The sequence below is a fragment of the Pinus tabuliformis genome, chromosome 1_2 (assembly GCF_031772625.1).
Source record: "Pinus tabuliformis cultivar Carrire ecotype Pingquan chromosome 1_2, CPIR1, whole genome shotgun sequence".
NCBI lineage: Eukaryota > Viridiplantae > Streptophyta > Pinopsida > Pinales > Pinaceae > Pinus > Pinus tabuliformis.
The window spans coordinates 950204110-950276198 of NC_142298.1; positions in this window are offsets into that span (position 1 = coordinate 950204110).

Below are 72089 nucleotides of genomic sequence, written 5' to 3' on the forward strand. Positions count from 1 at the left end.
GATCTTCCTTGGGGATGAGAGCTAGAAAGGTTGCATTCAGGGAAGGAAGCAACCATCTACTAGTTTTGGATTCCTCCACGACTTGCCAGACCTCGTCTTTGATAAGATCCCAAAATCTGTGAAAGAAATTAGAAGTAAAACCATCGGGGCCAGGCACTTTTCCTTCTTTGAGATGTCGAACGACATTCTCCACTTCCTGTAAAGAGATTGGCCTGAGGAGGAGCTGATTGTGTTCCTCAGTTATGATTTTAGGAATATTCTTGGTTATTTTCTCAATAGCCTGTCGTCTATCAATCTGAGGTTCCTGGTGTACCTTCTTGAAATGGGTAATGAACTCTTGTTCAATGTCCTCATGTTTTTCCAACCAATCCCCCTGCAGATTTTGAATATTGGTGATGTTGTTATGCATTCTTCTTTTGATGGTAGTGCGATGGAAGAACTTTGTGTTTCTTTCACCCTCTTTGAGCCATCTGATTCTTGATTTTTGCTTCCAAAGTATTTCTTCTTGCTTATCTCTTTCAGATAATTGTACTTGCAGGTGCTTTTCCAACTCTGAGGTTTCTTCAGACCATCCTTCCATGATGATCCTCTGTTGTAGTTGTTTCATTTCTTGATCTAGTCCACGTTGAGCCTGAAAGATATTGCCAAAGGTATTTTGATTCCATTGCTTAATGTTGTTCTTGAGATTTTTGAGTTTTTGCTGGAACTGATACATTTTGGTACCATCCGGGGGTTTGAAGTTTTTCCAGACCATCTGAATCAGATTGTTGAAATCTGGATGCAGCATCCAGAAAGACTCGAAGCGGAAAGGCCTTCGAGTGGCATTACTCGGCCGCTGCCATTGAAGCGCAATAGGCCAATGATCTGAACCTGTGATTGGTAAGATCGATGCTGTGAAGTCCCCACCTACGTGGATTGCATTGTCCGAAAGCAGGAATCGATCCAATCTTGAAGCGATTTGATGTGCTCCTATTCGTTTATTATTCCAAGTGTATACACCATTGTTGGATGCCATATCTATGAAACAGTTATCTTGAATGAAGTTTTTGAAGTGCATGCTTTCATTGTCCAATCTGGCCCTGCCCCCTCTTTTTTCCTCCAACCTTGTTATCATATTAAAGTCTCCTCCTGTAATCCAGATTGGATAGGTTCTTTCCGAGTTGATCAAAGCTAATGTGTTCAGAATGTCAATCTTGCTCATTGCTTCCTGGGGGAAGTAGACATTAGTTATATGACCATGAACATTTGTCCCTGTTATATGGAAGGTGGCTTGTATAAAATGCTTACTCGCATGAATATTATTAAGCGTGATAGCTCGTTCATCCTAGATTATGGCCAGTCCTCCTGAAGCGCCAAAAGCATCCACTGCTACTGCTTTGCTGCCCGGCCACGCTTTTGCAAGTGTCTGGTCCAGGATTGTAGTGTTACATTTGGTTTCTTGTATGAAAAAAATTTGGGGTTTCTCCATTTGAATCATGTTTTTTATCAGTCTGTATTTCCCAGGGTTGTTTAGCCCTCTGATATTCCATGAGATAAGCTTCATGGTGCACTGCTAGGAAGGGGGTTGTAATACTTTGTAAGCTTGGAATATCTTCCCGATTCTACCAGCATTTCCCCAATGCAGATGGTTCTCTATAGATCGGTTTTCCTGCCTCTTTTTTTATTGTCTTTAATAGTATTTTTACCATCCCAATGACTCCCAGGCTGGATGCCTAAAGATCTTTGCTGCTGTGCTCTGGAGAGGATTACTTCTAAGCTTTCCAGTTGCCTCTCTGGGATTTTGTCGTATTCCTTTTTCTTACAAGCTAGCTCTAATCCCAATATATCCAGATCTCCAATATCAAAGCTTTCTGGCTCCTCTTCCATGTGCTGGATCCCACTTCTTTCTGCTATTGTTTCTACTACATTCATGATTTCCTGTTGCATATTGTCAACCTCCATACCTTGAGTATTCCATTTCGGTGAAAGATTTGGGCCAGCCAAGGTAGGATCTGTGGATGGTGCAGATTTTTGGGTAATCTTGGAGCTAGAAGGGGTGGAGAGCGGAGTCATCTTGGGGATATCCTTCGAATGGTCAGGGATTTCATGGATGTTCTGTTCTGTCTGATTCAAGATCTCAAAGCTGTTGCTCATGGAAGGCATTGAGGTATTAGATGCAGGCTTTTTAAGGCCAGCTGAGGGTTTCTTGTGATTCTTTTTATGGTTGGTGACCTTGGTGAAGCCATCCGAGTCAGATTTAGCGGCATTGGAGGGGTTCGAGTCTTTCAGGTTTGAAGGGTAGTCTCGAAAGAGATGGCTGAGGGCATGGAATTTCCTACAATGGAATGGAACATGCTCATAATCTATTGATTGTATCCATTCAAAATCATCATGGTAAAGACTTACCGCATCTGGAAGAGCTTTGCTGAGATGCATGTAGACACAAATTCGGGCATAGGAGGTGTATCGCCTGAGTTTCGTCTCCTCTGCGATTTTAATGAACTCCCCTAAGCCATTCCCAATGTCTTGCAGTGAGTCCTCATCCCAGTACTCCAGAGGAAGGGAATAGAGGCGAATCCACACTAGTGCCCAACTTAAATCCTCTTTGTCAGGATTGAATCGCTCTATCCAATCTCTCAGATATAAACCCACGGCATTGAAAAAATATGGTCCTCCATCGAGGACTCTGTTTCGGTCTTCTATACAGTTGAAAATTGCTGTAAAGAATCCTTTAGGCCCCAGCTGCAGGGTAATGTGCCCTTTTGGTTTCCATTTGGCTGCTATCCATCCATGCAGTGCTTTCTCTGTGGGCCAAAAGCCTATAAATTTTCCAATCAGCGCATGATCCTTCATGTACTGGATCTGATTATTGATCCGATGGCTTGGGAGTTCAATCTTTGGTCTTTCAGCTGCTACAGGCTTACATGTGGCCGACGTCGCCCTGGGTGCGTCATGCTTGTTCATGTTGTCAAGTGGAGTGTTTGAAACTGGTTCAACATCATCCTGGTGTTCTTTCCTGACTTCTTCATCGGTAATGGGGGGAGGCGCCCTATCCTCCCCCTGAGGGGAATCCATTGCTTGTGAACTGTGCCTTTGTCGCATTGCGTTGTGTCTTCAGAGCTGAACGGAAACAAGAAAATGTGATCTTTGCAGGTCTGTCATTCGCAGGTCTGACTCGAACCCTAGATGTCCATGATCGCCAGCCATTCATCAGAATATTATGCACTTCCTATCCAAAAATTTACTAGAATAACACTTTTATCCATAAGCCCGCTATTGTTATTGTTGTGCCCTTACATTAATATTATTGATATGTAGGCTCTAATTATATTATGATCCCTTAGACCCCTATATATACCAAGGAGGTATTATCATTTGTATCATCCAAGAATTGATCATTTATGTAATATGAAGGAGTTTTCTCCCTTAAAGAGGATAATTTTTAAGTTGTTGATCTATATTTTCTTCTATTTTGTGCATTGGTTGCATAACATTTGGTATCAGAGCTTTAGATTCTAGGGTTTTGCTGCTTCAAACAGGCCATCATGGAATTTTCACTATAAATTATTTTCTACAAAGCTTCAGAAGCTTAAATTGTGACCACGTGGAGACAAAATCATGGCGAACTTCATGCCCAAATTTCATATTCTTGTTAGCCACATTTTCTGAGATATGGTACGAAGAAGTTGAGGTTTTTTCATGCTCCAAATTTCATTCTCAAACAAGTGACCAAGGGAAAATTGTCATACCTTTCTCTTGAATCATTGGATTAGAATTTCATAAAAAATAACAGAAAGAGAATAGACATTAGTTTCTTTTATATCAATTTTAGGGCCAAAGGTGGAAACAATGACATGTGGAATTATGTACAAGTTTGCTCTACTGAGCCAGTCCATAATCATGTCATTGTGGGAGATTTAGCATAAACTTACCTTGAAGAATCCAATTTTTGTCTGACTTGTGGAATTGGAAAGAAGACTCAAATGGATACCACAAAAAGGAATTACAGACCTTGGAGATCCAAAATTTCATAGTTACAACCATTTAAATATCGAACTCCTAAAAGCAAGAAAAAAGTATGTTTTTTTTTTTTTAATTGAATAGTTGTTTGAAAAAATAGTTTGAAGTGGTTCCAAGGGCATATTGAGGCATGTATATCAATATTGGGTTCTAAAATCCCCCCCAAACAAAATTATACACCCTTTAAGCCCTCAGAAAGCTCTATTATGATGCATGAAGAGGAAGAATTGCAAGAAGATATATCAAAATTACAGGACCAAGTGCAACAAATTCCACTCTCACAAAGAGAAACCAAAGAGGAATTAAAAGGGGATATGAAGGGTTTAAAAGCCGAAATAAAATATGACATGCATTTCTTAAAAGGGGACATGGGTGGTATAAAAGGAAACATGGAGGTTTTCAAATTAGACATGGATGCGATGAATGTCAAGTTGGAAGGCTTGGCAAAGTTGTCGCAAGAAAGGCTTCGCGGTGGAGACAAGGTAATCCATGAAAATAATTATGAGGACAAAAGAAATATTAATTATGATTTTAAAGTCTCTAATGTGGGGTTTAAGGACTAACACATTCCAAAGGTAGATATGTGATGAAGCTTGATGGCAATTATTTGGTAACATGGATACTACACATGGAGCAATATTTTTATCTACAGGATGTGCGAACCTCAAGAAAGGTACATATTTCATCTTTATATTTAGAACGCAAACAGTTTGTATGGTATAGATGGATTTTTTATTGTAAACCACTTGTCACCTAGTCAATTTTAATGGACAAAATGATAGCACATTATAAAGATACAAACGGCAACACCTTCGTTAGACAACTGATAAATCTCAAACAAAAGGGTTCCATGGAAGAGCACATTGAAGACTTTCAAAAAGTGAATATTAGGGTAATCGATATTCTAGAGGAGTACATGATTGATGTCTTCATAGGGAATTTAAAAGATAACATCCAACATAAAGTTCTCCTTTGGAAACTGTTGTTGGGAAAAGTATCCAATACGGAATGACCCTATCCCACTCTAAGGGTGATAGTACCTTAGCAACAACCGAAGCAAAGCTATCTAAGATTTCTTCTTTATGAAAGTAAAATAGGGGAGAAAAAGGTTCACTAACCGATGTCTTTCACTAATGGTTGATCCAATCTTCTCTCCTTGCTGCTTGCTCCCAGCTCCTTGCTCTTTCACTGGCCCAGCACACCAAGATCCTGCAAAATGGCAAGAAGGGGAAACTACAAGAAGCATACATTCATAATTGATTCAAGGATTAGAATAAATCAAATACACAAGTATAACAATACATCATTGAGACACATGCATATAGAAGAACCCCAAATGCTTTATTAATGGAAGAAGTAAAGTTCAGGAAGTGTTACAACCATAAGAGGCCCAATCCAGCAACACCTCCCAGCAGAAAGAAATCTCCTCTTCACCTCCTTCAAAGCAATCACCCAATAGTTCTAAACTCAAACCAACAGCACTTCCTTGCATTCACAAGATTCCAGCCTCCTTAGACCTCATGAGAGAGCTCTATATATAGGAGTTTTGGAGAAAGGATGAGTCAGCTTGAGGCTGGCTTCAAGCTGACTAGTGTCCTCTCCCACTTCAGTTATACTTCAGTTCTTGAGTCCACTTGGAGATCCTTGCTTCCACTTGGAGTTTAAGAACCTCTTACTCATCACTAGGCGAATTCCCTGATCCAAGTGTCACTTTGGAAGCTTCTTGGGCACTGACAAATTGAGGAATGAGACTTCCACATGTCAAATCGCGCTCAGCATAGGTATCCTTTGTTGGAGTTGACATTCAACGCAGGTACAGAGAGGAACAGTTGACATTCAGCGCAGATGCTCAGTGGAGCAGTTGACATGATCCAGAAATTGCTTGTTTTTGAGTGTTTTCAGGTGGAGAACTAATTTTCAGTGCTGTGGTTTGCTAACCTTGTTCCTCTAGGGGTAGGAACAACATGTTTAGGGACTTTGGATCCCTTAGATTATGGACATTTCATGCTTCATGCTGTAAGGCACAAAAATGTCTATAACAGAAACTGATTCATTGGAGAAGGCATTCAAGGTGGCGAGAAAAGTTGAATGGAAAATTATGGCAACAAGAAAGTCTACCATTCACAAATATCAAAATGGAAGTGTTGTTGGTCTTAGCCTTCCATAACCTACAAGGTTGACACCGCAAAAATTGGAGAAAAAAAGAGAAAAATGGATTTGTTATAGTTCTGATAGAAAATACATTAAAGGTCATAAGTGTGCTGAAAAGAAATTATTTTGCATAGAATGTGAAGAGGAGGAAGAAAAGGATCAAGAAACATCAAAAGAGGAGGATATACACTCAGAACCAACCTCAGAGAAAGAATAAATGAATCCAACCATATTTTGTAATGCATTGGCAGGAATTACCCCTCCTAAAACCCTCAAGATATAAGGATATATCAAGAAGAAAAAGGTAATATTTCTGATTGATCTGGGTAGTACCCACAATTATATTCACTGTAAGATAGCCAAGGAATTGAATTTCTTCCTATATCCAACACCAAAGTGTCAAGTGATGGTCACAAATTGAGGAACTATAAATTTCTCTGGAAAGTGCCATAATATCAAGCTAACCATGGGGGAATATGTATTGAATATTCCAATTCTTTCCATTCCAATGGGTGGTCTTGATGTTGTACTAGGAGTCCATGGTTACAATCATTGGGGATTATAGGTTTTAATTTTCAAGAACTTTTCTTGAAATTTTTTTGGGAAGGAAAGGGAGTTGAATCAATGGTTATCACAAGGAAACCAGGAAAGATAATTATCTCTAATGCCATGAAAAATATTTTTAAGAAAGAACAACGGGGCGTCATTGCACAATTATGCTCACTAGAGGTTCAAACACCAGAATCATATATTTCTCCAGATCTTCAAAAAACCTTGGACAACCATTCCAAGGAATTTGAGACTCCCAAAGGTATGCCAACTATTTTTGATTTGTTGTAAATACTGAGAGGGGGGTGAATTATTATTCCTTAGAAATTAGTACTTTTAAATCTTTTCAGAGCATTAATTAATATTCAATTATTATTAATGTTTATCGAGTAACAATAGTAAATAAAAGAACAAAATAGGCCAAGAGTTTTAGGTGGAACACCCCCCCAAGTCAAAAACCACTGAACACTTTTCTAATAAATCCTTTAATCTTCAGCCCCAACTGAAATTAAAGTTACAACTTCCTAGAATTCTGGAAAAGCATTCTTCTTGAGCTCCCACTAGAAGGGAGCCCCAACGCCTTGGTTTCTACGGTAGTCAACTAAATGGATACCCCAACACCTTGATTTCCTCAATATTCAACTGAATGGATGCCCTAACATCCTAGACCAACCTACCACCTTGAAGTGTTCATAGACTCCAACCTATAGGCAACTTCATGCACTTGCCTAGCACCTCCCTGCCACCCTATAATGATCAGAAATGAGACAAGAGTATGGACTCCCATACCAGGGACAATGATTCACGATACAATATGATTTACAATGATTTTCTTTTACTTGTACAAACACCCAATCAGACTATGAATTGCAACCCAACCATGACATCATCCCAACAATGACTCCTATACCTCCAACAATGCCTCTTCATCTCTAGGCATATTGAATCTTTTACAATAATGACTCTTTTACAATTTTACAATGATGATCTTTTACAAGATTGACTCTTGACAAGAAATGACGCTTGACTTGACACATATTCTTGGATCACATGCAACTGCTGAGGTACTGTTGTGCTTGCTTCAAGTAATGGTACTTTAGCACTGCATGTCCTTCTAGTATGTGTCTGAGTTGTCCTAAAGTGTTCTCTTTCCTGCACATGCATTAACAAGCAAGACCCAAACAACTACCAAAAAATATAATTACATTGTCCTGCTCTTGGCATTATGATACAGGTGTTGTCCTTGATGGCAACTCACTCAGATGAAAGTTCACAGTGTAGTAGGTCAACAACAAAGGATTATAGATCAGACTCCAAAGAATGAAGAAAGAGAGGTATATGTTGGTTTTGTCCAAGGTGCGTATACATGTGGTTTAACAGAAAAAAAGTAGCGTATAACATATACACGCACTTTCATAGGAGGAAAAGTGCGTACATGTTGGAAAACCAAGTTTGGTCCAAGGTATTTGATCCAAGGGATTTTGGTCCAAGGTAATTGGTCTGAGGCATTTGGTCCAAGGTATTGACCCTAGGTATTGGGTCCAAGGTATTGAGAAAGGCCTAAGAGTATATAAGGACAAGAAGATCATTAGGTCAATGTGTGCAAGCAATGAGATTCTAAGGAATACTTCTATTTGAAGTATATATTATGTTGCAGGGTTATGTTTGGGACCAGATCTGAAATATTCATGTGCACCTTGATTTCAACATTGGATCAAGAATCATGAGACTTAAAATGACTTATTCTTGAATGATCTGATATTGGTTGAGACTAGATCTGATGTTTTATGCTTGTTCTATTTGTTATCAATCATGATCTGGGTTGTCTGAAGTCTGGAATTGCAACAAAGTTCTGAGTCAAAATTTACAGATCTATACACAGGTTCCTCTCAGCCAAAGGGCGTGTACACGTAGGTTCGACTCTTTCAAGTAGCATATACAAAAAGAAAAGCTTCTTTTCAGATCTGACTGATCTATCTGATCAAATTCTATTGTTTTACTGTTGTCTTTCAATGAAGTCTTCTTAGATCTGAACATAGAACTGTTGTATAAGGAAATTGAGTCTGATTGATTGAATGATTAAGAAGGAAGGGTGATCCTTGTTGCTATCTATTTTGAAATCTGTAATATGACAGTAGATCTTCAGAATGTCACTGATTCATACAATATGTGGTTCAGAAGTTTATGATTTAGTATCTTTAGAGATATACATAGGTTGGGTTAAAGGAAGTAGTGTATACACACAGGTTGGGTTCAACCAAGTAGCATATACACTCTAATTCATGATTTTTGAGGTTACAGATAGTTCTGGATGATGATGCAAGGTTCTAGGTTCAACACAGTGTTCTGGTGTCAGTGATCTGATTGTTCAGATTAACTGAATATTGGATGATGCAGTTCAAGTTTAAAAGCCTTGATGGGTCTAGTATGAAAATTGGATGAAATGAGGCCTTCATGCGTATTGTTCTGTACCAAGAGCATCCAATCTGAAATTTATGAAACATGGTCCCTAGTGGAAGAGTGAAGTTTTTTGTAGGCTGGAACCTACGTACTAGTAAACATATTGGCTAGTACAAGAGCTAGGGGGTTGTAGCTCCCTTCTAGTAGAAGCTGGAAAATGAGAGAAGGTTGTAACCTTTTGCAGGTAGAAGCCTGCGTACTGGTATGAGTCTGCACCAGTACAAGATTGTAAACATATTTTCTTATTATTAAAAGAAGATAGAGATGACAACAGTAGGTGGTTTTTACCCACATTGGGTTTCCACCTTAAATCTTGGTGTTCATGTGTGTTGCTTATGTGTGATGCTTTATTCTACTTTTACTGCACTGTCTAATAAATCTTTGATATAATGGTTTAAGCTCAACACATGATAAATTGTATAAATCACAAGTTCTCTGCATATACACTGGTTTTTTTAAGCATAGTCACATGTACACACTAGTTCACTTCACTGAAGTAGCGTACATAAATTTGTTTGGGAAATAAACTTATTGATCTGATAATACTCATTCAGCCCCCCTCTCAGTATTATTTGCAATAATTAGTATCAGAGCAGGTCCTTCAGAAGAAGCTTGATCGCTTGAAGGGAGATCCATCATCATGAATAATCAAGAAAGCATGGGATCCATCAGACCGCCAATCTTTGATGGGAGCAAATTTGTTTATTGGAAAATAAGAATCACATCTTATCTACAATCGTTTGGAATGGATGTCTGGGAAATTGTGGAAGGAGGATATACATTTCCAATAGAAATTCCTACAGATACAACAGGTAAAAAGCAATATGAAACTAATGCCAAAGCTGTCAATACTTTATTGGGAAGTCTGCGATAATCAGAGTTTGTCAAAGTCATGCAGTTCAAATCAGCCAAATAAATATGGGACAAAATCATTCTGAGCTACGAAGAAGACTCTCAGGTAAAATGTGCTAAGCTTCAAACTCTCAGAATTCAGTATGAAACTCTTAAGATGCATAGTGATGAAAGTATAGCTAGTTACTTCCTACGTATAGATGAAGTTGTCAATTGTATGAAGAATCTGGGTGAAGAAATTAAGGAAGTTACCATAGTTGAGAAAGTTTTTATATCCTTTTCTACTAAATTTGAATCCAGAGTGTCTACCATAGAAGAAAAACATGATCTGCAGAATATCACTATGACAAAACTTCACGGAATCTTAATAGCCTTTGAGATGAGAAAAGGAGGACCATCAGATATGAGAGAAGTCACATTCAAAGCTTCAGCAAAAGGAAAGGAAGAACACAATCAATCATCACATATTTCAGAAGAAGAAGATGAGGTAAACTTTGTCAAAAAGCTTCAACGGGGTTCTGGAAGGTTTAGAGGTAAGTTACCCTTCAAATGTTTTTCTTGTGGTAGAGTCGGTCATGTTGCTGCTAGATGTCCTCATAAAGATAAATTTGAAAAAGGAAAGGAATATGCAAAAGGGAACAGAAAACAAGTTGTGAATAAAAGGAGCTACTATACTCATGAAGATAACGATGGTTTATCTAATAGTGATGAAGATGAAACTAGACAAGATTACAGACTTCTCATGGCTTATGACGATGATAATTTTTGGGATGCTTTAGAAGAGGAAGACCTTCATGAAGAAATGTCTAAACTCAAAATCTGTTTAGAAGAAAAGAATATGATTATAGATACCTTCACATACCAACTTGCTAAAAAGGAAAAACACAACGAAAAACTAGAATGTGAAATTTTGGGTCTAAGAAAGGATCTTGAGAAAATGAAATCTCTCAATCTTAGATTTGCTAAAGGATCAGAAACTTTAAATGAAATTATCAAAGTTCAGCATTCTCCTCTGATAAAGACAGGTCTTGGATATACTGAAGAAGCATCTCAATCACAGAAGCCGTCAACCTCCACCAAAAGCTATCTTGATGCAACAATGACCAGTGAACAATATGACAATCGTCAGCAAAGGCATAAAGAAGATCACTAGGTAAATCAGACTCAATTTACTCCAAGGATGAATAGAAGCCACAATCAACCTTAGGTAAATCATACTCAATTTGATCCAATGATGAATATCAATAGAAACTACAATCACCAGGTCAATAGATTCGATAGTCGCAGGAACCTCTTTAATGGGAAATGTTTTTCATGTCATAATTTTGGACACAAAGTTGCTCAATGTGTTGCTTACAAAACCATCATGACTAGAGAAGCACAAAATCAAAGGAATGTAACAAGGATCAAGAAAAGTTCCTATAATAACTTTTCTCTTCTTGAAAATGAAATAGAATGCTCAATGTATAACAACTTTGGTCATAAAGAATCTGAATGCAGGACAAAATTTCGAAAAAAAATCTCAAAAGGAGCAAACTCCAGTAAATCCAAAGATATAGAGAAGGAAAGAATCTCAAACAGAAAGATGTGGTATAGCCTTGTATGCAGAAGGACAAGAAAATCAGTGGTACATCGACAGTGGATGCTCAAAACACATGGCAGGTGACAAAGAAAAACTTCACTCATATAATTCCTTAGAAAAGGAAAGAATATCTCATTTGGAAATGACACTCCTACTATCATGAAAGGTAAAGGCTCTATTTTCTTGAAAGAAAAGGTTAAAGCTGGAAATGTTATGTATGTAGATGGTTTAAAGCATAACCTGTTGAGTGTCAGTCAAATGTGTGAACAAGGAAATGAAGTAGTGTTTCGATCAAACGGATGTGTTGTTCGTGAGCTTGATACAGGAGAGAGCGTGATCAAAAGTACAAGAACTCCAAACAACTTATACATACATACTCAACGGAGGACATCTAAGCTTCTCTCAAATAAGAAAAGCATGCAGATTCAAGGTTGTTCATGATCTACCATATATCAGAATCCCAAAAAATACAATATGCAAACCATGTCAAATTAGCAAACAAACCAGAGTTCACTTCATGGAAAAAGAAGGGTCAGCCAGTAACCCTCTTGAACTTGTCCATACTGATTAATGTGGACCATCAAGGAAAAAGTCACCTCGTGGAGAAGAATATTTTATTTTGTTCATTGATGATTTTTCCAGAATGTGTTGGATAGGTCTTTTAAAGCATAAAGATGAATATTTTGAAAAGTTACAAGCCTTCAAATCTTTGGTTGAAAATGAATCAGATCAAAAAATCAAATGCCTCAGATCTAATCGAGGAGGGTAATTTACCTTGGATGAATTCTTTGACTTTTGTGAACAACATGGAATAAAAAGGCAATTCTCCACCGCAAGGAATCCTCAACAAAATGGTGTGGTAGAAAGAATGAACAAAATAGTTCAACAAATGGCTCGAGCTATGCTAGACGAATCTGGAACTCCTATAACCTTCTGGGGTGAAGCTGCATTCGTTGTCGTAACTATTCTCAACCAAGCAAATGTTCGGGTAAACAACACTCAAACTCCACATGAACTTTGGTATGGTAAGATTCCTACTGTAAAATACTTTAAAGTTTTTGGAAGAAAATGTTATATCAAAAGGACTGATGAAAAACTTGGTAAGTTTGAACCCAGAGCAGATGAAGGCATTCGTCTTGGTTATTATTCCAAAAGTAAGGGATATAAATGTTATAATAAAAGACTTGGAAAAATTGTTGAAATCATTGATGTTGTAGTTGATGAAATATGCAAAAATCCAAAACAGATAAAATCAATATAAGATTATGATAATGAAGAAGATGGGGATTATTTTCCCACATCAAATCAAAATCATATTGAAGAAGAAACCAATGAAGTACCAGAAGAAGAGATAATGGTAGAAGAAAAGACTTCGTCCAGGTATGTTCAGAAAAATCATCCAAAAACTCAAATTTTAGGCAAAAAAGAGGCAGGTGTACAGACAATAAGAACTATTACAGGGACCTCAAGCTATCTAGCATTACTATCGTCCGCCAAACCTCAAAATGTAAAAGAAGCGGGCAAAGCTGAATGTTGTTTCAAGGCCATGGATGAAGAACTTGAGAAAATTGAAAAAAATGATACTTGGGAATTAGTTCTAGACCACAGGATAAAAATATTATAGGAACTAAATGGATATTCCAAAACAAGCTGAATGAAAATGGAAAAGTCATTAGAAACAAGGCCAGACTTGTTTGTAAATGGAATGCTCAACAAGAAGGTATAGATTTTGAAGAAAATTCTGCACCTGTTGCCAGACTTGAAGCCATAAGGATGTTTCTTGCTCTTTCTAGCTTTTAGAAATTCAAAGTATACCAAACGGATGTAAAATCAGCCTTCCTGAATGGATATTTAGAATAAGAATTTTATATTGAACAGCCAGAAGTATTCATTCTTGGAAGTGATGAAAAACTTGTATGTAGACTCAAAGAGGCCCTTTATGGTCTAAAACAGGCTCCAAGGGCCTGGTATTACCGCCTTGACAAATATCTACACAAACAAGGTTTTACAAAAGGTTCGACAGATAGCAATCTATATACAAAGATTGAAGCTGATAAATTGCTAATTATTATTGTTTATGTTGATGATATCATTTTTGGTAGCAATGAAGAATCCATGAGTCATAATTTTGCTTTAGTAATGCAGCAAGAATTTGAAATATCCTTGCTTGGTGAACATACCTATTTTCTTGGTCTACAAGTTCAACAAAATAAAGATGGTATTTTTCTTTCACAAACCAAATATCTCAAATAGATCTTGAAAATGTACGGAATGGAAGATTCTAAACCTGTATGTACCTCAATGGTAACAGGATGCAGTCTCAGCTCAAATGATGAATCAATAGCAGTACATCGACCAACCTACAGATCCATGATTGGCAGTCTACTTTATCTAATAGGTACCCAACTTGACATCATTCATGCATTAGGAATAGTTGGAAGATTCCAAGCAAATCCAAAGGAATCACACCTTCAGGGAGTCAAAATAATTTTGAAATATCTTCAAGGAACTCGGGACTTTGGTTTATGGTATCCTAGAGATGCAGATCTTACTCTTCATGCATATACAGATGCATATTGGGCAGGAAGTGTTGATGACAGAAAAAGCACTAGTGTTGGTGCATTCTATATGGGTTCTAGGTTAGTGTCTTGGTTCAGTAAGAAACAAAGTTCAATTGCTTTATCTATAGCTGAAGTATCATATGTGGTTGATGCATCTTGTTACACACAACTACTTTGGATGATGCAAACCTTGTAAGACTTTCATATCACATGTACTCCACCCATCTCCATTCTATGTGATAATACAAGTGCCATCGGTATTTCAAAGAATCTAGTCATGCACTCCAATACCAAGCACATACCCATCAAATACCATTTTCTACGTGAACAAGTGCTTGAACAAAAGGTCAAACTGGAGTATGTTCCCTCCAAAGAACAGGTTGCTGATATATTCACTAAACCATTGCCTAGAGAAACATTTGAATATCTCAGACAAAAGCTGGGAGTAGTTGCTGCATCATGCTGTTGTTAAATCCAATGTTTCAGAGAAAGGTTTTATACGTATGTTTCATGAAGTATAGTCACGTACACATGCGAGTTTCTATGGGTCAAGGAGCGTATATGTTTTTCAGACAAGAAAACAATGGGGCGGGCTTTTATATGGGTGCTCTGTCTGATGTTGATGATTATAGTCTATTAATATGCTCTGTTCATTAATATTTATCTAACTGACAATGATGCCTTGATCATTGACTTGTTAACAATGCATAGGTAGCACAGATTCAGGGGGAGCATTAGCCTTCACTCGCATTCTGCATTGTTGGCATTATGGTTGCTGAGTCTAGCTATGGCTTCAGATATTTATACCTTTTGTTGCTTAAGTCATGTAAAAGTATAGGGTGTGATATGTCTTCTCATACATTTGAATGAGTCCTATTGGACAAATGATGTAATTTGTATCCCCACTTTGCATGGGATGGATGATGTAATTATATTTCTGTCATGTATAAACAATTGGTATATCCCCACTTGGTTGGGTGGATGAGTCAAATTTGGTATATCCCCACTTGGTTGGGAGATGGATGTATGTATGAGTCATTGGTGATAGGAAGGTCATACTCACATAGTTGAGTTATAGAGTCATGTTATTATTTTGGTGAATATTTTTGCAGACTCTACTTGTGCTCAAGGGGAGCATGGATGGTTTCGGTGCATCTCAGCATGTACAAAGGGGAGCTCAATTAGAAAATTCAGCATGTACTTAGGGGGAGCATGAATAGCATAGGGGAGAGAATATCTTGGTCCGCCCTTTGCCCTTGATGTCAGAGGGGTAGAGTGTCTTGGTATTGTTGTTTCCATCAAGTCCAAAGGGGGAGATTGTTGGTATTATGATACAGGTGTTGTCCTTGACGGCAACTCACTCAGATGAAAGTTCACAGTGCAGCAGGTCAACAACAAAGGATTACAAATCAGACTCCAAAGAATGAAGAAAGAGAGGTATACGCTGGTTCACTTTGTCCAAGGTGCGTATACACGCGATTTAACAGAACAAAAGTAGTGTATAATGTATACACGCACTTTCACAGGAGGAAAAGTGCGTACATGTTGGAAAACCAAGTTTTTGGTCCAAGGTATTTGATTCAAGGTATTTTGGTCCAAGGTAATTGGTCCGAGGCATTTGGTCTAAGGTATTGACCCTAGGTATTGGGTCCAAGGTATTCACCCTAGGTATTGGGTCCAAGGTATTGAGAAAGGCCTAAGAGTATATAAGCAGGAGAATATCATCTGGGTTGTCTAAAGTCTGGAATTGTAGCAAAGTCTGAGTCAAAATTTATAGATCTGTACGCAGGTTCGTCTTGGCCAAAGGGCATGTACACATAGGTTTGACTCTTTCAAGTAGCGTATATAAAAAGAAAAGCTTCTTTTCAGATCTGATTGATCTATTTGATAAAATTCTATTTTTTTACTGTTTTCTGTCAATGAAGTCTTCTTAGATCTTAACATAGAACTATTGTATAAGGAAATTGAGTCTGATTGATTGATTGATTAAGAAGGAAGGGTGATTCTTGTTGCTATCTATTTTGAAATCTGTAATATGACAGTAGATCTTCAGAATGTCATTGATTGGTATAGTCTATGGTTTAGAAGTTTATGATTTAGTATCTTTAGAGATATACACAAGTTGAGTTAAAGGAAGTAGCGTATACATGTTGGTTGGGTTAAAGGAAGTAGCGTATACATGCATGTTGGGTTCAACAAAGTAGCATATACACTCTAATGCATGATTTTTGAGGTTACAGCTGGTTCTGGATGATAATGCAAGGTTCTGGGTTCAGCACAGTGTTTTGGTGTCAGTGATTTGATTGTTCATATTAACTAAATATTGGTTGATGTAGTTTAAGTTTAAAAGCTTTAATGGGTCCAGTATGAAAATTGGATGAAACGAAGCCTTCATGTGTATTGTTGTGTACCAGGAGCATCCAGTCTAAAAATTTATGAAACATGGTCCCTGGTGGAAGAGTGAAGTTTTTTGTAGGTTGGCACCTACATACTAGTAAACATATTGGCTAGTACAAGAGCTAGGGGGTTGTAGCTCCCTTCTAGTAGAACCTAGAAAATGAGAGAAGTTTGTAACCTTCTGCAGGTAGAAGCCTGCATACTAGTATGAGTCTGCACCAGTACAAGATTGTAAATAGATTTTATTATTATTAAAAGAAGACAGAGATGACAACAACAAGCGGTTTTTACCCACATTGGGTTTCCACCTTAAATCTTGGTGTTCATGTGTGTTGCTTATGTGTGATGCTTTATTCTGCTTTTACTACATTGTCTAATAAATCTTTGATATCATGGTTTAAGCTCAACACATGATAAAGTGTCTAAATCACAAGTTCTCTGCATATACGCTGGTTTCTTTAAGCATAGTTGCGTGTACATGCTAGTTCACTTCACTGAAGTAGCGTATATAACTCTGTTTGGGAAATAAAATCATTGATTTGATAATACTGATTCACCCACCCTCTCATTATTATTTCCAACACCTGAAAAAACACATGCTAGATATGATATTAAAAATTCAAATGAAAACACTAATTATACATACATTTCTACATCAGACTTACTCTTGAGTGCTGATGTGTGGTCCTTTTTGCAGTGATCCTTGAATGCATACGTTTTCTTGCCTTCTACGATCGCGATATTGAATATATTGCATCAATGTAATTTCAGACCTCCAAGGTCTTAAATTTCATATTGTGGTAGCAATCTGAGTCCTCTTACCAACCCAGTAGGTGTGATTGAGATTGGATTCTTCAAGAAGGAGTTACGCTCAATCTCCCACGATGACCTGATTGCAGACTCGTTCAGTAAAGAGAAATTGTACGACGTGTCACATGTCATTGTTTCAACCTTCAACCCTGAAAACAATATCCAACAAACTACAATCTGTACTCGTTCTGCCACTATTTACAAATTTTGACTCCAATCCTCAGAGAGAAAGTTATGATGATTTTCCTGAGGTCACCTGTTTGACATGGAATTTGGGAGCTTGCAAAATCCCTAAATTTCTCAAATCATATCTGCAAAACTATAGTGAACCAATATCTGAAATCTGGTAATGAGGTTCATTAATATTTAGGCTCAAATGGGTTTTAATTTCATAGTCTGAAGTTTCGTATAAAAAATGTTATAGCAAAAATTCCACGATGACTTGTTTGAAGCAGTGAAATCCTAGAATGCATGGCTCTAAACTTGCTTCAAAATAGACCTTCAAACTTGATCATAGTTTTTTGTCCTAACAAGACCTTAATGAAACCTTAAACTTCCTACAACATTTCTTGTCTTAGAAGCTCATGAGGGCCGTAAAATTACGGAGGTCTTTTCACAAGATAGTTCGTTGAAAAGTGGTTGCTAGAGAAGGATATGAGGGTCAATACTTATAGAAATGTCTTGAGTTGAGAGGGTCCTCAAAAAGTGAATGTTGGAAGGATTTTAGAAGCATAAAACATTATTAATTATTTAATATTCAATGACCACAACCAATTATGAGTTCCATGCCATAACCCCATGGTATTTTAGCCCACTAACTGGGGTTACTAACTTCAAACATGAATAACTCTCAAACCGTGTAGAACTACATGGCATGCCATATATCAACAGAAACATATCGACGAGTAGAATTGATATATAATATCCCCGACTCAGAATCGGATGAATTGTCAAGTCAAAATTCCCATGCAAGATTAGGGTATCCCTTGGTGTTGGTTAGGTTGGCATCAATGACAACCACTGATCAACAATATCCCCCTTTGGTATTTATGGCAACACAAGTACTCCCCCTGCAATCATGCCACCTCTTCCTACTTTTTATCAATGGCCAAGGGTAACTCCCCGACAAACTTTCATCATGCGTACCTATACACACCTCCACTCCCCCTTTCTACTTAGTTAGATAAGAGAAAGATTCTAATGAGAAATTGGGAGAATCCCAAGCTTTTGGTGAAGATACTCAAATCATTCACGAGGTAATGGTTTGATAAAGATGTTAGCAATTTGTTCCTTTGTGCCAACATATTCAAGTTTTATATTCATTTTGGCGACCTTCTGTCTAATGTAATGATATTTGATTGGAATGTGCTTTGTTTTGGAATGCATCATAGGATTCTTGGAGATATTGATGGCACTTGTATTATCACAGAAGTTGGGAATATGCTCATCATACTTCACTTGAAGATCTTGTAAAGTTTGCTTCATCCAAAGAACATAAGTACAACAAGTGGCCACTGTGATATATTCTTCTTCTGTTGTGGATAACGAGATTGAAGACTACTTTTTACTTAACCATGAAACAAGGAAACCACCTAGATAGAATGTTTCTCCATTGGTACCCTTTCGATCATCAACATTTCCTACCCAATCTACATCTGTATAATATTGGATAAATAGATCATTTCCTTTGGGTACCATAAACCATATTTTGTTGTGCCCTTAAGATATCGAAGAATTATTTTGATGACAATAATATGAGATTCTTTTGGTACTGCTTGGAATATTGCTACTTGTCCAACTTCCTTCATTATGTCTGGACGAGAAGTTGTCACATATAGATGACTACCAATCATAGATCTATAGAACTCTGGTCCACATCCTTTGATGAATCTTCTAAACTTAAATCGCAACTTGTTACCAGTGGGGCAAGGATAGGCTTGTAATCTTTTATCTTGAATTTCTTGAGAATTTCCTTGATGTACTTGGTTTGATATATAAATATTCCTTTACCATGCGAAGATATATGAAGCCCTAAAAATTATGTTAGCTCACCAAGTAGAGACATTTCAAACTCACTTTGCATATTTGTGGCAACGTTTTTACTTAATTTGTCATCATTGCTTCCAAAGATTATTTCATCCACATATACCTCGATAATTGTTAGGCTATCTTGATACACTTTCACATAGAGATTGTTGTAGGTGATTCCTTTCTTGAATCTTTGTTGATGTATATATCCATCAATACAAGCATACCAAGCTCTAGGAGTTTGTTTGAGACCATATATTTCCTTCTTTAATCTGCAGACGTAGTCTTCCTTGTCATAGAGAAGAAAATCTTCGAGTTGTTCAATGAAATCTTCTTCTTCCAATTCACCATTTAGAAACGTTGAGTTAACATCCATTTGGTACACCTTGATTTTTCTTGAGCATGCATAAGCGAGAAACATCATGATATCTTCCATTATGGCAATGGGAGAAAATGTTTCTTCAAAATAAATTCCTTCTACTTGTGCATATCCTTTGCAGACTAATCTTGTCTTATTCCTGGTAACATGTCCATCCTCATTCAATTTGTTTCTGAATACCTATTTAGTTCCAATAAAATTTTTATCCTTTGGTCGTGGAACCAATTCCCAAGTGTCGTCCTTCTCAATTTGATCTAGTTCTTCATTCATAGCTTCTACCCAGTGTTCATCTTAACTAGCTTCCTCAAAATTGCTAAGCTCAGAAGTTGCTAAAAGAGAAAGGTGGGCTTGTTGTGATGAATGAAGTTGTCGAATTTTTTTGGTTCTAATTCCTTCATTTATGTTGCTGATGATTTTATTTGACGGATGATTCTTTTGACACCATTCTTTTAAAACTTTTGGAGAAGTTTCCAGTACATCTTGCTGATCATTTCGTACTTCCTCTTGGCTGACTCTTGTTTCATTATTTGATTGGTATTGATCTGAAGCTTCTTCTTCATCCTTCATAGATTCTACCTCAAGCCCCTCAGAGATGATCTCATTGTTATCCTTTAGAACACAGTCTTCGTCAAAAGTAACATTTATGCTTTCAACTATTTGTTTTCGCCTCAGATTGTAGCATCTATAAGCCTTTATTTTGCATGAATAACCAACGAAAATACCTTTGTCAACATGGGAATTGAACTTGCCCAATTTTTGATCTTCTCTTTTGATAAAGCATTTACTTCCAAATATTTTGAAGTATTTTACATTAGCTGGTCTTCTCTTCCATAGTTCGTATAAATTCATGTTACAATTGTTCCTAAGTAGACCTCTGTTTATAATGAATATGGTTGTATCGATTACTTGAACCCATAATTTATCATCCAATTTTGAGTCATTTGACATTTTTCTATCCATTTCCTGTATGGTTTTGTTTTTTCTTTCAACAACTTCGTTCTGTTGTGCTGTTCTTCCTGTTGAGAATTGCCTTTTTGTTTCATTTTCGTCACAATATTGCTGAAATGATTTGGACATGAATTATCTGCCATTATCTGATCTCAGACATTTGATATTAAAATCCGTTTCATTTTCTACCAATTCCCTGTAGATTTTGAAACATTTGAATGCCTCAGATTTTTTCTTTAAGAAAATGATGGTTGTCATTCTAGTGTAATCATTTATCATTAGAATAAAGTATAATTCACCGTCTAAAACTTTTTTTCTCATAGGACCACATAATCAGTATGTATTAATTCGAATGGACGTGATGCAAAGTTTTCTTTTGTCATGAACTCAACTTTTGCTTGTTTTCCATGCTGAAATGATTCACATATCGTATTGGTAGGTTTTGAAATTTTAGGCATTTCTCTTACTGCTTCCTTTTTCCTGATCTTGACCAAATTGTCGAAATTTATATGTCACATTCATTTGTGCCATAACCAACTTTCATCTTCTTTTGCCAAAAATCACCCTTTAGGTGCCTCATCCAAAATGTATATGTCATTTGGATATCTGCTTGTTGTAACCACAAATTTACCAAACTTGCCTTTCCTTATTTCACATTTCTTAGAGTTGAATAGCATCGTGTGTCCTTGATCGCACATTTTTCCAACACTGAACAAATTGTGATTCATATTTTCAACCAAAAACACAACCTTCGCTAATGCATCCTTGCTGCCAAGTGTGATGGTACCTTCTCCTATGACATTTGAAGACCTGTCATTTCCAAAAGACATTGTTTCGTCCTTGTTTTCCTTCAAGCATATGAACTTAATTCTATCTCCAGTCATATGTTTTGAGCAACCATTTGGTGATCTCCAATATTGTAGCAATAATGCTACAACTCCTGGAGCTTCCTTCTTTAGTTTTATCAACCCGGTAGTTCGTAACAAACTTGGAAGCGACGGTGCTGTATGCACAAGTACTAGCTCTTTCCGAAGCTGTCACTTGGTCAGCTGGCACAAGTCCGCTAGGGGCTCAAGCCAACTTCTATAAGCTCTTAGAAGAAGCTTTTTACTGATGGATGAAAGCTAACTCAAAGGAAGCTAATCTACTTGCAGAAAGGAATTGAAAGCCAACAAGAAACGCAAACCCTAGCAAACCCTAATTCTACTAGCTAGTCTTACTGATGCAGAGATGGGAATGCAAACTACTGAAAGAGATGCCATTACTTCTATGAAGGCAAAATGCATGTGTCTAGACTACCTCTATCTGAAGAAAACATTGTTTGTATTTTTGTTTCAGTTATTAGAATTATCATGCATGTGCTTTTAACTAGCTTTTTACTGTGCAGAGGTGGATCAAGGAGGAGAAGGGCTTGGAAAAGGTTGGGAAGGTTCAGAGAGGGTCTAAGGGGTCCCTAACACCCTTCCAGAGAGTTTCACAAAGTTTGGCTGCCAAAAACCGAGTTTATGAGCTTCTACAGGAAGTCTGCAGGGGTTCTACAGGATGTTTCAGAATTTCTACAGGATGTTCAGTAATTCCTACAGGATGTTCTACGATTGGATTTTGGATGATGGGTGAGTGGAAAAGGCTACATGGATGGATAGGGAGATAGGAGAGGGGTTTGTAATGACTTAGTGACAGGGAGATGAGGTGATGAGAGGATGTGGAAAACTAGTTTGTCTTAAAGAGGGTAGAGGGAGTGCAAGGCCGAGAAGAGAGGTAGGATGTCGTGGGCAGTAGAGTAGTTGAGAGACAAGGGGGCTAATTGGGAGATGAGTAGTTGGCCTGGACGAGGCTTAGAAGGATGAGAGAGTGAGGGAGTAGCACTGCACAGTGTAAACTGAACCAAATCATCCACGTCCTGCACATAACCGAAATATTACTAACCTATTCTAACTGTTTAATGGAACCAATGAACAACAACGTTATTTCTGAAGAAAACCATGTATGGTACTGAAACAAAGAAACATTCCAAGAGGTTTGAGTGCATGGAAAACTACTACAAACGAAAATATTGCACCAAAGATTGCATGAGTACGTAAACCAATGTTTTTGGTGGGTAACACTGTCTGCAATTCCAGCCCCTAGAAAGAGGTGAAAATGAGAGTGCAGGCAACCCTTTTTTGGAGCTTTTATCAATTCTAAACTCTTTACTCTATTCTAAACATCTGGAGCAACTCTATCTTCTAACAATAACCTAATTAACCATACCACAAAATCTAACTCAACAAACTGTGTTTCAAATGCATGTAAAGAGAACCATAACGCTGAAAGGAAAGATATCAATACAAAAGAAGGAGGCCTTAGGCTCTCAGGTTGGGCCCAACCCCAAGAGCTATGGCTCCTTTTAAAAACTCAGAACTGAGATCAAATCTGACTGCTTCCCATTAAAAAATAATAATCATAAGTCAAAAAGTATGCCAATGATGGCTACAAAAGAGCAAAACCAAGCTAACAGCTCGTAGTGCAGAATGTGCAACAATGTTTCAATAGTCCTTTTCGAAGGCTAAAGCCTTATCATTTATACATCACGAGGCCCCAAGCTGGCCTCCTAAATCAGTGGGACTTGGCTGACCAAACTGGGAGTGAACAGTTGCTTCCTCAAAATCCGTTTGGCTGCCTTCTAGATCCGGTTGTGGTGGCTGTTGGAGCTCGGAGTTGGGGGTGAAGATCCCGAGGAAGGCCATTTAATGCCGTGGACAACCCTCCTACGAATCCTCAACCCCATATTAGCTGTCTCCTAGCCCTTATCTGCTCAGTTTTGCTCCAACATGAGTCAAAAAAACCTGAAATGAGCACGTGTTAGCCACCTAGGAATAGTGACTACCCTTATTCGTACAAATGACATAAACATACTAAAAAATGATGCATAAGTTATGAAAAATGAAGGATTGAGCAAAGGTAGCTAGGCCAAATGAGCCCAAAATGTTACCAAATTTGGGGCTCATCATCACCCCCCAGCTAAAATGATTGCTCATCCCTAAGCAACTAATCCAGCTCCTCGTCCTTCATTGCTTTCACCGCCACCCTCACATCCCAGGCTTCTGAAGTGGTCTCCTCCTCACTGGCCTGGAACCCAGCCTTCCTTTCCACCTCCTCCCACTACTTATGCTCTTCTTTTTCTGTGCTGCCTTCCATCAATCCTAACAGTAGAGATGGGCTTAGCTTGAGGCCAATCCAGCTAGCTTGGAGGTTCTGTATGGACTTCTTGTAGAGGGGCACCCGTGCTAGAGCTTCCCTCATTCGAGTTGGAGTGTGATATTCTCTGATTTTAAGGCTGTGGGACAATGTGTTCCATCGGCAGGTGCAAGCATGAACACAATTGTCCCCTAATAGTCGCTCCATATCCTCGAAATGTGCTATGGCCTGAGCCTGCTGATCCATGTATTTCAATAAAGTTTGAGGGTTGGTGGCTAAGTGTTGGTGGGTCGATATCAATGCAGTGGGATCCCCTGGCTCTGCTCTAATCAGCAGTGGCTCATGTAACTCTCAGTCCATGACCTCTTTGACCTCTGCTGCTCTCTTTTCTTCGTGGTTCAACCATGAGGCAAATGCCATCAACTGCATATCCCCTACAACTGTGTTGGGATCCCATGAAGTCACATTAGGAAGGGCCAAATTATGGAGATAGAACTCCGATAGTTTGGCCTTATCCTCTGATGAACTGCTATTGCATAACGCTGTGAACTGCTGGGGGTCTTGGAGTTGGGAGATACCCCTCTGTGCCAATGCATTAATTTGAAATTGCAGCCACTGGTCTCGTAGGTACAGGCCATAAGATTTGGCCAGTTTTCTACATTGTAGAGCATACATGGCCCAACTGGCCATGCAAGCCAGTTGTGCCTCTTTTTGCTGCAACTGCTGTTTGAGAGCTTGTATCTCGATTTGTGCTTGCAGTTCCCTTTCCTGTAGATGCGAGGTTGGCTCCCCAAGACCAACTTGCAGTCCTTCTTTGCCTTGATGTTCTGTTGTAGTGTCCCCTGATGATGTGCCCTTTTCTTTCTTCAGTTCCTGTAGCTGCAGTTTAAGTTTCTCATTCTCTTCCTGTAGGAATACCCACTGGCAGTTTGCCACGTGTTTGGCCATAGCTAACTCTCTTCGTGCCTCCTTGAGTTGTTCCTCCAAGGGGCCTATATTTGCCACTCCTTTTGATTTAGCTATCTTCATCCACGTGTGGGTTCTCACTCTCTCTTCCTCCAACGCAAAGAAAAGTGGCACTGTGAATTTCTGTGGAATAATTTTCCCAGCCTCCAAAAAGTTATAATACGAGCTCAAGCTTGGCTGGGGACTAGGTTCCAGAATATGGTCTTTCTCTTCCTCCCTCGGTGGCTCTACTTTGTCTCCCCTAAGTGGTGATGTGGGTGCCTCTCCCTCCATCCTCTCTGTCTCCTTAAGTCGGGCCAATGTTTCCTGTAGAATGGCCTCAGCATCATGTAGCCAGGCTTTTGAAGCCAACCTGTCCATTCTCTCCTTCCAAGCAGTTGTCTTCGGGTTCCCCCGCTCATAAGTGACTGATATTTTTGAGGGGGACCTCTCCCTTGGCGAGGTAGGGGTGTCTTTTATAGTAATTGGGCTGCTGGATGGAGGTTGGGGCCTGCCTGTTTTGATTCTCACACTTCTCCTGGCTTTGAAATACAGAGGGATCTCCCTCTTTCATTTTTCCTTCGACTTAGGAGGGGTACTAAGGGTGGCCAGCACGGTTGCTACCTCCCTTGCAAGAATTTCGGCTGTCTTCTCCTTTGGCTTTCCTTTCTCAGGGCTTCTTGTAGAAGGCCCTGTAGCGGCTGATTTCTGGCTTCCTGTAGAAGCCGTTTTCGGTTTTCCTGTGGAAACAGGTGGCACCATTTTAGCCTGTTTGGCTGAGGGTACTTTGCCTTTTGACTTGGTTGGGGCTGCTTTCGAGGTGCCTTTACTGACGTGGACTTGTTCAGTCCTTTCCACCCTACTCTGTAACCTTTTCTCCCTGGGTGTGAATGTGGATTTGTCATCCTCCTTTTCGGCAACCTGGTGTTTCTCTTGTTTCCCTTTTTGTTCTTTCTTCGGTGCTTTGGCCGTGGTTGCTTGGCCTTTCCCTTTCTTCTCTGCGTGTATTGGCTCCTTCTCCTCGCTGCTGGAGGAAGTGAGCTCCTTGGTCAACATTTTGATATCGCCATCCTTAGTTAGATTTCGGAAGGCTTCCCACGAGAGAGGGACGGTGTATGTGTGGAGTGCATCCTCCACGAGGAGCTTGATGAGCCCATGATGGGCTACCTGGTCTGACATGCCCTCTCGTAATTTGGTGGCACATTCAGTCATGGACTGCAGGAGGAAGTAAGGAATACTTAGCTTGTTTTCTGAAGGTAGGTCCATTTGGTGCCTCAGTTCTATGAGCAGCCGAAAATGGTACCCATATACGATGCTGAATCGTCCTTCGCACGTGATGTATTTCATAATTTGGAGGCTGACCTCACTCCAAAGCGGCTGTAGGCTCACTCCAAAGCGGCTGTAGGCTAGCTCTGTGAACCCCGTTCTTATCCTCTGAGAATTGCTCCTCCAGTAAAAAGAACTCCTTTTTAGCCTTCTGGCCTAGTTTTCTCTCCTCCTTATCCCACGGTACCCCCATTGGGAGATCAGTGACTCTGCTGATGAAATGTGGGGTGAGTCTGAGATTTAAACCCCTGAAATTTACAACGGCCAGCGTTTTTGATTTTGGCTTCAAAGCTCGCAGGAATTCCTCTGCCACCTCATCATCATAACCTTGAAGCCTGTCGCAGAACGACATCCATCGTGCACGAGAGAACAGTTCTACCACCTCAGGGTTTTCCCGTAGCTTCTTTGAGTCTGTCGGTTCCTTCCTAATGAATCCACCCGGCATGGTGAAAGCTTGCTATGTTAGCCGGAGGTGGCTGGTGCGTATCAAAAGATGGGCCTTTCGGATTTCTTGAGATAGAGCGCAGAATTATGCCTCTGTCAAGCACACTGTTCGGGAATTCTCGGCTATCTACAGGTGAGCCTTGACAGGGGCTCAATTATGAACCACATCCTGTAGAAAACCCCGCATATACTACGATGACAATTTTCATGCAAAAGGAAGACGACGCTTGCAATTTTATGCTCAGACTGTAGTTTTACTTTTTTGAGGATGTCGACTTCGCCACCCTTCAAACCAATTGCATGGGAGGAACAGGTTCACGCTTACCTTTTCCAATTCGCCACCTTTGACGTGAATAGATCGATTTCCTCCGTAGCGGCGAGCTTCCTGTAGCGTAGCTTCCTGTAGAAGTCGCGCACAGGTTCTGGAGAGCACATCAGTGGTTCTGCGCCTTCTGTGCAACCAACAGACGTTTGAACAAGCCGAGGACTTGGAGTAACGAGCTTTAGAGAAATTCGGATGCTTACTCGATTGCAAAACGGCTGATGATAAATGAGTGGAGTGACGATCTAGCCGGTGGATTTGAATCCCGGCCGAACTCGTGGTGCGGGGGTGAGCTGTCCCTGCCGGACCATTAGACGACGTCACCTATTCATTTCACTGCAAGTCTACCTGACCGCCGCATCATTCCCTGCAGATCTGCCGCCGCCATTTCCGTTAGATCGTCGCTTCTCCCCGACTGGACGCTTCTCACGTGTCCATTACCCGTTTTTCTTGCCACGACCAACACTTTCCAAATCTGATGAGACCATCGAACTGGTCGTGGTGGCCAGTCGAATGGCTACCCGACTGCTCAACCCATTCATTTCCACACTCGTAAACATTTTAGAGTATTATTCATGTAATTTGACGGAAAAAGGATGAGGCACTTACCTGTGCGGCCGCGACGTTATTTTCAGGTTTCAAGATGAGGGTGATGGATTAGCTTGCTGCTACTTCATGCACAGGCACGGGGGTTCCTCCTTGCAGACTGCTGCTGATTACGAAGCTTGTTACCTGGCTGCGGATAGTGCATGTGCCCGCTCTATGTGTTGCAGGCACCTTGATGGTGTACACTCTAGCTGGATGAACTGCTACGGGATTCCTGTAGGATGTCCTGTAGCAGTTTTTCCTCCTTGGGTGCATGCTGAAACGGTGGAGACGATGGCATCACGGTCACGGTTGCAGGGTCCTCGGATGGCTTTGATAAGTAGCGCATGGGGTCTCTGCATCCTTTATTCCATTTGAGAATCGCTTCCTCTGAGAATTCAACGTTCTGATTTGACTGTGCAGGTATTTCCATTGCATGGCAACTGGGGTGGTAGAAGGAGGCGACAGCAGTGGGTGATGGAGAAAAACATTAGCTTGCATGCCTCCGTGTCGGACCTCAGGCTTCAGATCTTCCACACAGTCGGTCCTGGGCTGTCCAAAGGTTCTACAGGAAGTTTCCTGTAGAAATACAGAACTTCCTGTAGAAAGTCCTGTAGCTTCCTGGTAGCATAGTAGGGACCCTTGTCCTTGAGTTGAGGGACCGCTTTTCCTGCATGGAATACCTGCAACCTGCATGCATTGCCAAATCTTGAACCTGTTTTCCCTGTTCCTTTGTTTGTTTTTTTTTCTTTCTTTTTCTCTCTTTTTTTTTTGAAAGACAATAGGGGTGCCTCCGTGAGGTTTTCACCCTTACCATCCGCCTTGAGCGTCTCAGAGAGGTTTTCACCCAAGGGTATTTTTAAAACATTTTCAGAAAGACAGCAGGGACGCCTCAATGAGGTTTTCACCCCTACCATCTGCCTTGGGAGCCTCAGAAAGGTTTTCACCCAAGGATCTTTATTATTATTATTATATTTTTTTTTTTTTTTTTTTAGATGTTCAGGGTATGCCCAAAACAGAGGCAGAACCCTTCTCTATGACCAACACTTATTTTTCCACAGTTTTGATGAATTCTTGCCTTGAAAGAGGTTTTCTGTAGATCTTTAGTCGATGCCCATTGACGAGCATGGGGATGGCCTCCTCATCAATGGTCCGAATAAGAACAGACCCATTGTCATTACATTTTTCCACTGCATATGGTCCCAGCCATTTGGTTCTTAGCTTCCCCTTGAAATCCTTATGCCTGGAATCATACAATAGCGCCCAATCTCCCAGCTGAAATATCTTGTCATTGAGGTGTTGTTCATGCCACACCTTCCTCTGAAGTTGAACCACTTCTGAGTGGAGAAGGGCCTGCATTCAGTGCTCGTCCAATCCATTCAGCTGCAATAACCTTTCTTGTTGGGCATGGCTGAGATACAGGTCCAGCTCAGCTGCCATCCTCAAGGTGTTGTACTCGAACTTAATTGACAGCAAAGCTCTCTTCCCATAGACCAGCTCATAAGGTGTGAAGCCGGTTGTGGTCTTCCAAGTGGTGTTGTAAGCCCACGTGGCCTCAACCAGGCGATCTGCCCAATCTTTTCTACTGTTGCTCACCACCTTAGTCAAGATCCCTTCCAATGCTCTATTGGTGACTTCCACCTGCCCATTCGCTTGAGGATGATAGGGGGTGGAAGTCCTATGCTTGAATTTGTGATGAGCGAGTAGGTCTTCAAGGAAGTTGGAGGTGAACTGGCTTCCTTGATCGGTGACTAGCTCTCTTGGGTAGCCAAATTTGTAGAAGATGTTTTCTCTTAAGAACTCGGCCACCTTTTCTTCTATCGCTGCTTTGATTGCCTTGGTTTCTGCCCACTTTGTCAGGTAGTCTGTGCACACAATGATGTAAGACCTTTGCCTCGAAGGAGGATTGATTGGACCCACAAAATCCATACCCCACTTCTCAAATGGCTCAAGAGTCACTTGAGGTTGGAGAGGCATTTCGTCCCTTGGAGTCAGTTTCCCCATCCTTTGGCATCGGTCACATTGGCTGATATACCTTATGACATCTTGATGAAGCGTGGGCCAATAGTAGCCTGCCTGAAGGATTTTGAAGGCAGTACTTTTGGCTGCAAAATGTCCTCCACAAGGTCCGTCATGACAGGTTAGGAGGATATCAAAGACTTCCTCCTCCCTTACACAACGCCTTAAGATCTGATCAGGGCCAAGCTTGAACAGGTTGCCCCTGATCCAAGTGAATGAGGCACTCTTCCTCACGATCTTGCTCTTCTCCCTTGAGGATAGGTGCGGAGGGAACTGTGCTGAGACAAGGTAGTTTGATATATCAGCAAACCATGGAGAGAGTACTGAGATAGCAAACAGATGTTCATCTGGCATCTGGTCATCCACTGTTCCATCCTCACCTGCAGTTAAATCCAATCTATACAAAAAGTCAGCAACAACATTTTCTTTACCTGGCTTGTCAACAATAGTCAAATCAAACTGCTGCAACAAAAGTAACCATCTAATAATACGAGCATTCACATCCGGTTTATTCATTAAATATCTAATTGCAGCATGATCAGTATGTACAAATGCTTGATATCCAGTGATATAGTTTCAGAATTTGTTCAGTGCATGGACCACGACCAAGAATTCTTTCTCAGTTACAGTGTAATTCAGTTCTGCCTTGGATAAGTTTTTGCTAACAAAGTATATGGCGTATGGAAGTTTTTGTTCAACTTGTCCTAAGGCTGCCCCTATGGCTTTGTTCGAGGCATTAGTGTGGATGTGGAAAGGTAGGGACCAGTTTGGACCTCTCAAGATTGGGGCAGACACCAACTTGTCCTTTAATTCATTCAGAGCCTTCTGACAATCGTCAGTCCATTTAAACTCAACATCTTTTGCCAAGAGGCTAAACAATGGCGAGGCTAGCTTGCTGAAGTCTTTAATGAATCTCCTATAATACCCTGCTAAACCTAAGAAACTTCGAACATCTCTTACATTCTGAGGAGGTGGAATCTTCTTGATGAGAGCAATTTTGTTAGGATCCACCTGTAACCCTTGGCAAGAAATAGTATGGCCTAGCACGGTCCCTTCAGTCATCAAGAATTCACATTTTTCAGGACTAAGGGACAGGTTCATCTCAATGCACTTGGTTAGGACTTTTCCCAGATTGGACAATGCTTCCTGGAATTTGGACCCATAAGGAGTGAAGTCATCCATATAGATTTCCACCGAATCATGGACCAGCTCAGAAAAGATGCTCAAGACGACTCTCTGGAAGGTGGCAGGAGCATTGCATAGTCCAAAGGGAAGAACTCGGTAAGCAAAGGTACCCTAAGGACAAGTGAAGGTGGTCTTATCTTGGTCTTCTGGGCTGATTTGGATCTGGTTATACCCTCTAAACCCATCAAGGAAAGAGAAAAACTTCTTTCCTGCCAGTCCATCCAACACTTGATCTATGAAGGGTAGAGGAAAATGGTCTTTCTTGGTGGCCTTGTTCAGTTCTCGGTAGTCCACATAGATTCTCCACTTCCCATTTTTCTTGGGAACCAACACCAGAGGGGACACCCGTTCGCTATCCGAGATGGGGTAAATGAATCTGGCATCCAACAGTTTTTGCAATTCCTCCTTGACGATGTCCTTAAGGGCTGGATTCATTCTCCTTTGGGGTTGCCTAACTGGTTTACAATCTTCTTTGATGTAGATGTGATGGGTACAGACTGAAGGATGGATTCCTTTCATCTCCTTATAGCTCCAAGAAAAAGCATCTAGATGACTGGCCAACAGACTACACAGCTCCTTTTCCTGGGAAGGAGATAGGGAGGAGCTGATCTTTAACGTTCTCTCAGGGCCGAACTCCACATTTTTGACTCTGGGAGCGACAGGGTTGGTCACACAAAGGTCCACTAAGGTGCTAGCTTGGGCATCCTCCACCAATTCCTCTAAGGACAATGCACTGGGAGGTGGATTCTAGATCAAGGTCTCAATCAAATCATCCTCGGTTGGGGGGCCTCCCCTAGTGGTGTCTAGGGTGCACAAAGGTGCTGAGTACACCTCATCCTCTTCTCCTTCCTCCAACCAAAGTGGTAAGTCATGCTCTAATAAGGGTTGGGCAGGAGGGTACAGGACTAGCTGCTTGGACATAGGACCATTTTTGATGGTCATGTTTCCTGCACGACAGCTTATGTAAGCATCTGCAGTGGCTAACCAGGGCCTTCCCAAAATAAGGGGGTATCCAGTAAGCTTTTCCTTTGGTTGCAGAACCAAGAAGTCTGCAGGGTACTCCCAAGAGTCAACAGAGACCAAGACATCCTCTACAATCCCTTTGAGAGTCACGGTGGAGCGATCTGCTAGTTGCAGGACTGTCGAGGTCTTCCTCAAGGAACCCTGAAGGTTGAGTTTGAGCATGGTATCCCTGGTCATCACATTAATCGTAGCCCCCAGATCAATCAATGTGTGAGGTATGATGGTGCCATTGATGTGGACATCAACTACATGACTCCCAGGATCCAGATACTTTGGGCAGATGGCCTGCCCCAACATAAGATCAGACAGTTGTCCTATGACATTGATGGTTGAAGCATCTCTTTTTCGCCTGCCTGGGTGTCTGAAACACTTTTCCTTAACCAATTTGTTGTATATCGGTACATCTTTGATGGCTTGGAGAAGTGGTATTCTCACACACAACTGTTTGAGTTCTCCCAGAAGCTCATCCTCCTCTGGGTTGGGTTGTGTGGTGGCCGTTAGTCTCTCAGGAAAGGGTGGAATGGCCTTTGGTTCACTTTCCTGTTTATCTTCCTCGTCCTCCGGGGGAGGAGGTTGGCGATCCAGAAGAGTCTTTCCAGATCACAGGTTGATCTCCTGGATCTCCACAGCATAGGTAGGGCATGATGTTTCCCCAGTATATACCTGCTGGGCCTGTCGGTTGTTAGGGTTCGGGTTCGGTTGAGTAGGCATTTGGGGTTGCCTTGGAGGAGCAGGAGGAAATGGTTGTGGTTGAGCTGGTGGTGGAGGCAAAATGGCGGGAGGAGTATTGTACTGGGGCCTCCACCCCGATTGAGGTGCATTTCACTGAGGCTGTGGCTGGGCATGTGAGTGAAACGAATGAGTAGTGGGCTGAGTATGGTACTGAGGCGGGTAAGACCATGGAGGAGGTACAGACCAGGTGTTATCTCAAAATCAGATCTTGATAGGCTGCTGGTCAGGTTGACTCTAAGTAACTATTTCAAACCAACTTTTGGCTGAGGCTTAGCCTCCTCAACCTGAGAGGGCTCTCTCAAAGGTTAATGATTTTGATAAAGATTAGATGGCTAACTCTATGAAACAAGTGAAAAATATGAATGGTTGAACATGACCAGTAAACATCCATTGGGCTTATGGAGTCAACAACACCTCAAAATAACAATGAACTCAACCTTACATGGAAGTCAGGAATTCAGCATTTAAACATTCAGAATATAAACTCATATGGGACCACACAGTTTATAAATGTATACAAGAAGTTAGAGCACATTCAGTGAATTTTGAGTGATTATACATCCATACCACTGTAAGAATTAAGAAAAAGACAACATCACATATTCTGAACATAACAAATCCTTCATGAATCCTGAGAAGTAAAGTCAAGCATGTATTACTGAAAATGAGTCTTTACATAGGCCAAATACAAGCTTTTCATAAAATTTCCAACCCTGATTACATTGTTGTTTCAGCTATATATAGAGCTCTTATTCTAACTGATCGAGATTCCTCCTCCAACATGAGGGGAATTCGAAAACTACTTCTATTACTGACAACTCTTAAACTCTAACTACTTAATAAATACAACAAAGTGCTGACTGGAGTTTTTAGAGATCTAAATCAAGTAGGATTCTAACACCGTGTTATGCTAATAATAGCCTTGATTACAATGGTTCTCGTTCTTTGACATCTGCTCCCCTTTAGTTTGGCTGTAATGGGTCTTCAAGGCTCCATGTTTGTCTTCAATGTCACATGTTTTCCAATACCCTGAAACATAGGAAACTTCCCCTGTGTACCGGTCTTTAGCTTGCCTTAACATGTCCGGATCCAACGAAGTATATCCTTTATCTTTTAATTACCCCAAAATGGAGCAGACTGCCACGTCCTTGATGTGTTGTCCACCGTTTTCATGCGTGAAAGCCAAAATTCTTGCAAACTGTTTCACATATCCTGAAGTGTGGTAAATATGAAATATGCTCACTTTATGACAAAAATCTAAAGTTGGATTCGAATGCATATTATCTCCACGTGTCTTGACCTGGTTGAATCTTAATAGCTTCAGCTGATGCCTTGCATACCTTGTAGACATTCCCCTTTCAAAATTCCCGCTTATAGTTCAAAACTGTTTAATTTATGTTGAAATCATCACTTTCAGCAGTTTCGTAGCGCACTACGAAACTGCTGAGTTATTTAAAACAACTTGTTTTTAACCTGAGACCTTTATTAACTGAGTGCTTGATTGCCAAAAACTTCTTTAGACTTTCCAAAGGCCTAATAGGGATTTAGATTTCTTCAGAAAGATAAGATCAAGCAAACATATCAAAATTTTGAAATGGAATCTTACTTGAACTGAAAACTCATTTAGCAGGTCCTTTAAGCTGGCTTAGCTGTGCCTTCAGATCTTCAATTTATTTCTTCATAACCTTATTCCCAGCTCTTAGTTGCATATTGATCCTTCTGATGTACTTGGCTTCTTTGATTGCTGGTACTGTCCAGGTGTGAAATTGTGAATGGCCATCAACCATTGAATTCAACTGGGCTTCTACAGTTTCATTCCCTTTCCATAGAGCTTTATAATAGTTTGCGTGTATGACTGCATGTCTTCTAGCAGCTTTCTTCAATTTGGCGATCTCATGCTTAGCTGATTCTAATTGGCTCTTTATGGCTGCTATATTATCTTCTTTAGATGTGATGACTGTTTTGCCTGTGTTTTCCTTTTGCCAACGTTGTGTCCCTTCCCCTATTTCCTCTGTTCTTGACAGAGCTTCCTGTACTTGCTGGAAACTCCTTGTCATAGGTCTTCTAGGTTTAAAAACAAACTCTTCAGATGCTCATCAAATTTAAGCCTTTTTGAGGCCTTGGCTTTCTTGGTGCTTACTTGTTCTGACTGTATCAACTCAATTTGGACTGGTAGAGACTGCTCAATGTCAATAGCCTGTAATAAGGCATTTAAACTTCCCTTGGGCACTGGACTTTCTTCGACTGCTACAACTTTACCTTTTTCCTTATTTATCTGGCTTCTTTTTCTTATCCTTGAGACTACTTCAGATGTGCTTGTTTCAGGTACAGTCTTTTTACCATGAGCTTTTTCCTTAGTTGATTGTTGAGGTTGATCTTGGATGATGAGTGGCTTCACTTGTTTTCTTACTTGTGAATTTGGAACTCTTTTAGCTCTTGCTTCTGCTTGGAGCTCAGCTATTGTAGAATCTCTAGCAGGTTGAGGAGTGAGGCCAGTCTGGCTTTTGAAGCTAGCCATAAAAATGAATGAATTCCAATCTCTGTCTACCTTTTGGAGCCCATCTAAAACCAGTAGTTTGATCAAACCATGATGAAACAAATAGGTTTCACAATCCTCTTTCCTCAGATGTACCTTATCACACATCTTACTCAAACTACGGAAAAGATAAAAAGGTAAGTCTATGGAGACCTTCCCGGTGAAATGCAAAAGGAGTTTGAAATGGTAAGAGTAAACCTTGTTATACCTTCCTTCACAAGTCAGATATTTCTGTATGCAGGTGAGTAAATGAGCATAATATTCTTTGACATAACTCCTGGGCACTGCCTTAGTTAAATCTTCATTTACAAATTCATCCTTCAAAAACTCCTTGCAAGGATTCATGTCAAACTTGAAATTTTTAAACCATTGCTCTTGTCCTCGTGGTATCTCTGTCACAGTAGATATCACTTCTGGTGAAACCTGCAATTCTATCATGGCTACTTTTGAATTCAAGCCTGTGAAGTTAAGTGCAAATTCTTTAGTTACCTGTGCGTGCCCTCCTTTTTACTAATTTTCCACAGGTTCATCTTGTGATTCTCTTCCAACTGATTCATTGAAAAGGATAGCTGATCCAAGGCTAGTATCACATGAATAAATAGGAAAATTCTGAGGCTTGTCTTTGCTGCTTACCATGTAGGCCATCCTTGTCTCGCGATACAACCTCCTTTGTTCACCAAACACTGGGATGGTAGCATATGTAAGATCCATCTGCATTGTGCCCTTGATTTTTGCTGCCCATGACCTTGAAAGAAGCATCCCAAACTTTGGTCGAATGTCTGCAACAACAATGTCCATAACAATTGTTTTTGCTGGAATTTGTGTGAGCCCCACAACAACATCTTTTATCAAACCAATGCATTGGACTCTTTTTGAATCAAAGGAAAATAAATCCTTATATGGCCTCATTACCTCTAATCCCAGTCTTTCCATGATTACCTTAGGCACGAGATTATGTGATGCCCCCGAATCTAACATAGCATTATGTAGAGTCATATCATGAATGCTTATGCTTATATAGAAAGAGGGAAACTCTTCATTTTGTTCATCCTCAAGTCTTGGACCCAAACAGATAACATGATTATCTTCTTGTACATTTAGGATATCAGCCACTCCTAGTTGTGAATTAAGCATTTCAACAATTTTGCTTCTGTATTTGTCTACCTTGAGAATTTCATTAAAAGGGACTGATATCTTAATTTTTGCAATCTCGTTCTCAAGATTAAAAACAGAAGTAGTCTTGTCAATTTCTTTAGGAGGAGAAAGAATTTGAATATCCTTTTTGACAATAGGAGAATCATCCTTACCTTCAACCACCTTTGATTTTTCCTTTTTATCTTCAACTGTCCTTGAGGTATTCTTCTTGGGCTGTGCTTTGTTTGCTGTAATAGGAACATCTCTATTCCTAAGATTGTACTGCTTTTGCATCTCAAAGATAGCGTGCTGATAGCCCTTTAAAAAATCTGAAGGCTCTTCTCCTGATTTTATCATACTGGACTCATCATGTTCCTCCTTAGTCAAGCAAATCCCTGACACTTCTTCATCAAAACAATGGATTGATTCCTCAGGGACTTCAGGCTCATCTTCTTCATCTACCAAATTTTGTTGGAAGGGAGGTCTCACTAGAGGATCTGACTGCTGATTTCTGTTGTCTCTTGGCCTTTGCTGATTCTGAGGTCTTCTGTACTGAGGGTTCCTGAATTGAGGTTCCTGCTGTGCTGGAGGAGTAGAAGCATTCCCAAGAGCTAGTCGGTCCATCAATTTTTCCATGGTTTTTATCATTGTTTCAAATTTGTCTTCTGAAGCAGAGGTAGAAGGTTTCTCTTCTTCCTTCAGCTTAGTCTTTGCCATCTTTGATTTATTAGCAGCCATCATATTCACCTCCACCTTAATTGCATCATTTTGCATGTCAGCAAGAGAGGCAGACTCCCTTTCTCTGAGTAAAAGAGAGAAATCTGAATCAAATGATTCAGCATATCTCAACTGTGCCAAAGCTCCAAGAGGTTTCAAATGAGCTGGAATAGAATTGTATATTTTATTAAACCTCTTAGAGAAGTTTTGGACAGTTTCCTCTGGAGCTCTTCTAAGATTTTTGTATTCAGTAAGGGCTTGGACAGGGTTGGTTCTGTTTCCCCATTTCCTTAGATAGCTATCTTCAAATTCTACCCAACTATGAATGCTTCCCACTCTAAGGGCTTTAAACCATTTTCTGACTTCCCCAATGAAAGTTTGAGCAAACAACCTTAGTTTTACATCTTCATCATCCACTTCTTCCCTGTCAACAAAATCATTGAACCTATCCACATGTTCCTCTGCTGTAATATCTTCATCTCCTCACCATGTTGGAATTCTGGCAGCATATTTGCTAGGAAGATCATGTAAAACAGAAGGGAGAGCTAGTGGAGCATACCTAGCAGGTATAGCCATAATGAATGGAGGAGCAGTGATAACAGGTATTGTATGACCGGTGGGACCAGAACTAGTGTGAGATAGTGTCTGAGGACTATTTGGGCTAGCAGCGGCAGAGGATAAAGTATTAGTATGAAAAGGACTATTTGGACTTTGCAAACCACTAACAAAGGAACTCCAATTTGGGAGGGGTAAACCAGTTTTGGATTTGAGCAAAACTTTAAAAGGATCAAGCTCTTTGAGTTGATTCAAATCTTCTTCTTCTAACAGTAATTCTGAAGTAACAACCTCCCAAAACTCTTCCTTATCTTTTTGTGACACTAAGGATGAAGTATCAATGCCTCTTTTTTGTAAATCTAAAATAATTCCAATAAGTTCTTCTTCGTTCTCAGACCTCAACAATACCTCATGAATTTTATCATCTACAATTTTATCTTCAGGACTTCTAGAAAATTCAGGGAACAAAGATTTCGAAAAAGATGAAGTACCTGGTATATCAGGAAATCTTTTCCTGCTCCTTGAGATGGTGTTTGGATTATCCATAGGAGTAGGTGGATCTGGGTCAGGATTACTCCTTGTATATCTTCCTCTCGAAGCCACCTTTTTAACTTTAAGATTGTATGGAGTCACCAAGGTAGAATGCAGCCTCGAAAACCTTCTGAGCTCCTGCTACCTTCAGACGTTCAGCTTCATGATTTCAGGAATGAATAATCTTCAGGCTCCCGGCAGATGCACCAAAATGTTATCTCAAAATCAGATCCTGATAGGCTGCTGGTCAGGTTGACTCTAAGTAACTATTTCGAACCAACTTTTGGCTGAGGCTTAGCCTCGTCAACCTGAGAGGGCTCTCTCAAAGGTTAATGATTTTGATAAATATTAGATGGCTAACTCTATGAAACAAGTGAAAAATATGAATGGTTGAACATGATCAGTAAACATCCATTGGGCTTATGGAGTCAACAACACCTCAAAATAACAATGGACTCAACCTTACATGGAAGTCAGGGCATTCAACATTTAAACATTCAGAATATAAACTGTGTGGTCCCATATGAGTTTATGTTCTGAATGTTTAAATGCTGAACGCCCTGACTTCCATGTAGGGTTGAGTTCATTGTTATATTGAGGTGTTACTAACTCCATAGCCCAATGGTAGCAAGTCTCCATCTTCCAATCTACAAACATATAAAATCACAAACCATAGAGTTAGCCATCTATCCATATCTTTAATCAATATCATTAACCCTTTGAGAGAGCCCTCTCAGGCTAAGGAGGCTAAGCCTTAGCTAAAAGATTGGTTTGAAATAGTTACACTGAGATAGTCTGATCAACAGCCTATCAGGGTCCTATTTTGGTGATAACACCAGGAAGGATGAGTAGGGGGACCCCAGGAAGGCATAGGAGCAGATTGGTTGGGGCTGTAATAAGCTTGGGGTGTCCCTTGCATCCCCTGTTGGTAAGGTCTAGGTCCATGTGGCCTCCTTTGGTTGAGGAAATAGAGAGGTTCAGTGGGCGCTTCTGTCCCTTGATACATGGCTTTAAGCCCAGGTAAGGTTGGACATTGGTTTGTGGGGTGGTCCTCCTCACAAACAAAACATACATCAACCAAATGTAATGGGCACTCATTCTTAGGGTGTTTCCTTGTACACCTAGGGCAGAAGATAGCCAAAGCCCTCTCAGCTTCCTCTTTCTTCTGCTGGATTTGGAATGTATCAAGTTGCATGGCGATGGTCTATCTCACCTCACTCTTGAGGTCCTCTAATTGATTTGCAAACTCATGTTTGGAAAAAGGAATACCAGCTGAGAGGAAGTTTCCTCTACCTCTTTTCCGGGCTGCCCTAGAGTGGTTTCTAAACAAAGTCTTTATGTCCTCATAAGGTAGTTGGTAAATATCTCCTCCAGCTAGCATGTGAAGGGTATCTAAGAGGTCTTCAGGGACTCCTCGGAGCAGGACCAACTTGAGGGATTCAGGGTCAAGTGTGCACCTGGCCCGTTTATAGCTAAGTTGGAATCTTTCCTCGTAATCTTCTAAAGACTCATGATTCCCCATGGTCATCCGAAAGATTTCTCCCTTGGCTTCCTTGGACCTACAGTAGTCCTGGTATTTGGTATTGAAAGCTTGCTGCATCTAGGCCCATGTGGTGATACTGTTCCCAGGTAAGCCCATGAACCACCGTAATGCTGCATCCTTAAGGGTAGAGGGGAAGAGTTTCAGTTTTTGCTCATCTTCGGTATAGTCATAGGTTCGACAAAGGATGGCAAACTCAAACAGGAAGGTATCAGGGTCTTTAGTGGTCAGTCCATGGAAGTGAGGTAAAGCGGAGGGGCTGATGTTCTTCATTTTCATGTCTCCATTGGTCTCACGGATGGGGAAGGCACCTTCAATTCTCTCATCTTCTCCCCTATTGTCAGCCATAGCTTTAGATGGAGTGTTCTCTAACTCTTCTTCTGCTATAGGATCTTCGTATATCTCAGGAGGTTCGCCTATAGGTTCTTCTGAATCACTGTCATCAAAGAAGAGAGAAGGGTGACTCAGTGATGTGGTGGGGGTGTTGGGTAAGAATTTTCCTGTTTTATCTCGATTTCTACGAGGCATGAAATGGAAAGACTTTTGATTGCTTTTGTTTGTTCTGGTACCTGCAAAACTAAAACAAATTGAACTGCAACTAACTATCTTACTGAAATGGGAATGCGGATTTGAAATGAAAGCATAAAAGAACTAATCTATTTTGCTCAAATGAAATTGCAGGAATGAAATGCTAGGCTCCGCTTGCGGAATTGAAATGCTAATCTACACTTGCAAAAATGAAATTGCGGAATTGAAATGTTAATCTATGAAAGCAGGAAATGTCTTTGCTACTTTTGCAGAATTGAAATGAAATAAACTACTTAGCAGAAGGTGAGAGTAGGAAAATAGAAGAAAAGCAACAATCACTAATACTCTGACGCTGCCCCGTCAACGGCGCCAAAAAGGTGGTGATATCCAGTATTGTAGCAATAACGCTACAACTCCTGGAGCTTCCTTCTTTAGTTTTATCAACCCGGTAGTTCGTAAAAAACTTGGAAGCGACGGTGCTGTATGCACAAGTACTAGCTCTTGCCGCAGCTGTCACTTGGTCAGCTGGCACAAGTCCGCTAGGGGCTCAAGCCAACTTCTATGAGCTCTTAGAAGAAGCTTTTTACTGATGGACGAAAGCTAACTCAAAGGAAGCTAATCTACTTGCAGAAAGGAACTGAAAGCCAACAAGAAACGCAAACCCTAGCAAACCATAATTCTACCAGCTAGTCTTACTGATGTAGAGATCGGAATGCAAACTACTGAAAGAGATGCCATTACTTCTATGAAGGTAAAATTCATGTGTCTAGACTGTTGGAAATAATACTGAGAGGGGGGGGTGAATCAGTATTATCAGATCAATAAAACTTTTCAATTTCATGCTCAGAAACATATACGCGACTTCAGTTAAGTTAACCCGCGTGTACACGCTACTGTGTCTAAAGCAACTAGCGTATATCCAGAGATCTTATAATTCAGTTATCTTTAATCTTCAGTAGATGCATCAGAACATTATTAAGCATATTAACAGTAAACAGGTACAGTATAACAGAACAAAACATCACACAAGAGCCACACACATGAACACCATGATATAAGGTGGAAACCCAATGTGGGTGAAAACCACCTGCTGCAAGTCATCTCAATCTTCTTCTTAATAAGAAAATCCTTTTACAATATTTGTACTGGTGCAGTCTTATACCAGTACGGGAGCTACAACCCCCTTTGCTCTTGTACTAGCCGATCCATTTACTAGTACGCAGGCTGCTACCTGCTACAATGCTCCAAAGATCTCCTTTAGCTTTTGTACTAGCTTAGATACTAGTACGTAGGTGCTTGCCTACCATCTTCTCACCTCCAGGTACCACGTTTCATCAATTTTCAGACTGGATACACTGAAGCACAACACATAATCTGTAAGGCCACTTTTCATCCAATTTTCATACTGGACCCATAACTATCATTGAGGCTCAAAACAATCATCAAACACTGAATCACTGAAACCCTGTTAACAACAGTCACCAGAACACAGAGCAGACACAGAACTCTGTAATAACCATCAGATCCATCTGCAACTTCAAATATCAAGCTTTACAATGTATACGCTACTTCGATGAATCAAACCCGCGTGTATACGCGCTTTCGCCAAAGACAACCTGCGTACAGATCTAAAAATAATTTCTCATAACTTGCAGCTGTACCAGACATCAATCATACTCATAATACTTATAGAACAATACATGCGTCAGTATGTAGATCTAGAATAAGCATCATAAAGATAGTTCATTTCAAACCATTTGATCCCGATCTCTCCTTAGATCTTGCTCTCCATCAACCGATGGGATCTCTCCTTAGCTCAGATCAAGCAATGCATCATCAACCCATAACCTGCATACTGGATCTAATGCTTCATCAGATATTCAAGACATTTCAGATACACTTGCCTAATGATTTCCTTCTCCTTATATAGCCTTAGGCCTTGTTCAATACCAAGAGCCAAAACCATAGTAATCCAATACCATCAACTTCAAAACTAGGGATCGACACGCCCGTCGAGACACAATGGTCCGAAACCATAGGCACAACTTCCAAGGACTAACCGCCATGGACCAAAGGTACTTTTCCACATACACGCGCTTTTGTTGAAGCCAACCTACGTGTACACGCGACTTGGGCTTAACGAACCTGCGTGTATGAACTTTCTCTTCTTCTTATAGTCTGATCATCAATTCCTTGCTGCTGACCTTCTGTACTATGATTTGTCATCAGTGAGGTTTGCCATCAAGGACAACACTTATCTCATAATGCCAACAATCTCCCCCTTTGGACTTGATGGCAAAGCTAACTTGTCACACTTAGAATTAGCATCTGATTCCTTTGAGCTGTCCTCCATCAGTCACATCTGATATCTCTTCTGAAGATTCATCATCTGATTCCTTTGAGCTATCCTCCATCAGTCACATCTGATATCTCGTCTGAAGATTCATCCAGTTATACATAAGTGAGATATTCTTCCATCAGTCACATCTGATATCTCTTCTGAAGATTCATCATCTGATTCCTTTGAGCTATCCTCCATCAGTTACATCTGATATCTCGTCTGAAGATTCATCCAGTTATACATAAGTGAGATATTCTTCTATGAGAGGGTTGCCATCAAGTACAACACATGCATCATAATGCCAACAATCTCCCCCTTTGGACTTGATGGCAACAACACCAAATCACTCTCCCCCTTTGACATCAAGGGCAAAGGGTGGACCAAGATATTCTCTTCCTTTGCTGAATCATTCCACTGTCCATACTCCCCCTGAGTACCTGCTGAAATCTCTGAATAATCTCCCCCTTTGTATATGCCAAGGTGTACCAATCTGTCAATGCTCCCCCTGAGTACATGCCAAGTCTCTGTACTGCTGAAGTGTGCTGTTCATGCTCTTCCTGACTATAGGCAAGATCTGCAAAAGATGTTCTTCAAGAAGAACATGACTCTATACATCATAAAAGACCTTCCTATCACCAAAGACTCATACATACATCCATCTCTCAACTAAGTGAGGATATACAAAAATTGACTCATCCACCCAACCAAGTGGGGATACATCAAAAGTTTACATATGACAACCAATCACATTGCATCAATCATCCCAGGCATAGTGGGGAAACCAAAATAGGCCGTTACATGACCTTGACACCATGAAAGAGATACCACAAAAGAGATATATGACATAGAGACGAAATATCTAGAGTAAGACTTATGAATGTCACCAATAACTGATATTGGCAGTCATCTGTCAATCACCATTCAGATCAGCGACCAAGAGATCCTTCTGTTTTACTTTCGCCTTTGTTCCACCTGAAACCAACAACGAATGTGAACTAGAACCAAAAGCTTCTAAGATAATGTCAACAATGCATCATTGGAAGTTTATCTGCTCCCCCTGAACCTGTGCCAGATGGTCTTTGTCAGACCCATACCAGACTTTCTGCTACCAACATCTGTCCCAGCTGATTTCCTTCAAAACTCCATATACGTGTCTGTATACACATAAACAAGCGTATATACGCGGATATCCCTTACGCAACATGCGTACACCATATACGCGACTATCCCCTTGTAAAACTGCGTATGCACGCGGATATCCTTTAAACAACACGCGTACACAAATTTCCATATCAGCAACCTGTAAATGTCCTGTAGAGAATAGGTCATCAACCTATAACAAGGTATGTCTACATCAATTCATCCCTTTGAACAGAATTGTATCATTAGTGAAACCACCATAGCCATTTCATCAAGCTCTACATGATCCAAGTATCATTACTTGGGAACATCTGCATCAATTAACATATGTAAATATAAACCTATCATCATATAGATATGAACTCATCATCATGTCTCCAACAAAGTGACTTTGAGGAGTCATCCATGTATCAGCACTATGTATCCTGAGCTCAAACTCTTTTGACAAAGCTTCTTGATATCATCATTAGCAACAATCCTTATCCACATGAGTGCCTGCATCATAACTGTATGATCTTTATGCATATGACAACAGCAGTATATAAGTGACTCATCATCAAGTGAGGAAGATGTATATTCAAGCTTTGTACTTCTCCTTGTCCTTATGAAGATCACCATGTAAGCACCATATATGCATCATCAAAGAGTCATCCATAAATCTGATCTGAACATCAACTATGTAACCCCAAGAATCATATGAGATTTTATCATAGATAACTCACAAACACATCATAGCAAGATATATCATTTAGCCATATAAGAATCATCACCAAGGATTATTAACCATAATGCCAACAATGAATTACTAAAGGCATATGCTCCCCCTCAACCAGTGCCATCTGTTAGATCTGATCATGTATATATCAGCAATAAGCATCAAAACATCATCATCCTCAAGTTAGGATCAAAAGCACTTCTAGACATCATACAAGTAACAAAACATTTCCACACATCCTCAGCAGACTGTAACCAAAAGAGCAAATAATAGACTGAATCATATAAGATCCTTTTTCTGATCCTGTCCCCACTGCTTTTCCTCAGACTGACATATACGCGACTTTGCAGTGTCTAACTCGCGTATATACGCGACTTCCATTTAAGGAACTTGCGTATGAGATTCAGAACACTGAAGTTTTACACTTTCAGCTCCCCCTGAGTCTGATATGTCTGTGCTGTGCTGTGTCTCAGTACATTGTGCTGACTGTACTTCCTTCTTCCTCCATATCTTCAAGTGTGATGAGGTTTTCTCCTTTTGGTGTGATGTCCATCCTTTGTTCCTGCATTCCTTTGCTATATGTCCAGGCTTGTTACATGTATAACATCTTACATGTTTCATATTCCTCCTGTAGCAATCAGCAACTTTGTGACCATACATATTGCAAGCAAAGCAATATCCATAAAGTACCTTGATTGAGATGACCTGTCCGCATAATAGTCTTGAACTCTTCTTCTTCTACATCTAGCTGCAACATGTCCAAGATTATGACATACATAACATTCAAAATTATTCATAGGAGGAGTAAAAGATTTTCTTTGAAGACTTTCTTTCCTTGGTTGATGATGAGATTGACCTTTCATCTCCTTGTTGATCATTTTTGATTTCTCTTTAGAGTTCCTTGCCTCACCTTGTGAACTAGATTCACCTTCAACAGATTCATGGAAACCAAGACCAGTCTTGATAGCAGGAGACCTTTGACTACTAAGAATATCATCCAAGACTTTAGAACTATCTTGAAATCGTAAAAGCTTATCCTTTTCTTCTATTTTACCTTTCAAGATATTTACCTCAACTTGAAGTTGTTCCTCCTTTTCTAGACATTGCTTCTTCATGTCTTCTCCATATTTCCTTCCTTCTTCCAACTGATGCCTTAGTCTGAGAATCTCCTTTTCTTGTTCTTCATTCAGATCCTGCTGCATTTGACGAACTCGGAAGGCACATTCTAGTTGAGATTTTAAGCCAGTGGCTTCGTTTTCTTGTTTTGCAATAGCTTGGAGTAGATCTGTATTCTGCTTCTTTGATTCTTCAAGATCTCCTTTTAGTGAGAGGATTGTAGCTTCAAGATTTTCATAGTAGCTGGATCTATCTTTGAGTTTCTTGATGGTTGTGCTTCTTTCGTTGACTTCTTTTCTTAATGATGTCACTTCATGCTGCAATTTTTGACATTGGTCTTCCTTGTCCTTGAGAAGCTTTCTTACCTTGTTTCCTTCTTCTAGTTGGGCCTTTAGTTTGGTAACTTCTTCTTTGAAAGCACATTCCCTTTTGTTCAATAGATCTTGTTGATCTTTAACTTTGTATGCAAGCCTTCTAAACATTGCCTCTATTTGACACTTTTCTTGCTCACCCATAAAAGCATGTTCAGTAGTTTCACTATCACTTCCATCACTTTCACAAGGAAATATAGCAGGAACATCAGAGGATAACACATTCATACCTGATAATGATTCTGAATCCAATTCTGAATCTGAAGAACTTCTTATACCTAATCCCCAATCGACTCTGCCACTGTCATAGATCTTCTGAGATGTCTTCTTCTTCTTATGAGCTTTCTTCTTAAGCTTCTTTCCCATTGTTCCACGGATCTCGTTCAAGCGATCAAGCTTCTACCAAAGGACCTGCTCTGATACCAATTGTTGGAAATAATACTGAGAGGGGGGGGTGAATCAGTATTATCAGATCAATAAAACTTTTCAATTTCATGCTCAGAAACATATACGCGACTTCAGTTAAGTTAACCTGCGTGTACACGCTACTGTGTCTAAAGCAACTAGCGTATATCCAGAGATCTTATAATTCAGTTATCTTTAATCTTCAGTAGATGCATCAGAACATTATTAAGCATATTAACAGTAAACAGGTACAGTATAACAGAACAAAACATCACACAAGAGCCACACACATGAACACCATGATATAAGGTGGAAACCCAATGTGGGTGAAAACCACCTGCTGCAAGTCATCTCAATCTTCTTCTTAATAAGAAAATCCTTTTACAATATTTGTACTGGTGCAGTCTTATACCAGTACGGGAGCTACAACCCCCTTTGCTCTTGTACTAGCCGATCCATTTACTAGTACGCAGGCTGCTACCTGCTACAATGCTCCAAAGATCTCCTTTAGCTTTTGTACTAGCTTAGATACTAGTACGTAGGTGCTTGCCTACCATCTTCTCACCTCCAGGTACCACGTTTCATCAATTTTCAGACTGGATACACTGAAGCACAACACATAATCTGTAAGGCCACTTTTCATCCAATTTTCATACTGGACCCATAACTATCATTGAGGCTCAAAACAATCATCAAACACTGAATCACTGAAACCCTGTTAACAACAGTCACCAGAACACAGAGCAGACATAGAACTCTGTAATAACCATCAGATCCATCTGCAACTTCAAATATCAAGCTTTACAATGTATACGCTACTTCGATGAATCAAACCCGCGTGTATACGCGCTTTCGCCAAAGACAACCCGCGTACAGATCTAAAAATAATTTCTCATAACTTGCAGCTGTACCAGACATCAATCATACTCATAATACTTATAGAACAATACATGCGTCAGTATGTAGATCTAGAATAAGCATCATAAAGATAGTTCATTTCAAACCATTTGATCCCGATCTCTCCTTAGATCTTGCTCTCCATCAACCGATGGGATCTCTCCTTAGCTCAGATCAAGCAATGCATCATCAACCCATAACCTGCATACTGGATCTAATGCTTCATCAGATATTCAAGACATTTCAGATACACTTGCCTAATGATTTCCTTCTCCTTATATAGCCTTAGGCCTTGTTCAATACCAAGAGCCAAAACCATAGTAATCCAATACCATCAACTTCAAAACTAGGGATCGACACGCCCGTCGAGACACAATGGTCCGAAACCATAGGCACAACTTCCAAGGACTAACCACCATGGACCAAAGGTACTTTTCCACATACACGCGCTTTTGCTGAAGCCAACCTGCCTGTACACGTGACTTGGGCTTAACGAACCTGCGTGTATGAACTTTCTCTTCTTCTTATAGTCTGATCATCAATTCCTTGCTGCTGACCTTCTGTACTATGATTTGTCATCAGTGAGATTTGCCATCAAGGACAACACTTATCTCATAATGCCAACATAGACTACCTCTATCTGAAGAAAACATTGTTTGTATTTTTGTTTCAGTTATTAGAATTATCATGCATGTGCTTTTAACTAGCTTTTTACTGTGCAGAGGTGGATCAAGGAGGATAAGGGCTTGGAAAAGGTTGGGAAGGTTCAGAGAGGTTCTAAGGGGTCCCTAACACTCTTCCAGAGATTTTCACAAATTTTGGCTGCCAAAAATCGAGTTTATGAGCTTCTACAGGAAGTCTGCAGGGGTTCTACAGGATGTTCCAGAATTTCTACAAGATGTTCAGTAATTCCTACATGATGTTCTACGATTGGATTTTGGATGATGGGTGAGTGGAAAAGGCTGCATGGATGGATAGGGAGATAGGAGAGGGGTTTGTAATGACTTAGTGACAGGGATATGAGGTGATGAGAGGATGTGGAAAACTAGTTTGTCTTAAAGAGGGTAGAGGGAGTGGAAGGGCGAGAAGAGAGGTAGGATGTCGTGGGTAGTAGAGTAGTTGAGAGACAAGGGGGCTAATTGGGAGATGAGCAGTTGGCCTGGACGAGGCTTAGAAGGATGAGAGAGTGAGGGAGTAGTACTACACAGTGTAAACTGAACCAAATCATCCACGTCCTGCACATAACCAAAATATTACTAACCTATTCTAACTGTTTAATGGAACCAATGAACAACAACGGTATTTTTGAAGAAAACCATGTATGGTACTGAAGCAAAGAAACATTCCAAGAGGTCTGAGCGCATGGACAACTACTACAAACGAAAATATTGCACCAAAGATTGCATGAGTACGTAAACCAATGTTTTTGGTGGGTAACACTGTCTGCAATTCCAGCCCCTAGAAAGAGGTGAAAATGAGAGTGCAGGAAACCCTTTTTTGGAGGTTTTATCAATTCTAATCTCTTTACTCTATTCTAAACATCTGGAGAAACTCTATCTTCTAACAATAACCTACTTAACCATACCACGAAATCTAACTCAACAAACTCCATTTCAAATGCATGTAAAGAGAACCATAATGCTGAAAGGAAAGATATAAATACAAAAGAAGGAGGCCTTAGGATCTCAGGTTGGGCCCAACCCCGAGAGCTATGGCTCCTTTTAAAAACTCAAAACTGAGATCAAATCTGACTGCTTCCCATTAAAAAATAATAATCATAAGTCAAAAAGTATGCCAATGATGGCTACAAAAGAGCAAAACCAAGCTAGTAGCTCGTAGTGCAGAATGTGAAACAATGTTTCAAAAGTCCTTTTCGAAGGCTAAAGCCTTATCATTTATACATCACGAGGCCCCAAGCTGGCCTCCTAAATTAGTGGGACTTGGCTGACCAAACTGGGAGTGAACAACTGCTTCCTCAAAATTCGTTTGGCTGCCTTCTAGATCCGGTTGTGGTGGCTGTTGGAGCTCGGATTTGGGGGTGAATATCCCGAGGAAGGCCGTTTAATGCCATGGACAACCCTCCTACGAATCCTCAACCCCATCTTGGTTGTCTCCTAGCCCTTATCTGCTCGGTTTTGCTCCAACATGAGTCAAAAAAACCTGAAATGAGCACGTGTTAGCCACCTAGGAATAGTGACTGCCCTTATTCGTACAAATGACATAAACATACTAAAAAATGATGCATAAGTTATGAAAAATGAAGGATTGAGCAAAGGTAGCTAGGCCAAATGAGCCCAAAATGTTACCAAATTTGGGGCTCATCACCATTGTCAACATACCAAACACTTATGCTGCTCTGAGCCTTGAGAGTGAGAGAACACTTTTTCTATCTTCTTTTTCCATACTTGTTCATCTGATTTTGCGATAATTCCTTTGAAGAACTGCCAAGTCTGCAATCTTTAGCCAGGTGTCCAAAATTGTTACATTTGTAACATTCGACATCATCTCTCAAATGATCAAATATTTTGATATTCTGCTGAGTTCTATAATATCTATTTCTGAAATATCTCCTGGAACTATATTCATTCCAAACATACGTGCGACATTCCGGAGGTCCATGTCCAAACCTTCCACATGAATAACAATGACCATAAAATATAGTTTGATAATTGGAATGAAATCTTCTTCGAGTAATTGTTTTCCATGGTTCTTCCTGCAAGTCTTGATCTCTTGATTTAGCTGAGAGATCTTCCTTTGTTTTCATAGAAGGACTTGAATCCTTTTTAGATTTTTCTTTGTAACTAAGACCACTCTTGTCATTGCATGATCTTTGATTGCTAATGAGTTCTTCCAATGCCTTTGGGATGTTTGCATAGTTTTGAAGAATTTTTCCATTTTTTACTTTCTTTCGTAGAGAGACTATTTCAGCTTCCAATGCCTCTTTTTCCTCGTTGCTTTCCTTTAATTCTTTCCTCATCAATTCTTCAATTCATTTGTATTCTTCAACCTTGATTTTAATATTTAGGAATTGTTCCCTCTCTGTCTTTAATTCATCTTCAAGAGTATTTACGTGCTTCTTTTAGGCCTTGAGCTCTTTGATAACTCTGATCAATTCATTTTGAAATTCAACCTCAGTCATCTCTTCTCCTCCTTCTTCATCAAATGCCTCTTGCTTATTGTTCTTGGAAATAAACAATACTCTTTCGTTGATTTATTCTTCGTTATCATTGTCTTCATTAGATGAGGAGATATCTTCTTTCGAGAAGAAACTCCTCTTAAATCATTTCTTCTTGGCTTGCTTGTTATACTTCGTAGGACGTTTCTTTCCCTTCGTAATAGCCGCATTTTTAGGACAGTTGACTACAAAATGCCCAAACTCACCGTAATCAAAACATATTAATGGAAGTTTACCTTTGAATTTTCCCATACCTGTTCTCATTTTACACGTGAAGTACGCAAACTATTTATCTGAAAAATCTTCTTCATATTCTTCCTTTTCTTCATCCTTACAACTACAAGTTTTTGCTTTCGAAGTCTACTTTTCCTTACTAGACATATTGGATGTGGCAAATGTTGTTTCTAAGTGAGATGTGTCATCCTCTTCTTCAATCCTCATTTCATATGCCGTAATAACTCCATGCAATTCATCTATGCTAAGATTGGTCAAATTCAATCTATCTTCCAAGAAAGATAGCTTTGGGTTGAATCTTGCTCGCAAGGTTCTGATGATCTTTCAGACAACAATTTTTGTGTCGATAGGTTCTCCCAAACCTTCCAATGTATATGTTGTTTCATCAACACGCTGAAAGTGTGTAGTAATATCTTCATCTTCCTTCATTCTGAGTTGCTTAAATTTTTCCCTGAAAAATTGAAGATTTGCTTCTTTCACTGTGAATCACCTACATATATATTCTCGAGCCTTCCCCATACCTCTTTAGCAATTTTACAACTCAATACCTTAAGATAGACAGATTATATCAGCCCACTAATAATAATATATTTAGCCTTTGCATCAAATACCATATTTTTCTTACCTTGTTCATCCGGGGTCAATGTGAAGCCTTTTTCAACTATTTCCCATACTTCGTATCCTTGTGGTAGCAAATGAACCTGCATTCTTCCACTCCAAAGTGCATAGTTATTTCCATTGAACAAAGGAAATATATTCTTGGTGTATTCCATGATGTCCTTCTAGTAGTTAGAATTCTATTGAAGGAACCAATATCTAATACCAATTATTGGAAATACTGAGAGGGTGGGTGAATCAATATTCGTAAGCAATTAACACTTTTAAATCTTTTCAGAGGATTAGTTAATATTCAATTATTATTAATGTTTATCCAGTAACAACAGTAAACAAAAGGACACAATAGGCACAAGAATTTCAGGTGGAAAACCCCCTCCAAGTCAAAAACCACCGAACACTTTTCTAATAAATTATTTAATCTTCAGCCCCAACTGAAATGAAAGTTACGAATTCCTAGAATTATAGAAAATAATTCTTCTCCATCTCCCACTGGAAGGACACCCCAACACCCTGCTTTCTTTAGTAACCAACTGAATGGATGGCCCAACATCCTAGACCAACCTACCACCCTGAAGTGTTCACAGGCTCCAACCTGTAAGTGACTTCATGCACCTACCTAACACCTCCCTGCCACCATATAATGATTATAAATGAGAAAAGAGTGTGGAATCCCATACCAGGGACAATGATCCACGATACAATATGATTTACAACGATTTTCTTGTACTTGACCAAACACCCAATCAAATTATGACCTGCAACCCAACCATGACATCATCCTAACAATGACTCCTATACCTACAAATAATGCTTCTTCAACTATAGGAAAATTGAATCTTTTACAATAATGACTCTTTTACAATTTTACAATGATGATATTTTACAAGACTAAATCTTGACAAGAACTGGCGCTTGACTTGACACAACGTCTTGGATCAGTTGCAGCTGTTGAGATACTGTCATGCTTGCTTCAAGTAATGGTACTTTGGTGCTGCACATCCTTCTGGGCATTAGTTCCCAAGTATCGTTCTTCTCAATTTGATCTAACTCCTCATTCATAGCATCTATCCAACTTTTGTCTTTACTTGCCTCTTCAATGTTCTTCAGCTCTATCTATGACAACATCACTATATGAACTTGCTCAAATTTTTCTGCTAGTTGCCTCCTTGTTTGTATTCCTTCACTTTTATTTGCAATAATTTGATTCTAAGGATGATTCTTTTGAGTGTGTCTTTAGGGTCCTTTTGAATGAGTCTCTGTATATTCTAATTCTTCATCTTATACTTCATTCTCTTTATTGATATCATGATGATGATATGGAGGATTGATAAAACCTGTTCTCTTGTTTTTATTGGGAGGATCTTCGTCAACCTTAATATCTATGCACTCCACAATATTATGCAATCTTTTATTATAACATATCTATCCCTTTCCCTTTTACGAATATTCAAAAAAATTCCTTTATGAGATCGAGCATCAGACTTTCCTAGCTTTTCATCATTATTTTTTATATAACATTTTCTCCTGAATACTTTAAAATGCTTGATTGATGTTGGTTTCTTGTCCCACCGTTCATAAGGTTTCTTATCACAATTGGGTTTGAGATGTGCCTTATTGTGAATATGCACCATTTTTTCCCAATAGGTTTGAGCAATGTTTCTTTCTTGCATCATAGCTCTGGCTATTTATTGAACAAACCTATTTTGTCTCTTTGTGGCTCCATTTTGTTGCGGTGTGTCTACAATAGTATATTTTTGTTTTATCCAAAATTCATTACATATGTCTACAAACTCATCTGATGCAAATTCACCTCCTTCATCTGACCTTATGCATTTGATCTTGCACCCTGTTTGATTTTCTGCTAATGCCTTAAATGTTTTAAATTTCTCAAATGATTCTGACTTATTTCTGAGAAATTCCACCCAAGTCGATCTCGAATAGTCATCGATTACCATAATGAAATATTATTCTCCTCCTAGTGCTTCTATTCCAAAAGGCCCGCACAAATCCATATGAACTAGCTGCAGAGGATTGCAACTTGATAGTTTATTTTTGACTTTGAAGGATGTTTGTGTTTATTTACCCATTTGACATGACTTGTAGATAGTATTTTGAGGCTTATTTATTGTGGGTAGATCTCTAAATACTCCCTTCTTGTTGAGTTTGATGATGTGATCAAAGTTGAGATGCCCCAATATTCTATGCCATAGCCAAGATTCATCTTGTTTGCTAATGTAGCATTCCTCACTCTCTTCTTTCAAGATATATACATTATTCTCAGTTTGAACTCCTTGATCTAGAACCTTGCCTGTAGATGTTGACCTAATTTCATAGTATTGAGCTCTAAAGAGAACATCACGTCCTTTGTCACACATCTAACTTACACTCAAAAAGTTATGTTTTAGACCATCTACAAACAATACATCTTAATCCTTTGCTCTTTTGTTGTTTAGACTAACTGTACCTTTTCCTCTAATTCTTCCTACTTCATCATTACTGAATGTGATATTTCCAGTTTCATTTTCATTCAAGGAAATAAACTTGTTGTTATCTCCTGACATGTGTCTAAAACAACCATTTTCCACATATCATTTATTGTTTTGACCTTGAGCATACAGAACTAGATCTTGCTTATTAGGCTTCTTTTCTTCTACCTTCTTTCTCCATTGCACACATCCATTTGTTCTATAAATGTTTTGAGATGTTAATATATTGTCTTTAAGTTGACATTCATAAGACATGTGCCCAAAGTTATGACAATAGAAACATTCAGTGACATCAAGGAGAGGAGAAAATGAATTTTTGTCTAGACTCATGTTTGTTTTAATTTTTGTGAATCCATTGTTTCTCATCTTAAAATTTCCCAAATCAACTCTTCTGACATAAACTGTACAATTTATGGCTTTATGTACAAAGTTTTTACAGTAGTAACAATATCCATAAAACAAATACCTGTACCTGGTAGTGAATATTTTTTGGGGATCTAACCATTTTGACCTTTGATAATCATGTCTCCTGAATAAGTGAGGTTTCTGATATATTTTTGTTTGATTATACATTTATTTTTCCTGTTGTAATTTACTGACAATGTTCCTCTTCAATTGTTCACTTGATATTGAAGTGTTGCTCATATTTTTGTTCTCAAATTGATTTGAGTTGTCATCCTCTCCCCTAGCAACTTTTACCAAGGTGATTGTCCTTTTACATTATGCCTTAGATTTACTCGATTCTCCTTCATAGCATAACCCAGTCTTTATGACTGGATACTTCTGAGCATTTAATATCACATCCATTTTTTCAAACACTTTTATCTGCTGAATATTCATGTTTAGTTCAGTTTGAGCCTTTTCTAGCTTTTTCTTTAGACATACCACGTCTTCCTCCAATCTTTCACATTCCTAGTTTTTCTCTTTTATTTGCTTCTTTAAAATGTCTTCCACCTTCTTTTCTTCTTCAAGTTCAACTTTCAACTTTATAATGTCTTACGAATTTGATTCTTCCTTTACACATTTCAGCAAGATCTCTTTTCTCTTTCTATTCTTTAGTTTAAGCCTTTTTATTTCATCTAGGGCACTGATTAACTGCCCCTCAAGGTCTACCTCACCTTCCTCTTCTTCTTCATATTTCTGGCAATATTGTTCAATTTCTTCCAAGGCCATCAACATGAATTCAATGGTTCCATCTTCACTAGAGGATTCATTAAAACTTTCAAATCCATTGTTATCTTCTTGAGCATAGAAATTTTTCTTTTGGAAATATCTCTTTTCATGCATTTTGTTAGATTTGTTCTTCTCTCTCCTTTTAGGCTGATTCTCCTCTTTCTTAAAAGGGAAAGTTGATGCATAATGTCCCACCCTTCCACAGTTAAAATACTTAAACGGAAAATTTCCTTTATACTTATTTGTGAATTTCTTCAACCTTCTGACAAATTTTGCTTCTTCTTCATTAGAACCTGAGTCTAACCGCTCTTTTTCTTTCGTGGGCTTGTCTGCCTTAAAATTTTCCTCTCTACTAGTTGCCTTCCCTTTTAGAATTCTCATCTCATATGCCGTCAAAGAGCCACATAGTTTATCTTTGTTTAAAGTCTCAAAGTTTGTTGTTTCTTCTATAGCTGAAACCTTAGGATTGAATTTATAAGGTAATTACCTCAAAATTTTCTGAACTATTACACTTTCATTGATTGTTTCTCCTAGAACCAGCATGATATTTACAACTTCATCAACTCTTAAAAATAATTTAGCTATATCTTCAACTTCATTCATTTTTAATTTCTCAAATTATGTTCTATATACTTGTAATCTGGCCATCTTCACCTTCTTATATCCTTCATGAATATTTTCTAATTTAACCTAGATATATTTAGTTGTCTCACAATGAATTACTTTGATAAATTCAAACTCACATATACCACTCAGAAGTGAATTCATAGCTTTTGCATTAGCTATAAATTCCAGTTTGGCATCTTTGTCACTAGTTGTTTCCTTTGGTTCTTCATACCCCATCATCAAAAAAGCGCAAACTTCTATTCCTAGAGACATTAAATATCTCTTCATTCTTACTTTCCAAAAGGAACAGTTTGTACCAGTAAATAGAGGGGCCTTATTCGTTGACCATCCTTCTCGACTAGCCATTTTACTAACTTAGGACCTCCTTCCAGTTGTTAGACTGCTACTGAAGGAAATCAACTCTTATACCAATTGATATTTATGATTGGGAATTACTAAGAGGGTGGGAGGCAGTGGGGGGGTCATTCAGTAATTCAAATTACTTAAGTTTTCTCAACTTATTCTTCTTCTTATGTAGTTAATGGTTTCTGTTTGTGCTCAACTATTATTGAATTCCTTTTGTAGGTGTTAAAGGAGAGAACTTTTCAGATTTATTTATCAATAATTCAATACATTCACTCAACACACAAGAATAAACACACGAGGACACCAGATATAAGTGGAAACCTTGAAGGGAGAAAACCATGAATTTTAGGTGGAAAGCGATGTGAAGGCAAGCTGCTACTCCTTATTACGCCAGATTTTTTTTGTAGGCTCCAACTTACAAGAGGATCCTACCTCGAAGGAAGCTCCAACTCCCACAAGTTTTCTACAGGCTACAACCCACAAGAGTCTCCTACCTCAATAGGCTACAACCTATTCCTTTTTCAAGATACAACATAGAAGGGGACAAAAATATCTCAATCACAACATCATGTTACAAATGTTGGTTACCTCATTTATAGTTCTGCTGCCAAGTCTACCATTGTGTTGCTTCTCCTTTTCACTTTGAATCTCTTTCCTTTTTTCTCATCCACTTTCTTATGTAGATTCTTTTTCTTCAAAAAGGATCAATTTTCATTCTACATTATATGTTTTATAAGAAAGCTAACTTGGTTGTTTGTATTATTTGCAAGAATATGAAATGAAGCATTGTCTCTTGGAACTCCAAAAACTGCTCACAAGATTGTCTCTTTACTTTCAGTTCTGAAAAATTATTTGTAATATAAAATAAAGTTGGACTAACAACTCAATAAGTAATAATTACAAGACACAAATCAGATTTGTATTATCAACATTTTCTATTCAAAGAAATATATGCATTTCAGATTTTGTCTCAATATTTAATGTCCCATATTAATTTTCCTTCACATTTATTAGCATAGCCTTTGCACTTCTCATCACTTTCAGCCTTATTTAGTTCAAGCCATTTAGCATTCAACATAAATCAATGTTTGAGCTACGTTCTCAACATACAACAACATACACGAACATTCAGATTCACATAACTGGTCCTTTTCCATCAATGAAAACAATGCCAACAAGAGGCTCATACCTCCACCCTCAAAGTAATACCAGAATTCACCTCCTCCCCAGGAAGTCCAAAAATCACTGCCAAATTCAAACCTACACCCAATGTCTAGCGCTATGATCATCGCTCTACTTTTTCCCTCAGGGAATAATTACTGACTCATTGTTCCACTTCACACTCCCAATGTGCATCTAATTGCATCTGGAAATGCTAATGACAAAAAAAAAATCATCCCTCGACCTTCTTTTCTCTGCTACATACTTCAGGAAATATGGTCACCCCCTTATGTGTAGTCACTCACCTTCCAAGTTTTAAGACATCCCCTTTCCCGGGAAATCGATCCCTTTGCAAGGTTGCCTCGCATTGGAAGGTCCAAATACCAAGGAATAATCCTTCCTCAAAACCATCATACTGATTATAACATGCTCATGGAAATAAATTAACACTATTGAGTATCACTGTCTGACAATGGCCGTACTCCTGAAGTGCTTTACCAACATACGGTTTCCTGTTCCAATCCCTTTTACTGCTACTCCTAATTCTTACAGTCAGTTTCAACCACCCAATGAGGCATTTCCCTTCTTTCATGTACCAACCACATAGTTTCTAATAGACTAAAAATGAATTGAAATAAATTCAAATCATACCTCATTGGTGGCTTGTCAATAAAGTACACTTGCCATCCTATTTACTTCTTGTCACATCAAGTCAACTGGATCTTTGATCAAATCATCATGTATAAGCATACCACATCTGGTTAGCTCAAAACACAACCATTATAAGTCAGAATCATAGATCACATGCATAATTAAAAACTGAAATAAAACAATGATACTTATCTTTCAAATGGATCTTTGCTTGTACCTTTATTCTTTGTCCTTTCTGTATACACACTAAATCAATTGTCGAACTCGGAAAGCACCTAGTGCCTTCTCTTATATTTAACCATGTATACACATTGTTTTGGTTTTCCAGACTTAGAAAACACCTAGTGCCTTCTCTTCTCTTCAAGAAACAAGGGAATTCATAAACTAAATAGCCTCCTCCCTCAATATCAACAACAAAGGTATCCCAAGACTAAACCATCTCGACCCTCAATATTAGTAACAAGGGAATCCATAGTCTAAACTTTCTCAATCCTTAATATCAACAACTAGGGCATCCAAAGACTAAACTACCTTAACCTTCAATATCAATAGCAAGGGAATCCATAGACTAAACCGCCTCAACCCTCAATATGAGCAACAAGGGCCCAAACAGTCCCATACATGTTTATCCCATCATATTATACAACACATACACCTAAACCTTATGTATAGCACCATGCATATACCTACACCCGGTGTAGAACAACACACATACACCTACACCTGGTGTACATAACAACACATATACGTGAATACAATACAAGATAATGAATACACATGTCATGACACAATGACTACAAAAAACCCATGACATTGTACCGTATATAAACAACACAACATATACACATGTACACAATAGCACATGTGCACAATAACACTTGCACAATGTGTACACATCACCACAAGTGCACAACACCACTTGCATAACGTGTGCACAACACCAACTGCATAATGTGTACACAACATGATATGTACATAGCACCACCTACACAACATGTACACATCACCACATGTACACATTGTTAGGTGCAAATAAGGTGTCTTTTAGAACTCTTAAATGCCTCATATTAATTATCAACCTGGGTAAGTCTTTTTGTTTCAAGAGTGTACACAATATGTGCAAGTGATGTAAATCGTTGAATCTACAAAGAGCAATACTTTAAAATAACTTATTGATTTCAATACAAGAGTAAACGGATCAAACCATAAACTACCAACTTGTAACTTCAAGGAAATTAACTTATTCAAACATCAAAACTCAATCTTAATCAAAACCAAACTCAATATTAATCTAATTGCAATTACACCAATAGAGTGCACTATAGCGATAACAAAGCTCTTTAAGCTGAATCTAGACTTATGCATAAAAGTGATAAACCTGATTTAATAAATAACACTATGGCTTTCAATTAATAGGAAATGATTCTTATCGAATAATTAAATCAATCTATGACATTAAATAAATGAAACCAATAAACAAAAATAAGAACTAATGCAATGGATACACAAACTCAATGCTAGTGAAAGTAAATCAATCGTAAAACTACAAAACAGAGTAATTAAACATGTAGAAAAGAAAGGCAAAAGTATAACACAAGGAACATCAGTGAAATCCACCAGTGACCGGGCCCAAGCTGCCAGTGATTACTACTTATTTACTTCATACTATTGCGAATGAACAACAACATGAATTATATATTATTCATCAAATCCAAATGTCATTACAGCACAATGTCTCCTTCAGAATAACATTATGTGTATTAAAATTACAACTGAGGTAAAAAGCAAAAGGTTCCGTCCTCTATTCTATTCGTCTTTCCCCTCTCATAGTCAAAGAGGAAAAGAGACAAATGCATTTCCTCAGGATCAGGAGATCCTGAGGAATTCGAAACCAAATACTATTATCAGACAATATTTCATCTTGCATTGATCCTCTTGATTCGCTTCTCGATTTGACCGCACAATACATGCACTATTTTCTCTATTTAGCCTTTGCTGTTCAATAGTTTGAACAACAGTTTTTCCATTCGCTAATTTCTACATAAAAAGAAACAAAAGTTAGTTTTGACAACGAAATCGCATCAAAAGCAGTTACATTCAGTTTCTATCGAAATCTTATCAAAACCTTATTACTTCATGGTAGAAATGCATAAAAAGGAAGAAAAATATAGTGTAATCGAGAGTACATTTATACCTGTTGCACGGCCCAACATACTCCCCTGCTTATCTTTTTTCACGTCCTCATGAACATAAATAGTTATTATGTAATGTTGTTAAAGAGTAAGTAGGAAAGACTTTTTCTTATCTAACCTAAAACCGTGCTTTTGTATTAAATCTGCAAAGGCTATCCCTTCATGCCTTCAGGCAACTCATAATCAGAACTGTATCCTTCAGGTGGGTACCAAATAATAGGACTCCTAAATTGACATCATAGCCAATATGGTCCTTCCCTCAAGATAATATTGTTGTAAGTGACAAAATGGCCTGTGGCAGCTTTAAAATTCCTGTAATTAAATGGTTCTCTGTCCTTGACTTTATTGTTTGAGACTGTCCATTCTATAAGTGTTGTAAAAACTCGATATCGATTTCTTCGCTAGGGGTTTGAAGTCTGGTGAAATATGATATCCATCCTGCACGCACCAAAATTTCCCTAGCTCTGTCAGAAATCTCCAACACTAAGGGTTCTCAGCGAACTGATTTTCCACCCATAATGCTCAGATCTTCCAATATTCGCCCTACAATTTCAAAGATTAACACAGCAAAAAGATGCAGTGGAGAACAACAATTTCTTTGGTAAAAATGGAAAAACAAGTGGACGTAACAACCAAATTCCATAATGTCAAGCGAAATGTCCATGATAATTAATAATATTACTTCTCAGACTATCATACTGCCACACGTCATTTGATCATGGGATATCATAGCAACATATCAAGTTCAATAAGCGGAATAAATATAGTGCATGCAAAGGCATAATGGAAATCCTTACCCCTCCTTAAAAAGAGAGGTCGCATACGACCGAGTAGATAGGGAAAGGGCTGTTCTGATGGCAATGCAAGGGAGTGAATAGTACGGTAGTAAATGAAGCAGAGTACGCATGTCAATGATAGGACGACAAGAGGTATGGTTATAATGAGAGCGGAGTGTGTAAAGATAGTTGTGAATAAGAGACAAGACACTTTGAATTGATGATAAGTTATGCGAGAAATAAAAGGACAACAATATGCCAAAAAGGTACTCTGCTCATGGTATTCTAGCCGAGAATGATACTTTTGATTGAAAGACAATATCTCATGCATAAAGGTTCTAAATAGAGAAAAATTAAGGAAATATTTTCTCCAATAAAAGAAAGAATAAGAGGAGGGTATTATAGTGATAATTGATGAGAAGATATAACTTCAATACCATAAGCAGAGCCTCTGCTGCTAATAGGTGTCCATAGGTTCGGCAGGGTTTCTTTTTAACCCATATGACCCAGGATCCTCAATTTATAAATAGAGAATTCCAGTGTTGTTCTACAGGAGAGATCAGTGTGCTAGCGTGGTAACCAGATAACCACACTGCCATTCACTAGGATGTAGCAAAAGTGATCAGTCCGGCTCGTGATGAAACCTCCTGTTCCAAGGACAATTTGGCTATCCAATGGATCATAACCCTGGTGTGGTGGCCATAATGGGCATGTCACTTTGCTACAGCGTTATGAACATGGTAGGCTAGCTCATAATGAGACCCCCTATCCTCCATCTTAAAACAAAATTTTGCTATCACTACACATTTTTATGATAAATAGAGGGAGGCTCAATACTCCTTAAGAGCAGGGATGGTGGAAGAAGTTGAAAATGTCAATAGAAAAAATATACCCATAGTATTATTTGTTATAGACAGAGAATATTATAACCAGGAAGTGTGGAACCAGCATGGTGTTAAGATGATCAATCAGTATCACAGAAAACGAAGCAGTAAAGTGGTATATAAATAACTGTGTCCCTTTTCTTGAAAAGAATCTATCATCAAGAAGTTGTCCTGTTAAAGATCATAACGTTAATGATGTTAACTCCCTTCAATAGAATCCATAAATTCTTGTCCTCAAAAAAGTAGTGTACTTCATGCCATGAAAAGAAAACAAACTAAAAAACAAAATAAAAATGGGGCTAAGGTAAGAGAAGAGTAATCACACAAAAGAAAGAAATTTGCTGCTTAATTGGGTTGAACAGCGGCTGTTCAAAAGATTGAACATCAGCTATTTAATTAAATGGTAAACAACACAAAAAGAAAAAGATGTGTTTTTCACTAGATTGAACAACAACTATTCAATTAAATGAACAACAAAACACGCAAAAAGAAAAGAAGTGATGTTCAATAGATTGAACAATAGTTGTTCAATAGATTAAACAACAATTGTTCAATTAAATGAACAACAAACACGCAAAATGAAAAGAAGTGTTGTTCAATAGATTGAATAGCATTTGTTCAATTAAATGAATAGCAAACATGCAAAATGGAATGAAGTGTTGTTCAATAGATTGAACAGTAGCTATTCAATTAAATGAACAGCAAAACAACGCGAAGAAAGAAAGTGATGTTCAATAGATTGAATAGCAGTTGTTCAATAAATTGAACAACAAAATGATGAAAAGAAAGAAAGTGTTGTTCAATAGATTGAACAGCAGCTCTTCAATAAATTGAATAGCAAAACAATGAAAAGAAAGAAAGTGTTGTTCAATAGATTGAACAACAGCTCTTCAATAAATTGAACAGCAAAACAAGCAGAGAGAAAGAAAAATAAAATCAAATCAGCAATCATATTTACATATTTTACAGTGAAGAAGTAAATTTTATAAAGATGAAGCTGCCTAAGGATTGCCTTCTACAGCTAAAAATTGCATGGTGGGGTCCTCACGTATCTGCTGATAGAAAGATTCTCTGGTAAGTTGTTTTTGGTAGAGGCACACCGATGCCCGTTTGCTTTAAAAGAAGAACCACACCCATCGATAGTGGCTAGTGGAAGAGTGCCATTGTCGTGCACTTTCTTTATTTCATAGGGGCCTAACCACCTAGTCTGCAGTTTGCTAGGGAAGTGTTGAAACCTAGAGTCATAAAGAAGTGCCCAGTCGCCTTCATGAAATGTCTTTTTCTTAATTAGGGCATCATGCCATTTGGCTCTTTGTTGTTGAATGAGTGCAGTATGTGGTAGAGCTAGTAGCCAAATTTCATCTAATTCATTCATCTGTTGTAACCTATTAACTTGGGCTTTAGTTAAATCCAGTCCCACTTCCTGGGTTGTTCTTAGCGTTTTTATTTCAAATTCAATGGGAAAAATGGGTTCCTTACCAAATACCAATTGATACAGAGAGTATCCAGTAGTGTTTCTACAAGTTGTGCGATATGCCCACAAGGCCTCTTACAGCCGAGTAGTCTAGTCTCATCGATGTGATGAGATTGTCTTTGTTAGAATGGCTTTGATAACTTTGTTGGTGCTCTCCACCTGCCCGTTCGCCTGCGGGTGATACAGATAAGTAATTCTGTGTGTGATGTGATGATTCTTCAGTGTAGCAGTGATCTTGTGACCCACGAATTGTGGCCCTCCATTAGTAATTACTTCTTTGGGTAAGCCATACCACACAAAAATTTCGAAAAGAAAATTAATAACAATTTCCTCTATTGCTCTTGGTAACGATACTGCTTCCACCCACTTAGTTACGTATTCTGTTGCAACCAATATATACGATTTCTGTTTGGATGATCGTTTCATCGACCCAACAAAATCTAATTCCCAATGCTCAAAGGGTTCTATCACCAGCTATGGATGCAGGGGCATTTCATCAGATTGGCCAAGGCGACCCATCCTTTGGAAACTATCACATGCCTAGACAAATTTCTTAGCATCATTAAAAATAGTGGGCCAGTAGTAGCCCATCTGTAGAATTTTATGTCCAGTTCTGCGATCTGCAAAGTGTCCACCACAAGGTCCATCATGACAGGATTTTAAGATATCATAAATTTCGTCTTCCTTGATGCACCTGCGGATGTGCATATCAGCTCCCGTGTGGAAAAGGTATCCTCCAATCTAGGAGAAACGAGTGTTATGCTGCACAATCAATTTCTTTTCTCTTGGTGTTATATGTTTGGGCAATTTTCCGACGCTAAGTAATTCGCCACATATGCATACCATGTCCTTTTTATGGCCACAGCAAACAAATGTTCATCTGGGAACTGATCCCCCACCGCCGTTGTATCATCTGTTCTTGGCACTCGAGAGAGGATGTCTGCCACGAGGTTCTCCTTCCCTAGTCGATCCCTTATATTTATGTCAAATTCCTGCAAAAGTAGTAACCAGCGAGTCACTCTTCCATTTGTAATGGGTTTATTGGCTAAGTATTTAATAACAGAGTGATCAGTATATAGAACTACAGGGTATCCAGTTATATAGTGTCTAAATTTGTTGATAGCATAAATAACATCTAGAAACTCCTTTTCTGTTACTGTGTAATTAAACTCAATAGGAGTTAAGTTTTTGCTGATGTTATATAAATAGTGTAGGGTTTCTTGTCTTCTTCTTGGCCAAGAACCACTCCAATAGCTGTATCTGATCCATCTGATGAAATCTAGAAGGGTATATCACAATTCGGGCCTCATAATACTGTTTCAAATCTATGAAGGCAATGTCACATTTATCAGTCCATATAAAATCAACATTTCCTGTCAAGGCATACAATGGTGTAGCAATTTATGAATTTTTTTTTACAAATCTGCGATAATATCTAGCAAATCCCAAAAAACTACGTACCTCTGTTTGAGTGCAGGGAGTAGCTAATAAGAGGATTACCTGTATCTTTGTTGGATCTACCTGAATTCCATCTGTTGAAATGTAATGACCAAGAATCAGGCCTTCTGTCATCATCATATGACATTTCTCATGACTTAAGCAAAGTCTAGTAGCAATACACCATTCTAGGACTTTCTCCAATGTCTGTAATGCTTGATCAAATTCATCCCCATAGTGTGTAAAATCATCCACGTACACTTCCAATCCCTCATTTATCAAGTCTGCAAAAATACTAAGTATGGCTCTTTGGAATGTAGCAGGTGCATTGCATAATCCAAAAGGCAATACCCTGTAAGAAAATGTTCCCCAAGGGTAGGTGAAAGTAGTTTTATCCCGGTCTTTAAGGGGATTTTGAATTTGGTTGTGGCCACTGAAGCCATCCAGGAAAGAGAAGAACTTCTTTCCTTCCAGTGTATCTAGGACCTAGTCGATAAATGGAAGGAGAAAATGGTCTTTTTGCGTTGCTTTGTTGAGTTCTCTATAGTCAACACATATCCTCCATTTTCTGTTCTTTTTGGGGACAAATACTAATGGAGAAACCCATTTACTGTCAGATATAGGATAAATAAAATTAAGAACCAACAATTTTTGAAGTTCTTCTTTCACAACATCCTTTAGATGAGGATTTAATCTACGTTGTGGCTGTCGAATGGGTATTGCATCTTTTTCAGTGTAGATGTGGTGCATGCATAATAGAGGGTCAATCCCTTTCATGTCTGGGTAATCCCATGCAAAATCCCCTTTGTATTTCCTAAGGACTTGGATGAGTCTTTGTTGTTGGTCATCACTCAGATTACTGTTAATATTCAAGATTTTCCCTCGCTCGATTTCAATAGGCTTGCTATTATAGACAATGGTTGTTGGTATTGGTTGGTCATTGATGTCTCTCAAGGAATCTTCCTCACTATCATTTTCAAGGGCTGATTTAATCATGTGACATTTCAAATTAGACACTGCAACAGGGTGACTAATAAAGGTGTTAATGATATCATCTTCTGTTTGGTTTTTGAATTCAAGCGCATCTGCCACAATCAACGGTGAACGAATATTTTCTGTTAAATATGTTATAGGTTGTTTCCTATTTTTTACAATGGTTAGGCATGACTGAGCAGGAGGGTATAAAGCTAGATTCTTTACTTCACTTCCTCTGGTTATGGTCATACTGCCTATTCGGTAGCCTATGTAAGCATCAACTGTTGTTAGCCAAGGCCTTCCTAGTATTAAGGGATGTCCATCTAGCAAGTTTCTAGGGTTGATAATTAAGAAATCTGTCAGATATTCCCAAGTGTCCACAGAGACCATCACATCCTGTAATGTTCCTTCTGGCTTAATGACTAATCGGTTGGAAAGTTGCAGCAAGGTAGTGGTTGGTTCTAAGTCTATGATGCCAAGAATTTCACAAGTTTCTATTGTGAGAATGTTGATGGCTACCCCTAAGTCGACTAAAGCATTGGGAAAAGAGCAGCCATTTATTTGGACTGTGACAATGGGATTCCCAGGGTCTTCATATTTTCTAGGTGTCTCTTTTCCTAGTAATAAATCAGACAAAGTTCCAACGACATGGACAGTTGTTCTTTTTTTTTTTTTCCTCACAGAATTATCTGCACACAATTCTTTAATGGTTTTAGCATATATCAGAATGTCTTGAATGGCCTGGAGGAGCGGTATTTTTATACAGAGATTTTTGAGTTCACCTAGAAGATCAAAGTCAGGATATTCAATAGGTCAAGGTATTATCAATCTTTCTAGGAATGGAGGAGAAGTAATTATAATTTTCTCGGGATCTTTCTGCCTGACTGTATCTTCTCCCTGTTTTATTTGCTAGTCATCTAAAATTGAAGGCTTATCCGAATGCGTTTCTTTAACTTTAGGTTGCATATTTTTGTCCTCATCTGGAGCAATTACATGTCTAGATCTTAACTTAAGTTCATTACATTCTCTCATCTCAACTTCAGGTTCCAACTCTCAATAATTTGTACTGACTGGATTGGTCTGTTGTTAATATTTGGAGTTGGTTGAGCTGGGAGTTACGGTCATATATTAGGTTGAGGATTTTGCTGCAACGTGTAAGGTGCTGGTAAGGTTGGTTGAGGCAGAGGAGCTGTTCCCATAGGCTGGCTTGCAGATCATCGCCAATTCGGTTGCCAATTCTGATTCTGTGAGATAGAAGGAGACCATTGAGAGGGATAGGGGTTGTTCTGCCAGAATGGTGGAGGGTAAGAGGGATTTGGCCAATTATTGTTTAGATTTGATTGGTTGGGCCATGATGGCATAGAAAATGCTTGAGGTGGCCAAGTAGAGAAAGGTGGCTAGTTCTACCATGCTGCCCCTGGATACCGCTGAGAATTAAATTGTGAGGAAGGAAAGAATGAAGATGGTTCTGTAGGCATACTTGTCATACATGCTTGCCATTGGCGCTGCTAGTACATTTGATATACCAGTTCCACTTCCTCCTCTGCTTCCTTGAAAACTGCTTTTAATCCAGGAAGCCATGGACAACCTTCCGTAGCATGGTCCTTAATGAAAAAGGCACATGTTTGTATCATATCTAGTGGACATTCTCTATGATTGTGTTTCTTTCTACAGCGTGGCCAGAAAATGGCCAGGTTCTGTTCTGCTTCGGCCTGTTTTTTGTGGCTTGCATGATGTCCAATTATGCCGTCAGGGTCCCCAAGATATCAATCTTGAAATCTTCCAATAGGTTGTTGATTTCCACTCGTGTAATTCTTCCTTCTGAGGGTTTTCTATCTCTAGTAATCACATCATGTCAGATTGGTTTCAACCTTGTACTACCTCTGGAACACCTGATGCACAATTGCACAATATTGTAATAATCCTCTTAATAAATATCACCCTTCCCCATTAAATTTAATGCTTCTACCCATTGGTCTTTCATACCTTTGATCATCGTAGTTTTAAGAACTTTAGGAGGCAAATTTGCATAAGGAGATCTTTGCAGATTATATTGAAAATGTTCTACATCTTCTTCAAGGGTCTCGTTAGTCTTAGCTACCATTTGAAAATTTTCTTCCTTCAGTTCTCTAGTTCGGCAAAATCTTGGTATGTTTTTAGAAATGTTGTTTTCATTTTATCCCAGTCATTAATGGTACCTCCACCAAGCCCCATAAACCAACACAGAGCTGCTCCCTTCAGAGTAGAGGGGAACAACTTCAGTTTCTGGGGGTCGGTAGTGTAATCATATCCCCTACATAAAACATCGAATTCAAAAAGGAATGCATCAGGATCCTATGAAGTTAACCCATGAAAGGTAGGAATATTGTGTAATGGTATAGCTTTCATGGGAGCATTGGCAGTTGTATCAACAATAGGGTATTGTAATGTGGAGGTTTGGGGCTGTTGTGGACTATTAGCCATTTAGTAAAAAATATGCCAATATTCTTCAGGGATTTTCGGGGCTGAAGATCTGTTCCTAGGGGAGTCAGAAGAGAATTTTAAAATGATTTTAATAGCACTACCTTGGTCCAAAATACTGGGTGTCCTCTGTTCAACTACTACTTTAAGAGATTTGGGTTCTGATGAATCAATCTTCTTAGCGCTACCTATTTCTCCTTCTCCTTCACGGAGATTGCAACAATTCCCTTCTTGTAAAGGGCTAAACTACAAATTTTCAGTGTTCTGAAAAATCTATTCAGACCCTTTAGTCTTTCTGTGAATCTCAGTGTGAGCTGAAGATGGTGATCCCGCGGCCTAAAGGGTTACAGTAGCATTTCTTGTAGAAGCAATTCGGGGTCCCACTTATGACTGAGACTCAGATTTCCTTATGATTTTGTCGATGAAGGTTGATTGTCCAAGGGGCACCGATCCCTTAGATTTTTCAAATCTGGGTGGAGGAGTTAAATCTTTTTCTACTCTTTTCTTCTTAGTCATTCACACAGAAATCCAAACATTTATTTCTACTTTAATTCCTGTGAAATTTTGTTGAAAATTAAGTGAGGGAGTAAGAAATTTACTTACTCATACGAAGGTTCTTACCTTCCATTTTTAATACCTAGTTTTTTCACAACAAACAAATATCAAACATCTGTTCCTATGCAATTGTGTTGAAAGGTGGGAAAGGGAGCAAGCACTTTACTTGTAGCAGGTTCTTACCTTCTATTTTTAATACCCAGTTCTTTCACAACACACAAACATAAAACACACATCACCTTCTGTGAAATGGAAACACTCTCCCCGACAACGACACCAAAATGTTGGGCGCAAATAAGGTGTCTTTTAGAAATCTTAAATGCCTCACATTAATTATCAACATGGGTAAATCTTTTTGTTTCGAGAGTGTACACAATATGTGCAAGTGATGTAAATCGTTGAATCTACAGAGAGTAATACTTTAAAATAACTTATTGATTTCAATACAAGAGTAAATGGATCAAACCGTAAACCACCAAGCTGTAACTTCAAGGAAATTAACTTATTCAAACATCAAAACTCAATCTTAATCTAATTGCAGTTACATCAACTGAGTGCACTGTAGCGATAACAAAGCTCTTTCAGCTGAATGTAGACTTATGCATAAAAGTGATAAACCTGATTTAATAAATAACACTATGGCTTTCAATTAACAAGAAATGATTCTTATCGAATAATTAAATCAATCTATGACATTAAATAAATGAAACCAATCAGCATAAATAAGAACTAATGCAATGGATACACAAACTCAATACTGGTGAAACTAAACCAATCATAAAGCCACAAAATGGAGTAATTAGACTTGCAGTAAAAGAAAGGTAAAAGTATAACATAGGGAACAACGGTGAAATCCAGCAATGACCGGGCCCAAGCCGCGAGTGATTACTGCTTGTTTACTGTAGACTATTGCGAATGAACAACAACATGAATTATATATTATCCATCAAATCCAAATGTCATTATAGCACGATGTCTCCTTCAGAATAACATTCTGTGTATGAAAATTACAACTGAGGTAAAAAACGAAAGGTTCCATCCTCTATTCTATTCGTCTTTCCCCTCTTATAATCAAAGAGGAAAAGAGATAAATGTGATTCCTTAGGATCAGGAGATCCTGAGGAATTCACAACTGTTGTGGGGAAAAGTATCCGATGCGGATGACCCTATCCCTACTCTAAAGGTGACAGTCTTTAGCAACAACTGAAAGTAAAGCTTTGATGTTTTCCTTTATGAAAGTACAGAGAGAAAGAAGAAATGATTAACCAACCTGGTGTCCTTCGCTTAGTCGATCTTGATCCTCTCTCTTTGTCTCTTGTTCCCAGCTCCTTGCTCTCTTTGCCGGTCCAGCTACACACAGATCCTGCACAAAACAAGAGAGAAAACTACAAGATACATGTACTCATAACTGATGCATGGATTAGAGTGAATCAAATATACATGTAAATACAATACATCAATGCAATACAAGTATATAGGAGAACATGCAAAACTTTATTGATAGAAGTAACAGGGTTCTGAGAAGGTTACAACCAATGATGGCTCCAATCCAGCAGCACCTCCCCAGTAGCAAGAACTCTCCTCTTCACCTCTAGTAAAACAATCACCCAATAGCTCTAACTGTAACCCAACAGCACCTCCTTGCTTTACACAAAATTCCAGCCTCCCCAGACCTCATAGAAGAGCTCTATATATAGGAGAGAAGAAGAAAGGATGAGTCAGCTTGAGACTGACATGAAGCTGCCTTGTGTCCTCTCCCTCTTCAGTTAATCTTCAGTTCTTGAGTCCACTTGGAGATCCTTGCTTACACATGGTGATCAAGTACCTCTTACTCATCACAAGGCGAATCTGATGAACCAAATGTCAGTTTGGAAGCTTCCTGGGCAGTTGACACCTTGCAGGATGACTGTGCCACTTGGCCAATCTCGCCCAGCGCAGGTAGCCTTCATTACTTTTGACTTCCAGCGCAGGTACAGAGTGGGACAGTTGCATTACAGCGCAGAAGCTCAGTTAAGCAGCTGACATGATCCAAAATAAGCCTGTTTTGAAGTGTTTTCAGGTGGAGAACTGATTGGAAGTGCTGTTGTTTGATGACCTTGTTCTTTTAGGGGTAAGAACAACATGTTTAGGGATGGAGGATCCCTGTAATTATTGACATTCCATGCTCCATGATGCGAGGCACAAAAATGTCTATAACAGTTGCCCCCTAAAGTATGAGGTCGTTTATCGGGTGAAATGCTTTATCTAGAGGATCCGAAGTTCGTTCCAGTGCTGAGGAGAGTGCCCTGTAATACAATACAATACAATACATTATTTTTCATTCATCATTATTCTCATGATCTAGCTTAGGCGGGCATTCCCATGCTCAGCTTTTTATAAATACATTTTGGTACATATGACAGACGATCGTCTGAAGATAGACTGATAATTTTCTGCTGAAATTATCATCCTTTGAGTAGGATGATCATCTGCTGCAATGATGTACATGGCAAATGCTTTTATATTTCCTGAACATATATCGCAGCCCGGATGGATGAAACTAGATCCGGGGTCTTCAAACTCGTTCGATCTTCACTCTAAGTACAAGTCGATCCATGTGAGAATTTCGCTGAAGTCGAACATGGAAAGACATCGCTTGATTACCGGTCAATAATGAAAACCGTTAACAAGCGCGAGAGGAATCACCAATAATGACGATGACCCTCAAGGTACTGTAGTACAATTCACGTGGCGTGAATAAAGGACTTGGCGTCGAACGCCACGCAAAATCTTCTGGTCGAAGGTCATTGATGTATACCTGTCGCCGGAAGTGAGAAACTTGCCATTGAGGCATGCAAGCTTCAAAGTACTGATGGGGGTGTTCCTAGATCAACTTCTTGGATAATGAGTTGAAGTCGACAAGAAGCGATCCGTCAAAGGAGGGCCTTAATGAATCCCACATCAATGACACGGAACCGAGCTAATGACTTTAGTGGAGGTGAAAACAAACTGTGACATATGATTCAGGGTGGCGATCATGAATGGATGAAGGATAATGTATGGCAGTGGATGGGACACGGTTGACACTTTCAGAAAGACCCCTCTTGAACATATAGCGACACTGATGCGATGGATCGGTAGCATTACCCCAAACGTGGATGGTGTGGCGAGGACCATGGTGATGAGACCGGTGAATGAAACAACCCAACCCGATGTGATACGGAGGAAAAGTGTCATGTTCAAGAGTGACTTGCTACCATTAAACTTTGAATGTTCTCCCAATTTTTCCCCAGTCATTTCTGACCAGTACCTCTTTATTTTTGTCAAGCTTGAGGAGGATAACATATGCTTGTTCTATAACCTGCCCTTCGGGCAAGCCCATCGCTATGATTTAACGAGCCTAGCGATAGGGAAACTCGTTCTCGTCTAAAGACAAGTTTGTCGCTATTTAATCATTTTAACGAGTCTAACGACAAGGAAAACTCGGTCCTTTTCATTTTTAGAGAGTCTGAAAAGGTACAGAAAGTCAACTCCATAATTCCTTTTTCGTCATCTAATCCCTTAAGTCCGAAAAAGTATAAAATAATACAGAAGGGATGGCTATTCGGTACTTTTACGAGCCGAACAAGACAAGCGCTCGATCTTTTTGTGCAATAATCCCTTAGGTCCAAAAAGATTAAAATCTAGAGGAGGGATAGCTTTCGGTCGTTTAACGAGCTAGAAGGCCAAAAAACTCGGCAAACTTTTCATATTTCACGAGTCAGTGAAAAGAGCTCAAAGAAGACTCGTCTTTTGAGGAACGAGTGATAAACAGGGATAGCAACTGATTCCAGGTACAAATTGGAGTTTTCGAATCACGGTAGTGTCACAAGGATGGCTAGGTGAAA